The sequence below is a fragment of the Nelumbo lutea genome, chromosome 1, assembly GCF_056320005.1.
Source record: "Nelumbo lutea isolate HS-2025 chromosome 1, American lotus-T2T, whole genome shotgun sequence".
Classification (NCBI taxonomy): Eukaryota; Viridiplantae; Streptophyta; class Magnoliopsida; order Proteales; family Nelumbonaceae; genus Nelumbo; species Nelumbo lutea.
In genome coordinates, this window is record NC_142684.1 from 70,011,409 (window position 1) to 70,083,497 (window position 72,089).

At 37.8% G+C, this 72,089-nt stretch overlaps 3 protein-coding genes and 1 pseudogene across 3 annotated transcripts; all 4 read left to right on the plus strand.

Annotated features, from left to right (window-relative positions):
• The first annotated feature begins 2,814 nt into the window (after positions 1-2,814).
• Positions 2,815-20,082, plus strand: LOC148875172 (DNA topoisomerase 1 beta-like). Its single transcript, XM_088964238.1, has 17 exons — positions 2,815-2,995; positions 3,457-3,511; positions 5,433-6,606; positions 6,740-6,934; positions 9,672-9,752; positions 14,328-14,387; positions 14,551-14,645; positions 14,742-14,898; positions 15,000-15,125; positions 17,087-17,167; positions 17,294-17,384; positions 17,571-17,704; positions 18,661-18,729; positions 18,842-18,931; positions 19,182-19,285; positions 19,373-19,541; positions 19,685-20,082. The coding sequence occupies exons 3-17, from the start codon at positions 5,476-5,478 to the stop codon at positions 19,751-19,753; spliced, it is 2,652 nt and encodes an 883-aa protein (XP_088820364.1). The 5' UTR covers positions 2,815-2,995; positions 3,457-3,511; positions 5,433-5,475; the 3' UTR covers positions 19,754-20,082.
• Positions 12,438-13,610, plus strand: LOC148875173 (uncharacterized; annotated as a pseudogene).
• Positions 20,083-40,104: 20,022 nt separating the features above from the next.
• LOC148875174 (uncharacterized) lies at positions 40,105-40,518 on the plus strand. Its single transcript, XM_088963804.1, has one exon. It carries the CDS (start codon positions 40,105-40,107, stop codon positions 40,516-40,518), a length of 414 nt encoding a protein of 137 aa, XP_088819930.1.
• A 13,442-nt stretch (positions 40,519-53,960) lies between these two features.
• On the plus strand, positions 53,961-55,109 carry LOC148875175 (uncharacterized). The gene has a single exon (XM_088965660.1). The coding sequence runs from the start codon at positions 54,428-54,430 to the stop codon at positions 54,845-54,847; it is 420 nt and encodes a 139-aa protein (XP_088821786.1). The 5' UTR covers positions 53,961-54,427; the 3' UTR covers positions 54,848-55,109.
• Positions 55,110-72,089: the final 16,980 nt, after the last annotated feature.

The window sequence follows — 72,089 nt, forward strand, 5'->3', positions numbered from 1 at the left end:
TTTGACGTCTGCGCGTGAGCTGTACGCGACCCGGGTTGACCTTTAATCGAGCCGAGCTGACCTTGGTCGAGCCAAGAGATAGGTGGGTCAGACCGAAGAATCTCCGAACTGGACGAAGCACGCCACGGGACAAATCCACCCGTCAATCCGTGAACTCCCCACGTTGGGTCAAGACCCCGGGCACGGGGAGTGGAGGGCAATTGATGGAGGTAGATTTGGCCCAACCCCTTGGTTGTGCGACATGTGTAAGCAATCGGGTATGACCTGGCAGGAGTGTCAGCTCGGCACATTGACATAACCATATCCCAAAAAGAAGTCCGAGCTCCCCAAGGAGAGGCCCATGAGCTCCTCGAAAGGAACCCACGCTTCCCAAGAGGTGGAACCCGAGCTCTCCCTGGAAGTCTCGAGCCTTGCAAGGAACCCCGCAAAAGGGCGAAGCCCGGACTAACCCACCTCGGGTCAGTCCGGGCCACACCCCGGCACCTCGGGACAGTCCGGGCCACACTCCTATCTGGACTCAAGACTTCATCTCGTGCACCACTCCGACACCTCGGCTCCAGGTCGCGTGACTGAATAAACTGTACCTGACAAAGAAGCCTGTATTCTGAGGCAGCGCGCCTAACTGATCAGGGATTTGACAAATGACAACTGCACTCCAACGACCACCTGTTACCGCCACAGAGGCGGTTATGCCTGCCCCCCACAGAGGCGGTTATACCTGATTTGGCAGAGGCTTGGGAGTGAGTGCACCAGGGTGGTTATAAAAGACCCTCTTCCCCCAGAGTAAAGGTAAGTGATATTTTTGTGCCTTATGGTCTCAGAATCTCTCATTCTCCTTGCCTTCTCAAGTATTAACTTGAGCATTGGAGCATTCCCACCGGGTTCCTCCCCCGGAATCTCTTTTTCCTCCTTGTTTTAGGCATCTGCTACTCCGTCAGAGGCAAGATTACCGACAGTTAAGACTAACCGGGTCGTGCATCATCACATATGAAGTAGATATTTGCATTGGTTTTAGTGCACATCAAAAAAGTTAAATCCAAATACCATACCATATATGATTAATACTTGTGCAGATGCATAACACGTGCTATTATACCGGTTGTGTAGAAGTTCAAGAGAGGGAAAATCAAATTCATATTCTCTATTTCACAACAATTATAAACATGCAATAGAATATAAGGTTGCCTTTAGTAAGAGTGTAAAAGTCAAGTTCAAATCAACCCCCACAAGATTGCCAGATTGCCCCCACAACATCCCATAGTACATCCCCACCATCTATTTGGTAGCTAAAGAATGTTTGATTTTAATCAAATCTTTTAAAAATATTGAATAACAAAAAAATGTAATTAAAACATTTTGTTAATTAATCATTTTAAATCGATTTTCCATTTTAAGGATTCGATTAAGATACCAAAAAAACCAATCAACCCATAATCATAGAAAAGATGCCCAATCAGAGGGTTTCATCAAAATTCACGAGATATTTTAATTGGTCAAAATTCTTCTTGATACCATGTCTTTGCGGTATTTATCCGATTGTACGTACAATGCCATGTACAAGACCCGGGCTTCAAAATACATATCTTCGATTTGGCCCAAATACCGGTTGTTCAATTGAGATTTTTAGCTTACCGGTTAGATGAATTCATAGTTCCACTTGTAAGTACCCAGGTGCATAGCATCGCATTCCATGGATAGTGGTGGAATATCATCGGTGATCCTTCCCACCAATAGGTGTTTTGATGAATAATAAATGACCCTTCTGTTGACATCAACCATCAAAGAGAGCAAATGGTTGCTTCGTTTACTTTTTTTCCCAAAGCAAACTATGTACTCTTTTTCAATAGAGTCCCCTTAAATGTACATTTGCGCTCATCATCGATGCAGATTTCCAATTCTGCCAAATATTTACAAAACTGAGGTGTATATTTTCCCAAATTTCACTAAGAGAGCAAATTGGATGGATTGGACTAGGTTTACAGTCAATTTAGGAACTTGGAAAAAACCCGAGGTCAAACCCAATCTTTCTAATCTGAGCTCAACCTGCATTATAATTTGAGGTGTTTATGTTGGGTTTAAGTTCAGATTTGGATTGAATTCAGGTTGATCAATAAATTTACTCTAAAATTATATATATATATAATTCAGCTGGATTTAAAACGAATTTGAAATACTTAAGAATAAAGCTCGGACCCAATCCAAAAAATAAAAACAACTGAACCCAAACATAACTCGAGGATAAAATTCAAAGCCCAACCCGTCTAAAAGGGCTTGGGTTGGGCTCGCCCAAATTTCAGACCTACTTTTACTGAGTTATAACATGCGGATCACAAGGAAGGTCCATGTGTTGACGTTTTAACCTCCTCCAACGTCAATACCCGAATCAATATATATCCGATAGGGCCTAGGTAGACATTGACCCGATCCTGTCCGTTGACACTCTTGGTTGACTAAAAGCATTCAACAGGTCAGCGAGTCAGCGACGACCTGCTGCCATGCTGGTGGCGCGGGGCGATTGACTGAAGAGGGAAATCCATAGCCAAACCCAAACGGGTTGTCATCCGGTTCGGGTTTTAACACTTCTTGTTGTTGTTTGTATGAGCGGGTTGGTCTTAGCGTGTGCGCTGGGGAAAGCCGGTAACGTGTGGCATACGTTCCAAACCCCATTAGCTTAAGCGACTGGAGGGTTCTTTCAAAACCCAGCGGTCTACCGTCTATTAGCGGCTTTTAGCCCATTGCACGTGAAAAACCAAACATTTCTTTTTTGTCGGGTATATGTTTATAAATTTAATGAAATTGTATGGATACTTTAGTAATTTTATATTTATAAAGATATACATACCTCCGTTGGCAGAAAGACGAGAAAGAGAGAAAGAGAGAGGGAGAGGAGAGGAGGGAGAGGGAGAGAGAGAAAGAAATCGAAAGGAGAAGTGAAGCAGTAGAAGAGGAGAAGATAGAAAACCGACCTCCAAAAGTAAAAACCGGTGAAAAAAAGGTGAAAATTTCTTTGCATTTGAGTTTCTGCTTGTGCGATAATAATTTAAATAGTTTTGTAGTCTGAGGGGACACAGAAATCAAACCCTAAATCTATACAGAATGAAGATCTCTTACCCTACCTACCTTTTTTTTCCGGGCCTGTCGTGGTTTTCAAACGACACAGGAAGGTTGGCCGAAAATGAGATCGACAGTAATCTGATTTATCGATTTCTCTAGCTTCTTGTGTTTTTTTTCTTGCTTTCTGGACTGGTTTTATTTATTATTATATTGCAGTTTTATTTGTTTCTTTTTTTTTAAGATTTAAGATTTCGGTTACGTACATAAATATATATATATATATATATATATTTATTTTGCTTCATTTTAGTTTTGTATGGGGTTGTGGTTGTTTGTTTGTTTTAGTTTAGTTTTTTTAGCTTTTTTCTGAGCTCAGTTCAGCTTCTATTATCTATTTTGCAGGTCTCTTCTCTTCACTGCAGAGAATTTGCTTTTCAGTGTAACTCGGTTATATGTGGTAAGCTGCCTAAAATTGCACATCGCCTCATGGCTGTTATTTTAGTGGATACCGTTTTCTAGTTTTTTTTTTTTTTTTTTTTTTTTTTTTTTTTTTTCTTTTCTTTTTGCTCTTTATTGTATTTATTGAAAGACTTTTTTGGGATTATCTGGTGTGCTTATGTTCTGAGTTTCTGCTGTGCTTTGGTTCCCTTTTTGTGCCTATTTCGTTGGGTTTCTAATGGTTTTGGAGATTAAACATTGACCTATTTGTCTTTTTTCTTTTCAAATTGCATTCATAGAAACAAGTAAACGCTTTATATGCCCATATCTATTTGCACCCAGTGAGATCTTGGGGCCTCAGTGATAAAAGTAAAAGAATTTGTGGCTTATATTCTCCTTAAGAAAATGGTCATATTGAGAGAAACTGAAAATCCTCTTGAACCTCCCTCCCTAAAATGACAAATGGGTTAGAAGAAGAATATCTCCTTGTCTGTTGCATGGTCGTTCTGCTTAACCAGAATTATGAAGAACTTGGTGAATATGAACTGCAGAATATTCACCGTAGAAAACTTTCCATGTGCTTTATGGAATAGAAATCTTTTCTATCAGATTTGTTAGGAAGTCTTATTAATATCCTAGTGTCATAAATGCAATACAGATTCTTTGTTCATTAAGATAAAGGTATATGGGCTTTTGATAAACCTAATATTTTGTGAGGATGTTGCCATGCCGGGCACTTGAGTTTTTGCCTTAAACATTATCCAAAGATCCCAAAACGTTGGTATTCTGGATATGTTTTCTATTGAGGGTCATTTTGGTTGGTCTCTTGCAATTTGAAAATTGCTGAAACATTTATTGTCATTTACCCAATTGGGCTGTTTTCAGTATCAAACTATCAACTCACCAGGCATTGGATAGCTAGGAAAAATTTGTTAATTTCCAATGTGTACATGTGTCCCAACTCTCAAAAACCCTGGTGAAATTTAATTCTTGGTATGTGATGTACAAACTTAGAGTTTGGTTGTTGTTTATTAGTCTGAGAGATTATTTGATGGCAGAAGTAGCTAAACTAAATGTTTATTGCCTTTTCTTTTAGTGGATACAATAGTTACATAAATAAAATAATTATAACATAGTAATCAACCCAAAGTTCCATTTGACCCTTAAGTAGCTCACTACCCACTTAATGATTTATTCACTAAAAAGACAAAGCAACAAGTTATTCAGTTCAGCCATTTTCAGGCATTATGAAATGGCCCTGAATGATCTAAATCACAATCAATTTTTAAGAATGGCTGAATGAATATATTTCATAAACTCTTTAATATGAACAGTGGTTGCATTATGTAGATCAATGTGTTAAAAGGTGTGGGAGGTGCCTGGTGCCCTTCCAGGCGAGGCACCCTCAAAATGACCTGAGGTGCATTCTGGAGGCATTTATGCCTCCGAGGCATATGCAACAAACACCTTCTGTATGTGGTGTACTAGAGGCATCTGCCTCATACGAAAAGAAAGAAAGACTTGTACCTCATGCACACCTCCTTGTTCTCTGGATTCTTACACATTTTGCATTCTGAACTATGCCTCATGTCTCCAGCTATTAGAATGCCTTGTGTCACTTTTCTGTGCTTTAAAACATTGCTGTAGATATCTTTGCAAGTTTGCCTTCTAGTGTTCAGCTTTAGCACTAAATTAAATATCGAATATGCTCCCGGTTATACCATCATCTAGTTCTTTGGCATTAACATCCTGTGAACAGCTTCTTTTGCTGATCTGTCAAATTGTAGCCAGTAACATTTTTTTGGTTGATTATTATATATATTATATTACATTTCTAATAGTTTTTTTTTTCAGTAGCTAGAATCTAGATGGATTCTATAACTCATTTATAATTTTTTGTCATTTAATGGTCATTGGTTTTGGAATTTTACTATATGCAGAAAATGATATGACATAAATGCCAACATACTGCAAAGTGGTACAATGGCTGTTGATGCTTGCATAAAACCTAAAATTATTGGTGATGACGATGATGATGAGGGACCTGCTGTTTTCAAAAGGAACAACACAGCATCCAGGAAAAACCAAGTAAACTCAGAGTTAAAGAAGGCGTCATCTCAAAGAAATGATGGATCATCTGGAAAGCATGTCTCTGGTTCATTATCTCCAAATGGTCAAAACTCAAGCTTACAAAAGGGTAAAGCAGTTTCAAAGACATCGGCAGGGAAGCCAACTGCAGCAAGTTCAAATGCATCAACTTCAATAGCTGATAAATCAAGATGTTCTCCACAAAAGAATTTGGCTATTAATAATATGCAGAAGCAGCAGTTGAATAAACCTTGCAATGGGCCAAAAGAAGATCCTGATGATTCGGATGATGATAAGCCACTAAGTTTTAGACTTGCAACTTCTGGATCATCACTAAAGATCAAGTCGCAGCCTGGTACAAAGGGTCATGGTTCACCTGTTCCTACTTCATCGCAGATGGATAAGACAAAGATAACCTGTAAGAAATCTTCTGCAGATTCAGAAGATGAAATTCCATTGTCATCGAAATTCCAGCTGAAGACGAATGTTGGGTCATCTGTTAAGAAGTATGATTCAGATGAAGAGAAACCTTTGATTTTCAAGTTTCAGCAAAATGGTTCCAGCAAGAAGGACAATGAATTGTCAAAGTCCCTCAAAAGTTTGAACAAGAGACCTCTGAGTGATGTCAATACATCAGGTCAATCTTTAGTTAAAAAGACGAAACTTTCAGAGTCTATTCCTGCCAAAGTTAAGCAAGCACCTATAAAATCAGAACCAAAAGAGGATGATGAAGATAATATTCCTATTTCTCAGAGGTTGAAAAAGTCTGCTCCTTCAGATAATAAATCATCATCCACAAAGAAAACAACCACAAAAGTTGTTTCCTCCTCATTCAAGAAAACAAGCAAAAAGTTGAAGAAAGATAAATATTCCAAGTCAACAAAGGTGCCGCCCAGCTCTGGTGAAGGGCAGAAATGGACTACCTTGGAACACAATGGTGTTATTTTCCCTCCTCCATACAAGCCCCATGGGGTTAAGATGCTATACAATGGGCAACCTGTTGACTTGACTCCTGAACAGGAAGAGGTGATGCTCAAGATTCTCCATTTCTCAACCTTTCTGTGTTTTTCAGTCATATGCATTCATGTTTTGATTATCCTCGGACTTTTCCTTTTTTTCTGCTGATTATTTATTTCTTTCACTCGAAAAAAAAATGCAGGTAGCAACAATGTTTGCAGTGATGAAAGATACAGAATATGCAACCAAACAGAAATTCGTAGAGAACTTCATGAATGATTGGAAAGTGATACTCGGGAAAAATCATGTAATTAAGAAATTTGAGCTATGTGATTTCACACCTATTTATGAATGGCACGAAAGGGAAAAAGAAAAGAAAAAGCAAATGAGTGCAGAGGTAAGTTATACTACTTGGACTGCTTCCCAAATCACATGAAAATAGTATATCTGAAGTTCGGACAATTAGTTAATCATGGAGGCTGGTGCTAGTAATTGTGAAGTTGGTATTAGTTTCTTGATTAGTGCATTGTTCTTGATGTTATAATTATTTGTATTGACAAATGGTAATTGTATTAAAACTCAAGAGGAAGAGGTTCCCTCAAATTGGAACTGAAAGCCAAAATACAAGCAAGCCCATGACGTTTGCGGCACAAATACAATAATTCCCTGCTTGCAATTGCAGGTTCAGTGCATATATGCACTCTGATTCAGTTTTGCAAGTGTTTGGTAAGAGTATTTGTGTGTTGATAATGATGGAAAACACTGATTTCAAGACATGTTTGCATTCAAATGAGAGAACAAATTGCATCCAAAAAATGGATGTAAGCTTTTGCACTCAAGTTCGACGTAAAAAAGGTGGATTCCAGTCTCGGGATTCGTATTTGTACCTATCATAACTAAAAATCATTTGGCAAGGATACGAAATTATCATTACAAAACTAAACCAACTTTGCATTTTTCTGAACCAGACATATTTCAATTTGTACTGATCATTTTTGTATCTGTACTCTTCCCAAACACAGCCTTAAGTATGATCAATTGTTGCACAAGTGTTTGTTCTACTTTCCCAAACATATTTGCATTTTTCTGAACCAGACATATTTCCATTTGTACTGATCATTTTTGTATTTGTACTCTTCCCAAGCACAGCCTTAAGTATGATCAGTTGTTGCACAAGTGTTTGCTCTACTTTCCCAATGATCATCTCCTTGGTTGCAAGTTTCCCTTCAAATATCATACTCCTAAATTCCTTTTAGGTGGTTCAACACAGAACAAACAATAACAGATTCTACATTATTTTACCATGTCCACAGAACCCTGCAAGATATCAATCTAGTAAGATTTTGTGGAACGACCCACTGTCTAGTCAAATGCTTCAGACTGTATATCCAGATAGCATAAGTAAAGTTGCAGAGGATTAATATATGCTAGACTGATTCTTGATCTTGACCACAAAGGCAACATAGATTATCCATGACTATTCCTTTGGATAGAAGATGAGTTAGATTTTGTTCACTGTTGCAGTCTACATGAAAGAAGTTGCTTTGGAAGGGATCCGGGCCTTTCAAATCCATCTCCAAGGTAAACCATGATACAAGCCCCTTCCAATTCCATGTTTGTGGAATGATAGCCATATATTGATGCTGTGTATGAGAGCGACAAATAACTAGAAAACACCTAGGAGTCTCCTTCCCTTCTATCACTGGATAATTCTCAAATGGTTCCTGAGTCCTCACCTTCTCCCTCAGCCAATACCCTCTCTCAATCAGGTACTTATCTTAAGTGCTCACCAACAACTTGCCCAGGTGATGCTGATATTATGCAGGGTGCCAGTAATAGCTTGTTGACTAAAAAGGCTTGTTAGGGTAGAGGGTGGTGGTGAGGTTAGGAAATGAGAGAGAGTGTAAAGCAGGAGTTTGATTTAGAGGAATGGGATTGGGAGTTGATGTTGAACTTGTTTGATGAATTAGTGCGCCAAGAGTTAGGTCTCAAGTCTTTTGATAGTTTGTTACCTTGGAGGGAGACACTCCAAAGCTTCAGATGCAACAGAAGCTAGAACCTGTCACTTCCAGTAGAAATGGTAGGACTGGGGGAGGGGATTCAGACCTGCACAAGTTATGGGCTTACAAGTGTCTAGTCTAAACAAACTTATCTTGGAGGATGCATTATCTTTATAAGATTCAAGAGAGATGGTAGGATGTTTAGATGAGAGGTTCTTGATGTCGATGCATTGTCTGTGTTTGAGAGTTTAGGTTCTTTGATGTGGAGTGGAGATTCTCTGTATGTGTTTGTGTCACAAAGCTTGCATACTTCAGGTGTACATTGCCTTCTATTTTCTCTTTTTGATAAATTTCTTTTATTTTTATCCAATAAAAGTGTCCGTGTTATCGTTTAATATTTTGGTCATGCAATAGCAGGCTTATCTGAATTTAAAACTTTTTATGAATCACCTGAAGTATATTAATTTAAATCAGAATGATGACCTTTACTAGATCGAACTTGCTTCAAGGAACTATATCTTGTTAACTTTAGATGAGTAAACCAAAATTGCAGCTATCACATGAACCCTATAACAATGTTCAGTCAGTTTGACAACAGTTTTAACTTGCTTCTTTAAACTAATCCTATTCAACATCATTTTGAGATGATATAATCTCCTTTCATTCAAGTTCTTCCTGTTTTTGGAATTGTTGTGATGTTTAGGTCTAGATATCATAGAGGACAAAGTTTCACATTTTGTACCTTTTTCCCAATACATATACTGTATTGGTACCTAGACTGGCCACACTCTAAAAATTGACTATTTCTTTTAGAAACTTGTTTTTCCCTTTCTATCTTCCCTATAGATTTATCAAAACCATAGATCCAAGGCTTCAAACACTGCTGGGGCAGCAATATATTTGTCAGAATTGGAACAATCCATCTTGTGGATTAACCTTTTACTTATTATAGATTTCTACAAAAATGTAACTTCCATGCTTTGTAAATTGGAAATGATAAATTTGCTTAAACTGACTCCTTTGTAGTAATTGATTCTGATGCCAACGTTCTATTTTGTGCTTTATAGTTAAGAAATGGTTTGTTGTTGATTCTTTTCTTTTTGGTTGTCGACTCAACTCTCATTGTCATTACAGGAAAAGAAGGCACTGAAAGAAGAGAAATTAAAACAAGAGGAAAAGTACATGTGGGCTATTGTCGATGGTGTCAAGGAAAAGGTTCACTGAACTTTGGATTTTTATGTCTTGTTATTTTGATTATATGGCTTTTAGTAAATTGGTTAGAAGGATTATACTTAAATAGTTATTATTTGATAAAATTAATCTCAAGTGGAGTGATTTTGAGTTTGAAAGGTTATTTAAAGTATAGGTACCTTGGCATTAACTTTGTCGGTGGGAATGATGATGTTGACTGATATTGAGTTGAATGGAAGAAGAGCGACCTTCTACCATCTCTGTTTTCACTCTGGAAATTCTAATTGGATACCTGTTTTCATCATACAGATTTTATTAAGGGAAAGAGAAACAAGGGTGCAGAGCAGCCTCATGAGGGGACAGTGGAATAAAAAGGGTTATAGAAGTTGATAGTTAAGAAAGCTCACTTGATATTATGGGGGATGTGTTTAGGGGGGTGTTATAGTTGGTAATCAAGAAAGGGGAATCCCAAAAGCATTGTATTTAAGAAACAAACATGTTTCTAAGAATTGGTATATGGTAATAATCAGTGTTTTTAAGAAGTGTTCAATCAGTATGTTTCTAAGAATTGGTATTGTGCACTTCTTCTATGCTTAATAGTATACCAATCATTTATCAAAAAAATCAGTGTTTTTAGACTTTGACCAGACACAAAACTGGAAAGTCTTTTGGGTCATGGGCCAAATGGTTTGATCACTAGGTCAAACGGTTTGATTGCAAGTCACAACAAACAAAATATTTTTTTTTCGTATTTATAACGTAAATGTTAGTGGCAGCTAGATGGTTAAGGTGCTGCTTTTTAGCTTAAATGACCAGGTTGAAGTCTCATTACTTGTGTTTTATTAAAAATATATTCAAGTCTCATTACTTGCGTTTTATTAAAAATATATTCAAGTCTCATTACTTATGTTTTATTAAAAATATATTCATATTTAATCAATATATATTAGAGACACATAATTAAGCTCAAAATGAATGATGGCTTGATGGTTTGATGTCAACACATGCAATTATGAGATCTGAGGTTCAAGTCTTTCTATTTGCATTTTAAAATATATGTGCATTTGGTGGCCTGGGTGGGTTGTTGAAACTGTTTGGATCGTTGAAACCTTGCCGATTTTCAATGGTTCTGCTGGGTTTTGACCGGTTCTTCCAGTTTTTCAGAAAAAATGAAAACCGGTGGTTTAAAAAAACAGATTCCCTTCCGGTTCCTGGGTTGAATGGTCCGACTATCTGGTCCAGTCTGAGTCTTAAAACATTGGTAATGATTTTCAAATTGTAGTAGCCTTTGGTTTTTGATTTGTTTGCAGTAAATATGGTATGAATTCTGATGATGATATCATCTTTGGTCCAGTACTCAATTCTTGGAGAAACATGATCAATATCTACTACTATGTCATTCATCATGATGCTAGCAATGTTGAAAGTTTTGTTGTGTTCATGGACTGGGGGATTTGCTCTCCTTGATATGGTATCTTATTTTTTTGATAGATCTCCTTGATATGGTATCTTCATTTTACACCAAACTATCTCGTGGAATATCAATTTTCTTGGGAGTTGAATGATGAGAATCCCATGGAAGATATTTACAATTGAAACACCTTTATACATTATAGGGTCTGAAGCAACACCAAATCACATGTAACATTCTTGTCTAACTTGGAGAAACTCCTGTGTAAGGAGGTTTTGAACTCAGGAGCCTACACCATATACTTCTGACCTCCCTCACCACCCACTCAGGAGGGAGAATGAGCAAGAGTTTGAGTTTATGAGGCATAGCTTTACTAGAAGACTAGACTAAAGTGGCTTGATTGAACCTTGGGGGTGCCAACAAGTTGGTTATGGGCTTGGTTTAATCAAACCTGACCTGACTAATTGGAAGAAGGTTACTGAACTTGATCCATCCCGTCCCATGAGCTGTGCCACTATCCTTGATAAAGGCTATTTTTTTTAAGTTTTTCAATGCCACTATGCATAATGTTCAAGGTGCCAAGGTGAACCCAGGCGACAGGGGGAGCGCTTAGTCACGTGGTTGCCTAGGTGTCGCTTAATGTCAAAAAGAAGAAAAGAACAAAAAGGGGATGAGCCCCTATTTTTGCCATTGAAATAGAAGTTAAAGAAGGGCAGAGCCCCTATTCTTGTCTTAGAAGAAAGAAAAGATGAAAGAAAAATCTCAAAAAATGATGGAGAAGATGGGATGGGCTCCATGTTTTAGTTCAAAAACTGGATGAAGAAGAATTGCTCTTCCAGAAAAAGAAAAAGAAGGGGCAGAACCCTGATGAGGATATCTCTCGAACTCGTTTCTGTCTCCAAATACCTATACATCAGAAACCTTAATAAAATAAGAAACTAATAAAAAATATATCATCTTATGAAACAAATAAAAATAATGATACGGTGCATCATGCCTATGTTTATATTAGACTTAATATAAAACAACATAAGAAATATGTAAAACTTACAACAGCTTTTATATACCCCAAAAAGCACCTACCCGCCTAGGAGTTGCCTTGAGAACTATGCTACCATGGTTAGTGGGTTGGGTTTTTGCAGGTCCGTACCCAACCTGAAACTCAAGACTGACCCAAGCCCGTCCAAACAGAGTGAAGTCAAGGTGGGCTTACTACTTAACCTGATTCACTGACATCTCTAGTTGAACCAACAGCTATTGACAGTAGAAAGAGCAAAAAGTTGGCACTGGAGACATAGATGAAGAAGCTTAGGGTGCACATGGAGCAATTAAGGCAGTGGATGAAGCAGCAACTGTTCTGGCATGTGGAATGCAGGTGAATATGAGGGGATGTCGAAGAAGTGTGGCTTCATTGACAAGAACCTCATCGGTTGTGGTGGCTTTGGCACAGCTAGTGGAAAAACAATACTGATAACCCAGGGCGAAGCAGAGGGCGTAGCCGAGGAAGAGGGTTTAATGACGATCGTGGTTTTGGAAATGAAGGTCAGGCTGGTGCCAATGAAACCCAGGGTCAGATTGGTGGTGATGGTTGGGAAGAGGGGACTGAATCTCAGGGAAAAACTTGTGGAAGTGAGAATCGTCCTTTCAGAAATGACAGTAGGCATTTCTTGAATGAAAATTGGAATGGGAATGGTGAAAGAAGGGGTTATGGTGGTGGAAGTCGTGGGTTAAGGGGTGGAGAGGGCCGGTTTGGTGATCATGACAGGGCAAGGTATTGTAGGGGTGAGGCTTCGAATGGTTCAGAGGAGGAGAAATCTGGTGAATGGGATGTTCCTGTGACTACTGAATTACCGAAGGACATGGAATCTGAACAGGGAAAGATTGAACAAGACACAAACTAGGATGCTTCTGACAAACAGCCAGAAGAAGAGGATAGGGAAATGGCCCTTGAAGAATCAGAGAAAGTACTTTTTGAAAAGAGGAAGGCTTTGGAAGTATTTAAATCTGAGGAAAGAAAAGTTGTCCTTGACAAAGACTTTGAGTTGATGCAATTTATTGAGAAAAAGGTGGAGACCCTTTACATTAAGCTGAAATTTGAGAAGGACAAACTTAAAAAGGATAGCCTTGAGAAGGAAGAGAAAGTTTGTAAGTCAATTAACATAAACAAATTCCTGAAGCCAGCAGAGGATGAGAGGTTGTGGACATGGGGAGTGTAGTGAATTAAGGGGAGGTTTTTCAGGGCAGTCAGGTAGCAATGCTCCTGCACCTTGCATCAAGGACCCAGGCCAGTTTCCTTTATTGGGGAGAGCTGTCAAGGCATGATTTTTGTTAGAATATTAGTTTTTCCCCCCCTTTTTTTTGGTATTTTCTTTACAGTACTAGTTCGGGTCTCAGTGGATCAGATTCTAGCTTCATAGTCTTTTTTTTTTTTCTAGCTAAGATCTTGGACATATTTAAAAAAAAGTAAAAAAGAAACACATGATTTCTAATATTTAATGCATAGAAACATTCATCAAAAAAATATTTAATGCATAGAAATACATGAACCCACTTAGTGCCAAGTGATATCCACAATCATTTGATATTATTTCTTTTCCGTAATGCATTGTTTTTATTTTGTTTTTCTTTTATCCCTGCAGATCTTCCCATCTTTTTATGTAAATGGCATAATATCTTTCTTTGCATCCCCCAATTTTCTAGTTAGGAAGGGGCATTTCGTTTTTAACATTTATCAGTTTTGGTAGACCTTAGCATATTAAATGGATTGCTTACATGATTGTGTAAACACTTCATTGTCATGCATGGTATATAGTGTACAAAGAAATAACTCATCATGGCATTGTGCTTAAACATTTGTGGCATTATGTCCTCTTTTCTCTAACTCATTGCATCTCAAACATGCTTTTGAAGCAGCAATTGTTGTTTTTTCTATTATTGCATATGTAACTTTCTTGGTTATTTGTGAGTTCTGATAGACTATCATGTAATAATGTAATAATGCCATGAAGCTAATATCCATGAAATAAGATTGGTTCTCTTAAGTTGTTTGTATATAGCTTATATTTATGCATACAGTATGTTTTATTGGTACTGTACTGATGCACTTGCTTAGGTGTATTTTTTTCTTGTTTGTAAATGCATGTGTTTATTGATACTTGCTGACTTTTTTGTTCATATTTTAATCTCAGGTTGGAAATTTCAGAGTTGAACCACCTGGCTTATTTCGAGGCCGTGGCGAGCATCCAAAGGTGTTTTTGTGTTATATTTTCTATAGATGATAATCTAGAGCACTTTGTCTAATAGATTCTGTAGATATTTGGTGGTTTTTTGCTGGGATGTTAGAAGTATTTACATTACTTGTTGAATTCTTTATCATGGAATCCTTTTTGATCGTTGACTCATGGATTTCAGATGGGAAAGTTGAAACGACGCATACGTCCAAATGATATCACAATAAACATTGGAAAGGGTGCCCCAGTTCCCGAATGCCCAATTCCTGGTGAAAGGTTCTGCAATGTCTATTTTCAAATTAACCTTTTATGGTCAATAAGATTTAGGCTATTTTGTCTTAGCCATGTTGAAATCTTGTGGCACTTTTGCAGATGGAAGGAAGTAAAGCATGATAATACTGTTACATGGTTAGCATTTTGGAATGACCCAATTAATCCAAAGGAATTCAAGTACGTCTTCTTGGCAGCTAGTAGTTCCTTGAAAGGGCAAAGTGACAAGGAGAAATATGAGAAGGCAAGGTTGCTGAAGGTGAAGTCTCCATGCATCTTCATGTTTTTGTGCAAATTAATACTAAGTCCATTCTTCATGCTTTGTGCTCATAATGATTGTGATCCACGTTTTTGACTCAGGACTACATTAAGGATATCAGAGCAAATTATACAAGAGATTTTTCGAGTAAAGACATCGCCAAGCGTCAGATAGCTGTTGCCACTTATCTTATTGATAAGCTGGCTCTAAGGGCAGGCAATGAGAAGGTAATATGTAGTTAAACATGCTTTATTATTATTATTATTATTATTATTATTATTATTATTTTTATTATTTTATTATTAACTTTTGGAAAAGGTATGTAGCTTATGTGCCTGATATTAGCAGTCTGTTTTGTTATTGCTCATTTATGTGCATAAACCTCTTTCTGTTCACTGGAACAACCATCTAGATTGAATGGTTAGTGATTAAAAACCTGACCTTTCCTCTTCCCTCACACTTTCTGGGCTATTTTGGCTTGTATCAGTCGAGAGATCACACTTTCTTTCTCTTCTTCCTTACTCGTGGTCTTTCCCTACATTTGATTTTCAATGAAAGGTTTTCCTGCAACCTTTTTTTGTTCTTTATTATCTCATCTTCTCAATTGTCTGTGTCTTCTCTATCATCACCATTATCAGATTCATTCTACTCGATCTTCATTTCTGGTAAGAGTGCCTGGAGTGGGCACCAGAAAAAAAGCCATGATGCCATTTCCTTGGCCAACCACCTATTATCTCCTTCATATTGCTCCTACTATGACTCTTTGCCAGTCTCAACAGGCAAAGAGCTTGGGTTGAGTTGCTTATGGTGGGTTCTAGGCCCCTTGGTAGCAAATACACTAGTCTCTGTTGCCATGGAGTATAATTCTATCTTTTCTCATCTTTAATGGACACAAGTTCAAGGCTTCTGATTATTTCCAGCACAGCTTCTTCAATCTCACAAGACCAAAATCTGTTGTTCCCTTGTTGCTCAACAGTTTTTACAGCTTCTGAGCTCTTCCTCTTTCTCCTTTGCACCTTCAAATCCCATTATCTCTTGCACTGCTCTGTACACCTTTTTGTTCTTCTTGAATTTTGATTTCTTATGTTTGTAATCTACTAGAGTGCTTATATGGTTGCATTTCCTACTCTTTCTGCAAGACTTTGAAGTTACAACCATAGTTTTCAAGGCGCCAAGGCGAGGCTAGGCGACAGGGGGGCAGCTTGTCGCCTAGGCGCCTGCCTAGGCGTCACCTAGCTGATGGTTTCTTTTAAATAAAAACATGTATCCTAGGGTAGTTCCCTAGGTTTCATAATCATATTTCCTTAATAAATATCCATAATTTTCATAAGAAAAGTATTAAACTTCATGTTAAAGTATAGAAAATCAACATATTCCAACATATTCATGAGAAGAAAAAGAAAGAAGAAAAGAAAATTAAAAGAATATAGGGGCTGAACCCCTATTTCTGTTATAGGAAAAGAAGAAAAGAAAAGGTGGAAGAAAAAGAAGAAGAAATTAGTATACAAACACACAGAATTAGTAAAGAAAAAGAAGAAAGTGTGTTGATTGGACAACATTTTATGTTCTTCCTTTCTTATTGGTTCAGGTTTTGAAGTCTTTGAGGGTTTAATACAGCATTTACCAATGTTTGTGTTGATTAAACTTTAACAAATAAGAAAATAATAAAAAGAAATTAGTATTATAAACACACAAAATGAATATTTTAGTTTAAAAATGTCTATTTTATAATTATAACCTCAAAAAATTAAGAATATAATAGTTTTTTATAACACACTACAGAAAACTGCTTGGCGATTAGGCGAAGTGAGCCTCCAAGGGTGCCTTGTTGCCTAGGCATCGCCTTCACAACTATGGTTACAACCAAAATAACTAGAGACAAAGCTGTTATCTCCATTACTTTGTACCTTGTGTCTTAGATCTTAGTCCTAGAGAAGAAACACAAGGCAGCCAATGCCCATATGCTGCATGTCATTAGAAAATTATGAGATATTACAGAGCCACTGCAACTTCTTTTAGATCTGCATTCTGCTAGCTGAGTCCTAATTTTTAAGTAATGCGTTATGCTAACTATTTGGGTTCATTTAACTTATATAAAGTTCCTCAATTTGCCAGAGGTATGTTGCTTTGCACTATTTATTTTACAAATGATCCAGGATTGCAAATTGTAACTGATTACCATTTTCAGGACGATGATGAGGCCGATACGGTTGGTTGCTGTACACTAAAAGTAGAAAATGTTGAATTAGTCCCTCCAAACAAGTTACAGGTATGAGTTGGTCTATCCCTGATATTTTTTTTTTGTTGCTGATTGATTCTAGCTATTTATTGAGTTTTTGCTGGAAATGATGATGGGAGGATCCCTTTTTTATTCTCCTTTTCTGTCATCATCCAGTTTGACTTCCTTGGTAAAGATTCCATTAGATATTTCAACACTGTTGAAGTTGAGCTTCCTGTGTATAAAGCAATTGGACAATTCAAAGAAGGTATGCGGGCCTTATCTATTTGATACTATTATCTTTGTGTGTGTGTGTGTGTTTTTTGATGAGTACTTGACCCTGTTATCTGGTCAGAATGATCATCATTATCTAAGCCTTGTCCCAGCTATATGGGGTCAGCTGTTACCCGGTCAGAGTGATTTCATGGTTAATGTTTCTTGATGTCTTTTTCAGGAAAAAAGGAGGGGGAAGATCTTTTTGACAAGCTAGATACCAGTAAGCTGAATGCTCATTTGAAGGAACTCATGCCTGGTCTCACAGCCAAAGTTTTTCGTACATACAATGCGTCAATCACTTTAGATGGGATGGTTAGTAGGAAGTTTCCCGATGCAAAACTCCTGAACTCAGGTTTTTATATCATATAATGCTTGCATTCCTTATGAAGAGAATCCAAGCCATTTTAGTCTAATAATAAATAGTCTGGTTCTTAAAAATAATTTAAGTAGAAGTTTTCTCTAGGAAAATGTTAGGAAATCATTTTTTTAAGCAGGTTTGTGGTTGTAACCCTTGGGTTTATATCCTTGGCGTTCTTTTGGAGTTGAGATCATCTCCTCCATTCATGAAAAATCTAATTTTGTTAATTGAATGTATCTGTCATAGGTCATTATGCATAGGATAGCTAGCACTTAATAAAATTCTCAATTAACTGAACTTAATAGAATTTATAGAGTTCCCTTTCTCTCTCTCTCTCTCTGTTTTCTTCATCAGAAAATTATAGAGCTGAGTAACAAGTTATGTCATATAGCAAGCTGCCAATCAGCTGGTTGGTAAGGTGGTCGTCTTCTCATGGTCATAGCGGAGACTTGAGATTGAATCCCGCCTGCACCTGGGTTGGGGGATGGGCTACTCCCCGTTGTGTAACCTTCAAAAGAAATAAAAAGAAGTGGATGCCATATAACTTGTGGTAATATATTATGGTGTTCTGTACTTCATGTTACAACTTAGTGTATATGACCATATGTGATGTATGACATTATATGGTCATATATAAATGATGTGGCCTGAAGCAATGATCTTTCCAATGAATTATTTTAGACCAGAGGTAGTAAATCATTATGCATTGGAAATGGCATCGATTGATTTTGAGATATAAATCAAACAAGGTTAAAATTTGCATATATAGAAGGGCATTAGATTTCTGGCACAAGGGGGCCTGTGGGTGATAGTTTTTTTTTTCCTTTCTTGGTGTGGTTGCTATCCTTAGGTTTTTGTAATTCTTGTAACTTTTGATGAGTCTTAATGGTGTTATTCTGGTTTTTGACAGTTGAATAAAGAAACCAAGGATGGTGATGTTGCAGAAAAAATTACTGTATATCAACATGCAAACAAAGAAGTAAGGATAGCTTTTGTTGCTGAAAGAAAATAAAAATTCTCATTATTAAAAGTCCAAATTGGGGTTTATCTTATGGTCACTATCGTCTTCTTGTCTTTCCATGATTTTGCAGGTTGCAATCATATGCAACCATCAACGTAGTGTCTCGAAGTCCCACAGTGCTCAAATGAATAGATTGGATGATAAAATCAAGGAGCTAAAGGTATTTCTTACCTTATTCTATGCACAGGAAATGAAAGGAAGGTCAATGTAAATAAGCTTTAATTTATAAGCACAATATGCATGCCATTGTGTTGATGTACTGTTTGTTAGGGGTGGGCATATTGTGATATGGTCTTTTCTTCCCCCTTGTTAAACCAACTATTGTGATATCCTTCTCTGCTGGATGTTCATGTCCAAGTGGCATCTGTTTGCACTCTGGAAGTTCATGCTTGTTTTCATGTTCCGAGTAGGAATTGTTGGATGAACTCAAAACGGACTTGGCTAGAGCAAAGAAAGGGAAGCCCTCTTTGAAGGGTGCTGATGGGAAGCCAAAGAGGAACTTGACCCCTGAAGCGTAATAACTCGTGCCTTTGCCCAAAGAGGAGCTTTTTTTTTTTTCATTGCAGTTATGTTGCAAATTTATTGTTTTGCTTGCATGCAGGTTGGAGAGGAAAATTGCCCAGGCAAATGCTAAGATTGAGAAAATGGAAAGGGATAAACAGATCAAAGAGGATCTAAAGACCGTGGCACTGGGCACGTCTAAGATAAACTATCTTGATCCAAGGATATCCGTTGCATGGTGCAAGCGCCATGAAGTCCCCATTGAGAAGGTTGGGGGGGAGGGGGTTCTTTTAATGAATTGATTGTAGCTGTTATTGAACCTCCAAGGATAAACTATCTTTTGATCCAAAAGGACAAAAGCTATCTTGTCCAAGGATACCCGTTGCTAATTATTCTTCCTTGTATTCTGCAGATATTCAACAAGTCTCTTCTCGCCAAATTTGCTTGGGCGATGGACGTAGATCCCAGCTTTAGATTCTGACGCTTGGTTTGGTTATGCTTGCTCGAGATTTCCCCAAAGATCGGCCACCTTTTCCATTGAGATCTTCACATTTTTTTCTTTTATTTTCAAGCGGAAGATTCAATATTGTTTTTATGGATCAATCATACATATTTTAATGGGTGTGATTGCCCCAGGCCCGGCCCCCCACACTTCTTTTTATTAATGTAAGGGCCATGAGAAAAATCGGTCAAGGCAAAAGATGTCCGTTGAGATCTCTGATTTTCAACATTGTATGGTCATCAATTCAGATGTTTCATCGACATGGAAATTGTGAGCACATGGTTTATCTTTGTTTGCCTGCTGAAAAACTTCAAATTTGTCCTTCTCAACTTTGCTTTTCCAAGGGTCCGTTCATCAATCTCCTGGAGTCGAATTTAGAATCAGAAATTCATAATTGGTCGGAATAAATACTCGAATGCCCATTCCACCAGGGATGGGAATTAGATTCCAATTTTATCTGATCAAATGGTTGGAATTGGAATGGATCATTCTGGTTTTAATTTCAATCAAATGGACCTTAAATCTATTTAAGTGTGCTGGAACGTGCAAATTGAAACTTCGCTTAAAAACCTATTTATTAAATCTGCGGCTTCGTTGGATCGGGTAAATGGGTTGAGACCAATTATGACGAAATTTCTGGTGGCAGGGTGAAACAAGCAAACAAGGAGGCCACAATATCCCTTGGAGCAGGATTTGCAAACCCAAATCTTAAGGGGGGTTAGGCCTCAGGAAGGTAGAATCAATGAACAAAGCTCTTTTTGCAAAACATTTTTGGAGGTTGCTAACAGGAGAGATAAACCTGTGGAAGGAGCAAATTCGGGAAAAATAACTAAGGAACAAGTCCATCTTTAAAGTCAAACTAAGGAGATTTCACTCACATTGGTGGCAAAACATCCAAAGTATCAGGAACAGTCTCACACCACACCTCTATTGGAAAGTGGGGGATGGAACTCGCATCAACTCTCACGAATGATCATTGGATCCCAAGTCTTCCCTCTAATAAACCCCAACCCCGGCAACTACATGACCCAAATGTCAGAAATTGGATGGTTAAAGACTTCGTCTTCTCTTAAGGGGTTTGGAACTCCCAACTGTTATACCATATCTTCACAGATCCATTAGTTGAAACTATCTCAAATATCCTTCTAACCCCACAAAGCCAAGAGGACGAAGCTTCTTTTGAAAAGATCAAAGGATGGGGAGTACTCAGTTTGAGTGGCTTACAAAAGCTTCTCATAATCTGAAACCGTGGGTCCCTCTTGAGAACAATCAGGTGGTCAAAATTATGGACCACAAAAGCCCCCCTTCGATGCCAACTCTTTGGATGGAAAGTCCTAATGAATGGCTTAAAAACGAAGCAGTCAATTTGGTTCCTAAGATACTCTGGGGACTCCACTTGTGTCCTCTGTGGCACTGCACTGAAAATGTAGGCACATCTCTTCTTCGATTGTCTCCTAGCAAGGACATTCTAGTTGTCAGTGCAAATTGGCTTCAACCTAGAAGCCTTCACCCTCTCAAGAACACCAGATTTCCTATTCTAGTGGATGAAAAGGAATCCCGAAAAGAAAAGCCTCTTAGACTTCTTCTTGGCTAGACTGCTAGCCATCTTGAGGGATATATGGGATCACAGAAACGAAGTAACCTTCAAAGGAAAGCCCCTGAACCCCCTTGAAGTCATAAGAAAATTCAACCTGTATGTTCTAAATACAAAAGCTCAAAAATGGTTTCAGTCTCGAATCCAATCTAAATAAAACGAAATACCCACCCACAATCTACCCCGCATCTCACTCCATTGCTATAGTTGATGGATCTTGGAATTCAACAACAAATTCAACCTCCATAGGTTTATATATATAGTATCTTACACACACAATGTTTGCTTTGCAGAAGGACAACAGTGCAATGCCATTAACTCCTCAGTAGCTGAGCTCTGGGCAATCATCAGAGGCCTGAGAAGACTTATCTTGTTGGGTATCAACCATGCCATCATTTTGTTAGATGCGAAAGAGATCCTGCAGAAACTCAAGGAAACCAGAGTAAACACAAGGTGGAATGAACAGTCGCTGATTGAGCATATTAAATTCCTTCTCTCTTTTTTTGTGGATCTTAAAATTATGTATATAAACAGGAACGATGTAAGCCCAGCCCACGGTATAGCTAAAAGGGCCAATGTAAATAAATCTTATATTCTAACCCCTAGACCCCTCCCCACGAGACACAGCGCATACATCAACACGAGGGGTCTTCTTTTGTATCCTTAGCTTCTTTCTGTGCAATGGATCTCTTTCCTTACCAAAAAAACAAAATGGTGATGTTATTGTGTGAACTCTTTGAGAAGTGAGATAAATCTCTCTAAAATAAGGAATGTCAAGTGCAGCGTTAGTCATATAATCATTTTTATCATTGGGTCACGGGTTAAATGGTCCAACTGTTGGATACTCGGATTTGATCATTTGGTCTGCTCAATCAAAAAATTCAGGAAAAAACCATTCTCTATCAATGATCTGGTGGTTGATCCACTGGCTGAACTGCTTAATCATTTGACCCGGTTAGTAAGATATTGATTCTTTCTAATTGTTTTTTAGTCATGCCCTAATTTTTCTCTCTTTTTTGTTTCTTCCAAAGTATTTTCTGTTTTCAAATTTTTATTATATAATTTATTTATAACTTAAGAAAATCATGGACTGAACTGTTTAACCCATCGGTCAAATTGACTGCAACCCAGAATGAAGAGCCGGTTACGTTTTCAGTTTGGTTTCTATGGGAGATTCAGACAGACCACAGACGACAAAATAAATTCAAGAGAATGAACTCTTCTCTGAATTTATGTAACGTAGTCTTCTGTTATTTTTACATAGTCATCCTTTTGGCCCAATTTAAGAGTATAATTAATTGAAAATATGTACAGATTTTATACACAATTAAAAAAGGTTCAACCATGATATCGGAAATATATGATATCCAAAAAAAAATTGTGATCAATCAACCTGTATATTAACATGTTAACCAATCAGGTGAAATTTATTAAAATTCATGGAATGGTTTTGATTGGTCAAAAATTCTTCTGGTATCACATATTTCTAACAATCTAGTCCAGGGTTAACCCGTAGTTCGAAAATCCAGGCCCAATCCATGCAAAAATTTAGGTTGGGCTCATGTTAGACCTATCAAGGTTGCACCCCTACCGAAAAGACATGAAACTAGAAGAGTTTTGACTAATCAAAACCCCCATGTTAAATATCTCCTGATTGGTTTCCACTTTTATGATACTGGTTCATTGGTTAAAAGTTTTTCCAATATCATTTCGTTCCTGTATCATAGTCAAACCCTAAACCCTAGCTAACCTGATCATTATCTAGTTAATTTGGATAAAATTTCGTCTTTTCATTATGTTTGCATGTGTAGGTCGTCCATTCCTTTGATGTCACTGATAAATTCTTTTACTTATTCGTTTGAAGGTCTAATTGGTTTCATTGCTGATCCAACAATTGTGACAATTACTGTCACATTTCATCCCATCGTTGATTCTCAACTCTTGAATTACATTTTTAAGGTGCTTTATTTGATGATTGAGTTTTTTAGTTTGTTGAAGTTGGTCTCATTTGGATGTTCCTTATGTGTGTTCATTTCATACATAAACAATGTCGCTGGGGATTATCTTTAATGTTCTCTTGTTTGTTCGACTATTCTATTAATTAATGTTTTAAAAAATGATCTGGAAGCGGAACCATTCTAACCATCGATTTCTGGGTTGACGGTCGACTGTCTGGTTTAAATGGATGGCTTGTTCGGATAAAAAAAAATTAAAATAAAAACAGCTAAAAACCATTGAAAGAGTCGAACAGGTTGACGGTTCGACTGTTCGGATTAACGGATTATTGACCAATTCAACAGTTTTTGATCAGAGACCGAATTTAGGGTAAAATGGAACCGTTTGCCTGGACGGTTCTCGGGCCGAATGGTCCGACCATCCAGGTCAACAGCGGTTTAAAAATATTGCTACTAATCGTCTCTGGTCTAAATGCTTGATATTGATCTTGGATTGAATGAGTTCTGATTCATGACCAGCATTTGATAGAAGAAATTGCTTAAATATGCAGTTATGTAAAGCATTTCTTCATGGTTTTATTGATACATTTTATATTACTATTTGCTATTGGTGTCATATTGCAAATTCTATGGGTAAAGTAACGAAAGGTATTGGAGAAGCAATATTTAGTTGAGACTTTCTTAAATTTTACAAAATTGTGAATAGGGAAGAACGAATTCTAGTATATAAGGGAAGTACATATACAAAGAAGAAACTTAATAAAAACTAATAGATAAAAAAAATATAAGCAAATGAGAGATTACAAATGCATACAATGGCAGTGAAAACTAACAAAAAATTTAGAATAAAAAAATATAATCATTAATTATATTAAACTTATAAGCTATGAAAGAAGATTGAAGAACCGGTTTCATAAAATAAATAGATTATACATACAAGAATGTACTTAATGAATAACTAAGAAAAAATGTGGAACCAATACAAAGATTAAAAACTTACACAAAGCAAGACATAATAATAATAAAAAAAAATGAAACAGGAGAGGTGAGGATACCACATAGCTCACATGAATCTAGATTGGACCCAAATTAATGTTAAAATTCAAATTTGCCCATCTCATACATAGGGCCAGGGGTGAACAAATCCTCTTCTATAAAAGTCTAAAGAAACCATTGCTCATTTTCATGGTTACCAGGTTTCTCTCTCTCTCTCTCTTTTTTTTTAAATTTAATTTAATGTAAATTTATTTTATGAATGGTTCTAATTCAATAATAAAATACAGTAAGAAATAACACGTATAAATGATGGTTGAGTCAGAATTTAGAATTGAGAGTTCAAGCTTGAGAGCTCTTTGTCTTGTGTCATTAATTATTCTGTGTGTGTTTAATAATTTATTAATTAAAAAAAATAATTTTAATCGGATAATCCGAAGATCTAACTTACTGATAAGATTTGAATTCAAATCGAGGCTTATAAGATTTAATTGGATCTTTGGATCGAATCGAATTTGATATGAACAATGTCGGATTGGATTCAAATTACCCTGATTCAAATCTGGTCTGATCCATTTGCATCCCTACTTATGAATATGCAGCAACAACAACATCTGTCAGTTGTTGTCTTTTATTTATATTATCATGAGATACACGAGATTTGTTAAAGGGAAAGTGAAGCAACATAAACTAGTAGCTATTATAATATAAAATATTATGTATGTTGGGAAAGAGCCCTATGGCATTAATAATTAATTCGGTGTGATGATGGGCCACGTTAGGTGGGCATGGGCCTGCTACAAAGCTTTATTAGTGTAATTATTTTAAAAATTTTAAATTAATAAAAATTAGTTTTAAAGTTAATAAAATTTTCATAGCAAAAATAATATTATAAGATTGGTATTTTTATTAGTTTTAAACTAATTTTATTTATAATATTAGTAATTTAATTGGATTTTCAATTAATAAAAAAGTATTATTATTATTATTATTTTATTAACAATTCCGAATTAATTTTATAATGTTTAAATATTACCTAAATGGATTAAATTATAACTTTTATAATTTTATTAGTGATAACAATTAATAGTTATGCTATCTAATTAAGTTAATTAGGATTGTTTAACCACATAAATAGATTAGCTAATTAAATAGGTAACCTAAAGCACGAGCTTATTAATTAATTGGGTTAGGCCTGGGTTTGGGTCTTAGTTTTTTTTTCGAGATGGGCTTGAGATTTAGGGCTGCGAAGTTGAGCTTGGCCAGAAAACTTCTATTACAATATTTTCACCTTTTACAGTGTCTTTTGTCATATCAATGTAATATCCATTTTTAATTTTCCCTACTTAATCCCTACAGTTCGAAGATGATCATGTGCTTTTTTTTTACTATTGCCATTTCTACTTGCAATGTTTTAAATTGGTCAATACAACAATTTCGGACCATTGCTGTTTCTTGAATAAAATATCAAATTTGGTGTTTTTACCATAAGTGCCAATACCTAATCTATTTTCACCCCCTTTGATTATTCTTAATTTTTATATTTTCCCTGAACTTTTATACGTTGGTACGGAGCCTTCGATTAAAAATTAAGTAAAATATCATTTGTTTTTCTGCAATGTTAAAAAATGAATGTTGTAGGAGCATGTTTTATTTACATTTGATGAAACCATTTGAGTTTTTATCTATTCCCAATTCAAACAGTATTTGCAGAAGAAACTCTTGATCTATTAGAGTTCTTGAGACATTTGATGCCTTATACGTCATACTTAAAAATTTAAACAGAGTATTTACCTGATATGTTGACATTTATAAGAAAAATGTTGAATTCTCCTCAGTGGTGGCTTGCCTGTCCAGATGGTCCTTGAAGAGGACAGAAAGTCGTTGAATGGGAGTCGTCCAAGGCTTTCAAGAGGTGGAAATTAATTAAATGATGTATGGTTATTCTTGTAAATGAAAACTAGCAGGGACCTGTGCGATGTACGAATTTATTAAACAAAAGCTAAATAATAGAAATGATTATTTATTAAAATATTCCTTATAGTTTCATAAATTTATTAAAATCTACCCTATAGTTAAAATTTTATTAAAATGTCACTTATAATTTGCAATGGATTTAAGCAATCTTTCATTAGATGACAGTGGAAAATAACAGTGTTGACCCTAATGTTCATTTAACTCCCCTACACTTACTAGATTTTCTCAAACTTAGCCATATAACATACCTATTTCTGTCAAGTCTCTCTTTATAAGACTATGTTTGGTTTGAAGAAAAAGATAAGAAAAGGATGGGAAAGGTAAGACTATACGTTTCCCTACTTTTTCTTTCAAACCAAATACAACCTTAATGACCATGATAGAAGTGACACATTGTTTACCGTGTTCACTTCTTTAATGAGAAAGCTGATCCTTATCAATCTATCCTTTGAATTGGTTTTCCCAATACAAAATGCCCCATTTGAGTGCCATTATAAAAGAAATTAATCAACCACAATCTTGGAGAAATATGTAATTCGTGCATGAAGTAGTGGAAGTGACTGAATTTTTAGCTGGTTTTATTCATCTCTCCATTAAAGATTCAAAATTAAGATATTTATTATCAGCCTATACAAAGGCACTATTGCAGTATAATAAGCCACTAATGGCCCTGAATTTATAATTTTAGGTTGTGATTGCTATCATTTTTGTTTTTATTTCAACATTTTGGGTTTTGTTTTCTCTAATCACATTTCTCTCTCTATATAGTCACATGGTATCACTAATTGGCGGGCTGGCCCCCACATTGAGTCAGTGCTTGAACTATTGGCCATGTCATTGTTACCACTTTCTTTTTAGGCAGATACTTTTGCCACAGTTGAGTTTATTATTAAAAGAGATTATCCACCATAGTTATCCATGGTGCTTCTCCTGTACAAAAGTTATAACCGGATTCCATATTATTGATTTTTTCACATACATTTGGTTGTGCTAGGGCTTTATACCCAATGTAAATTCAAGCGGACTCTATGGTGACTTATCATGATGTGATAAAGGTAATTGGTTCAAAATGGATTTTCAAAATTAAAAGAAAAAACAAATGGGTTGTTGAAGCACTATAAAACATATATAATTAAACTCTCAAGGGTTCAACCAACTTTTAGGAATAATTAGTTTATCAATACATTTAAGCCCCGTTTGGTTTATGGGAATTGGAGTCTTGAATTGGAATTGGAATGAGCTATTCCGATTCTAGCTGTTTGGTTGGGCGGAAATGACATTCCCCCATTTGAGGGAATGACCATTCTCTGCCACTCTCTTGGGAATGAAATCTCATTCTTGCTGATTGCAATTCTCATTTTTCATTCCTGTCTAAACCAAACAAACTATGGGAATAGATCATTCCCATTCCGAAAGATTTTGATTTCAATTTCAATTCTAATTACAACTGCAAAGACCCTTAATTTGATTGTTAAACTAGTCACTATACTTATAGTTAACTTTACTATCTTTTATTATTGGCCAACAAGGTAGTTTGATATAAATAATACTTTTGAATTTAACTTTTATGGCCGGATTGGCTTCCCACAAAGCACACCCCAACATGCCCTAAAGGCTTAATTTGGGAAGAGTGCAAATTACAAATTTCTACAATGTAAGACCTTAAACCTTCATGTAATATTTCTAAACCTTATATTTGCTTATGTATTTACAATTTTACACTCTTAACAAATTAAACTATAGGCACGGACTCCAATGTGAAGCTGTGAGGAGTTTGGAGCCATAGGATGTCCTCTAAGGAGATTGGAGCCAATGAGATCTAGGGGATTTTGTCAGGCCCTAGAGCCTGGTTTGTTTGTTTCAGCTTCTATTCACTTGCCACGCGCTTTACTGGATCCAAATGTGATCCATCACTGTTCAATCTCGAAACATGGGATTTTCTTCTCTAATCTTTTCAGTGACATGCAAATTTGCATTGCATTGCAAACAAATTTGCCTTTTCTTCTAATGATCAAAATCTGAACCCAATCTAGTTAAAGATAACTTAAATTCAGTTCATCATTTATAATTGGGTCAACTATATCAAGTATGGGTTCACCCCTGTCCGATCTGGTATGATCCATTTTGATTTAATTTAAACTAGCAGAGGGGCTGGAATTGCAATATTGCTATTTGCTACATTAAATAAGACAATGGTTTTTTTTTAATAAGAAACGTGCAATTATAAATACCAAAGTATTGAAACTCATATAAAGACTTAAAAGAGATCATCATGTATTTGTTTTTTAAATATTGTTTCAGCAAAGCATATCATATAAAAGAATTAATACGATCATGCAATGATAATTCTGTGTTCTACTTCATAACTGTCCTTTGTTTTACATTGAGAACTCCTAGTTGACACATACAGTAGAACCGTTTGGCCTTAGAATCGTCCAAGCAATCGGTTCCGTTTTACCCCAAACCTGGTCCCTTGCCAAAAATCGTCGAATCAGTCAACGACCTATTGACCTGGGCGATCAGCCCCTTGTTCAATGAGTTTTGGCCATTTTTTATTTTTACTTTTTTTTTTTTTTAAATTTTTGTTGTCAAAACAGACTATCCATTCGAATTGGACGGTCGAACCGTCGACCAGGAAACTGGTGGCCAAAATGGTTCTGTTTTCGAGTCGTTTTTCTAGATGTCAATAATTAGACGAAATAACTTGGTAGTCATAGTCATGGGAAGGGTGGACATTGCAAGGGATTCCAAAACTTTGAAAGATAAATTCAAAGTGACCTTAAACACACAAAAAAATGGCGATAAACCCACCAAACTAGAAAACCCAAAGAAAAAAAAATCAGAAAATTGAGTTCAAAGTTCCACTTTGAAACGAAGCTAAACATACATGCAATCAAAGAAAGAGACAAAGTAGATTGTCTTGTAAGAAAAAAAATTTGCACAAGAAAACCCAAAGAAAAAACAAAAGGGAAGAAATAAAATGGTGGTAAACCCTAGACCATTTTGGAGGATATTGAAGAAGAATACCAAACACAAAAAAAAAAAAAAACAAAAAATGAAAAAAAAGGAACAGACCACCCACGCTCGAATAAAACCAACAGTAGGAGAAACCTTTGAATAGTGAAAATCCAAAAGCACAGAAGACCATGATTTTCAAACCGTCGTTGACTCAGACGGATGGACATTTTGGCTCGGGAACCGTCTAGGCAACCGGTTTCGTTTTACCCCAATCCCGATCCCTGGCAAAAAATCATTGAATCGATCAATGATCCATTGACTTAGGCGATCAAACTGTCAATCCATTGATCCATTCAATGGTTTTTGGCCATTTTTTATTTTTTTAAATTTTGTTGTTAGAACGACCATTCGTCCGTAATTTTGTTGTCAGAACAGGTTGTCTGTCAAACCAGATGACCGAGCTACCATTTTTTTTTATTTTTTAATTGGTAACCGTCCAAGCAACTGGTTTTGTTTTATCCCAATCCCGGTCTCTGGCCAAAAACTGTTGAATCAGTCAACGACCCATTGACCTGAGCGGTTGAACCGTCAACCCATTCAATGGTTTTTGGTCATTTTGATTTTTTTTTTTAATTTTTGTTGTTTGAATGGGCCGTCCGTTGAACCAGACGATCGAACTGCCATTTTTTATTTATTTATTTTTTAATTGGGAACCATCCAGGCAAGCGGTTCCGTTTTACCCCAATCCCGGTCTCTGGCCAAAAATTATTGAATTAGTCAATGACCCATTGCCCCAAGTGGTCAAACTGTCGACCCATTCAATGGTTTTTGGCCATTTTTTATTATTATTTTTTTTAATTTTTGTTGCTAGAACGGGTCAACCGTCCGTTCGAACCGGATGGCTGAATCATCGACCGCAAAAACCAATGGCCAGAATGGTTCTGTTTTTGGGTCATATGAGTCACGCACTCGAATGACATAACACGTATGATACTACTTAATAGACCTCACACACTCAATTTTTTCACTGTAATTTTTGTTGTCAGAACGGGTTATCCATTCGAATCAGACGGTCAAATCATCGACTCGAAAATCGATGAATAGAATGATTTTATAATTTTTTGCTTATAATTTTTATTGTAAGAACCAACTATTCATTCGAACCACTGACCTCTAAAGGGCTGCGATTTGGCAAAAGAACCACCCCTATCCCTTTCTATTATATATATATATATATAATATTCTAACAATAATTATTCCTTTCTGTTAAAGAATGATCAAGATACAGCGTTTTCATTACCCAGTCAAATTTATAATCATTCTATGGTTCTTCTGTTATACATTAATACAGAAGAACCGTACAATGATAGAACTTATGTTATAAATTAATACAGAAGAATCTGTTATGTAAAAAATTCCTCAAAAAAGTATCAATTAATCGTTGCAAGAATCATTCTAACTTCTATAAAAGTAAAATAGAAGAATCTGTTATGTCCATACTAGTCTCTTGGGATTGAAAATTGAATTCTTTGTGTTGGATTATGAAACTTTTGATTGTTTAATTAATGGTGAGATGCTTGTGGGTTCATTTCATCCGGTCCAATTGTGCTATTTTTTGATGGACAAACACCCACACCACATAATCCAACTGTGCTTATTGAATGAAGAAGGTGTTTCCGTCTATGTTGTTTTTGTATTTGCATCTGCATTTTATCATTAAACGTTGAGAAATGATTAGGGCACATCCGATTTCAGAATCCGTACGCGGCTGCCCTATTCATTTTCTTACGAGAGAGTGCGGTTGCATCGTTAATTCTTGTTCGGTTTTATCTGAGGTTTAAAGTATTGAAAGCACAAGGTATATTGAAAAGACAATTTTAAGAAATATATCCGGATATGTTTTAGATATGCATGTATACGGACGAAACATCAAGATATGTATAAATATGATAGGAAATTCAAATAAATCATAAAAAATATATTAGTAACAATACTTGCAAGTTTTATATGATTGTAAATAAGTCATTTAAATGTAAAAAACCATAATTTAATGTTTATATAAAATGTGACATATCAAGATATAATTAATAACCGTTGAAAAATGATGGAATAAAGAAAATTGAAAAAAGCAAAAAAGAAAAAAAGAACTAAAATGTGAATGTATGTACATCAATTTTCAAATAACCAATATAATTTATCTTAGTATATAAATGTTAATAATTAATTTCAGCATTTAGTAATAAGCATTACTAAAAAGATAAAATGTACTTAAAACTAAAAATGTATATAATTGTAACAAACAAATTAGAGTGACTTAGTAGTGATGTTATGTGCAGTAAAATTTAGTGATCAAGGTTCAAGTTTTGCTATTGTTAACATTTGTAGTTTTTATACTAACAAAACGAAATTAATAAGAGAGAGGATCATTAATTAATCGAATTAAGGAGAGAATTGGAATTAGGCGCTAAAAATTGAAATTTGAATTGAAATTTGCTTTAAATATAGGACTAATTAATGAAGGAGAAGTTAAACATAAATATAGGAGTAAGAAACTACATTAATGAGAGGGATTCAATATTAAATATAAATTAACCAAATTAATGGAAGAAGGGGAACTGAAATGATTTGGTTTGTATCAACCTATTTCGGGCTCGTATTGACCGATACATATCCGAAACAGCCATACAGGCCCATATGGCCGATACATACAAAAAGAAACAAAACAACCCGATGGAGTGAAATAAAGCTCGAAACTTGTGAGTCCTGTTGTTTTGATGGGAAGTAGGTTAAGTGTGTTAGAGAATAAAACTTATTAAGGACCTCAGTTAACAGGTTAAGCTTTGAGACGGTATCAGAGCCACTTTGACCAAGTGATCTAGTGTTTCATTCTCGTCAACCCTATTATAATTAATTAAGTTTCAGCACAAGGTATGGGCAAGCCTGTGCTGTCCACTCTTCAAGCCCAATGGGCTTTTGTGTGAGGAGGCATGCTAGAGAATAAAACCTATTTAAAGACCTTACTTAACAGCTCAAGCTTTTAGGTTGAATGGTTCTTTGGAAAAGAGCACTTTGATCATTTCCTCTGTAGACTCTCTATTCTCTAATCTCTAAGCATTCATTCAATGAGTAACTTACCCATTAGCAATTTTGATTCTTTGAGATCTAAGTAAACAACCTTAGTTATGAGAAGGCCAGATCAGTGCTATAACTCCCTTTAGGCTGTCCACAAGGGATTATAAGTAATGGGCCTCAGATAGCTTCATGCATGGTTGGTCCTTTGTCCAAAACAACATAGCCCCTTCAACCACCCCATGACGATAGACTATGAGGTTGTTTGGTTCTTTAGGCATTTATTTAATAAATGTTTTGTATGGAATTTATCTTGAAAAATGGGAAAAGTGGTTGGTAAATTTGATACTATTTGACAATTAGGTGCCATTAAGTGTCATGGAAATTGAATAGTGAAGAAACACCTTAGTATTGGGGGTAACATTAAAATAAAGCTTTCCCCAAGAGACAAATGTTAAATTAATAAACATTTTATCAAATAACATTTTAGAATAAATGTCTATGTGACAATGAGATAACACCATCTATCTATATATTAAAATGGAATCGTTTGACGTGGCATCTCTTTTTTCTCTCTTTTTTGATTCTTGATTTTCTTTTAATTCCACACAATTCCACTTCATCTTTAAATTTTCATATTTCATCATTAATTATATTCTCTTTTTCATTAACTCCTTTTGATCATCTCTCTTCATTAATCATGGCATTCACTTTCTCTCTCCTCTCAATAACTCCATTAAATTGCTTAAAATTCATTGAATATTTCTTCTTTTATTCTGATTTTTTTCTTTTTTTTTTGTTTGGAAAAATGGATAATAAACCAAACAACTTTGCTTAGAGATGATCATTTTAACCTGGCGGGGGTCGAATTCATTATTTGACACCCTTAAAACTTGGTGTTAGACTCTCTACTGTTTATCTTATTGACATGGTACTAGAGCATGTTCTCTGTACTAGCTCTCAACATTTGATTTCTACTCAAGATTGAAGGTTACCCTCGAGTTCCCACATTTGGTTTAAAGTTCATATGGACTAATTTGATTAGTCAACATCATACTTTGTTATGTTTTTTACTTTTGCACCAACAACTTTAGGATTTTCCTTGGTTCTCTTGCTTGAAGCATTGCATAAAGCTTTGGATTTGGTGTCACCTAGAGGTGTTGTACTGATATCTCCTTGCTTGGTCTAGTTTGAATAAGTTTGGAAAGGGTTTTGAATCCTTCTTTTGGTTTTTCTTCTAGAAAAGAATGCCTACTAGGCAGGGTTTTCTTTGATTTCTCTTGATTGGTTGCTTGGTTCATCTTGAAACTCTAGAGTTGGTGTTGCCTTGACCTACTCTAGATACTATTTGGTTTGGTTGAGGATTGCAATATGTCTTAGTAGGGTTTTGGTCCCTTCTTTAAATCAATAGAATTATAATCTCTCTTTTTTGGATTGTTAACTTTGAATACTTAGCTAGTTGGACTTGTTTCCTAAGAAATTCTTCTTCTTAGTATGTTGGAAGATCTCAAATATATTTCACTTGAATATCAGTTATTATTTGTCCAATTATGAGTTCAACTTTAATACTGGTATAGTTTTTTTATGTAAATTGTTTGATAAAATGGCTAAAAAAGTAGATGCCATTTAGGTGAAGTTTAGCAGAACTAACAACAATATGTGAAAGTTCCACTTTGATTTTTTTTGGTTGAGGGAAAAGGTTTAGAGGGCTATTTGAATGGTAAAGTCACTAAACCAGAAGAAATTGATGTGAAAGCATTTTAGTAATGGAGACTTGATAATGCAAAGTTGGTTTCTTGGTTTCTGAGTTCTATAGAGACCCATATTGTTGTTCTTATGAGAAATGATGACTGCATATGACATCTATGTATATTTGGAGAAGGTTTTCCATCAATCAAGCATGTCAAAGCAATATAAAATTGAATATGAGATGTTTGCTTATTGTAAATAGAAAAATACAGGAATACTATTCTAGGTTTCAGGACTTATGGGATGAATATGAGTTAGTCCATATTGACCCCTCGGATTCTATTGAATGTGTCAAATACCTTTAAAAACACTTTGACAAGTGAAAGGTAAATTAGTTTTTGATGAGACTCAGATCTGAGTATGAAATGATTAGGTCTAATATCTTGACTGAAAGACAGACTTTGAGTAGCAAAAGGTAAATCAGTTTCAGAGAAAGAACCAATGCTGTGCTTGCCAAGTGATTGAGAGACAGACTTCTGATGTCACTCCTACTAAGTTTGATTCTTTTGCTAATGGTGAATCATTTTCTTTTATGGATAAAGAGGAAATTCAACAACTGGTATCTTCTACTATCTCTTATGTGTTCTTTGCTAGTGGCTTATTTGGTGAGTTTTCTAGTTTTTGTACTTCTTCATATCTTATTTGGACTATTGATTCTAGAGTTACTAATTATATGGCTAGAGCCTACTCTGAACCCTCAAATAACAACACTGAAACCCATCACAAAAATATTGTTACTACCAATGGTGAAAAATTGGGCATCATTGGTAATAATGATTTGTCCTTTAGATTTTCTCCCTTTTCTTCCATTTCCCTTACCAAGACTTTCCTTGTCCCAAATCTCACTACAAACTTTATTTCAGTTGGACAACTTGTTAATGAAAATCATATTCTTACTTTTTCTTTTGATGGTTACTTGATTTAAGACTAGTGCACTGGGAAGGTGAATAGGCTAGGCCGACTGTTTGTATTATAGTTTGAGAAGCCTCTCACAACTAAGTCTTCTACTTATTTTAGCTCATTATCTAATTCCTTTTTTTGGTCAAAGAAACATGGGACTTATGGTATAAGCATTTGGGTCATCCACATTTAGAAAAATTAAAGTTTTTGTTTGATTCTAATTTTATAAGAAAGAAAATTTCATCTTTGTAAATATTTGATACTTCACGTGTTTCTTGTTGTTTAAGTAAGAGTCGTAATTTGCTTTTTTCTCATAAGTCTAAGCATACTACTTTTCGATTTGAAATTATACATATTAATGTTTGGACTTCTTCCATTACTTCTTGGTTGGGATACTATTTTTTATGATTATACTAGTTACATTTGGATTTATTTTCTTTGGCACAAATTTGAAGTCTTTCCAACATTTTAGTTATTTCATGCCATGGCATGAGTTCATTTTTAGTCTTGTATACGTATACTCCACTTAGATTTAGTGGGAGAATACATTGATGGAGACTTCTTATCTTATTTGAAGATTAATGAGAAACAAGTTTAATGAAATTGTCCAGATACTCCCTAGAAAAATGGAGTGTCTAAGCATAAGAACGAATGTCCTTAGTGTTATGAGGACCTTATTATAAGAGTCACATGCTCCCTCTTCCTTTTGGGTGGAGGCAGCTCATACAACAGTGTTCTTGATCAATTAGATTCCTTCTTCTACTCATTTTAATTTCTCTTCTTTTCAGAAGTTGTTTGGTCATCCATCAAACTTTTCTTCTCTTTGTGTTTAGTGGTCTATGTTTTGTGCATCTCCCTTATTGTGAGTGCTCCAAATTATTTGATCCACTATGTGTGCTTTTGTGGGTTATAGTCTTAATCATAAGAGATTTTTATGCTATGATCCATTTGTCCAACATATCTTTATCTCTCATAATATTGTTTTTCTTGAACGTATTTCTTTCTTTATCAGTGTTGCTAAATTACTTGCTCCTCCATTTTCTATCTTGTATGACTTTGGTTCATAAGACACTTCCTCTATGATGGTTGCGAAGGATTTTCTTGTCTTTTATCACAAGTGGTTGTGTGCACTAGACCCTACTCCTACCCCCTTTATTGTCGGTTTAGATCATCCCATTGTTGTGCCTATAAGTGATACTCTTATTTTATATATCCCTCTTGCTTTTGTTGCTCTTTGTCCTTCTACTTACATTTCTAGACCTCCTAGCCGCTATGGTTTCCTTCAAACCATAGTTCATTTTTTGCAGTATTATCTTCTATAAATGTTCCTTGTACCTACTAGCAAGCTAGTAGCAGCTTTCATTGGAAAGTGGCTATGGATGTAGAGATCAATGCCTTAAATGAGAATAACATTTAGGATCTTGTGTCCGCACCCTCAAATGCTTCTATTATTGTGATTTAAACGGGTCTACACCATCAAATTCAAATTTGATGGCACCTTAAACCGATATAAGGCTCGCCTTGTTGCCCAAGGGTATACATAAGAATATGGATTATGAAGAGACATTTGCCCCAATTGTTTAATAGTTCATTTTCTTTTGGCTTTATCAGTTGTACACTCTTGGTATCATTTGGACGTGAAAAATACTTTTCTTTATGGCCAACTCAAGGGCGCAATGTATATGAAATCTCCTCTAGGGTATTGTAGTGATCCCTCTCTTGTTTACAGATTGAAAAATTCTCTCTATGGTTTGAAACATGCTCCTCAACCCTGGATTAAGAAGTTTCATGATGTTGTTGTTGCTGCCGGTTATAGCCAAAGCTATTCTAACTATTCACTATTCATTCGTAGAAGATCTCACGAAGTTTCTTCATGGTCAGCTAAAGGACATAAAACCTCCTCTAGGGTACTATAGTGATCATTCTCTTGTTTACAGATTGAAAAAGTCTCTATGGTCTGAAATAGGCTCCTCAAGCCTAGTTTAAGAAGTTTCGTGATGTTGTTATTGCTACTAGTTGTAGCCAAGGTTCTTCTGACTATTCACTATTCATTTGTAGAAGATCTCAAGGCATCAAAATCCTCCTTTTGCATGTTGTTGGTATATTGTTGACAAAGGATGATGATGAGGGAATTAGAGAACTTAAATCCCTACTTCATAGTTTATTCCATATGAAGGATTTGGGTGTTCTCACCTACTTTCTAGGACTTGAGGTTCAATGAAGTGATTAAGGATATTTCATCTGCTAATAAAAATATGCATATAATCTTATTAAGTTGGTTGATCTTACTAATGACAAGCAAGTTGATACTCCATTGGAATTGAGTGTCAAGTTATCCAAAACAGAGGGTTCATTACTTCCAAATGCCACACTCTATCAACAACTTGTGGTTTCTCTCATTTATCTTATTATGGCTTGTCCTCTCCTCTCCTATGCGGTTCAGGTTGTGAATTAGAATTAGTTTGTTTCTACCCCTTGTAGTCCCATTTAATTATTGTTCATCAGATTATTTGATATGTTTGTGGCACGTTACCTAGTTTGTTCTTTTCCTCTTCTCCTATCCGGTTGTGGGCCTATGCTGATGTTGATTGGGCATGTTGTTCCGACACTAGACACTCTACTATAGGGTGGTACGTCTTCATGGGTGATTCCTTTATTTCCTGGAAATGCAAGAAACAATAAATAGTCTCCAAGTCTTCTACAGAAGTAGAGTATAAAGCTATGCCATCTATCTATAGTGAAATTGTTTGGCTGCAATCCCTCTTTGAAGATCTCGGCTTTATGTTGACAATATCTATGCTATCAAGGTTACCTCGAATTTCATTTTTCATGAGAGGACTAAACATATTGAAGTGGATTGTTACTATATCATAGACATGCTTCTTGTTGTGTCTATTTCTTTTCCTTATGTGGCCTCAAATGTGCAAATTGTTGACATTTTTACTAAGGCCATGGCGAGGGCAAGACATCTATTTCTTGTGGGCAAACTGATGCTTATGACTTTGCATCAGTTTGAGGAGTGTGGAGAGTATTGATGTATTCTAATATTATAGCTTCTGTTGTATTGTATCTTTTCTTACTTTATTTTTTCTCTATCAACCCTATAAAGGCTTTCTTGTAAATTCTTTAAGCCCATACATGCCTACTTGTAAATGTAAATATTCATAATATAATAAAGGCTCTTTGGGGGTGGGCGTCGAACTCATTATTTGACAACCGAAACCTGGTGTTAGACTCTCTACTTTTCATCTTATTGACGGTTCCATGCCATATTAGAAAAATAACCAATTATGAGTGAGTCCCACCAATTGTTGACATTCCAATAATTTAAATGCCAAGAGGCCAAAAGGTATTATCCTCCCATATGTTTGTTATGGGAGAGAGAGAGAGAGAGAGAGAGAGAGAGAGAGAGAGAGAGAGAGAGAAAGAGAGAGAGAGTTCTAAGACCTAGGTAGAGATGGCAATCTGACCCACCCATCTCCCGGTTGGAGTAGGGTTTTTAACTATTGACCAGTTTTGGAGAAACCCAAAATTATGGTGATTGGGGATGGGGTTGTGGGGGTATTTGTCCTCCCCCAGCCCTAACCCTAAACTCACCCCAATTGAAAGACAAAAACATTAGGGGGTGTTCTTTTTTGGGATTTTGAAAATGGGAAAGTTGGTCAATGGGATTTTGGTTCCCATTGACCAAGAATCCCATGTTCATTTTTCAGATATATAAGGGGACTAGGAAAAGTTTATTTTCTCCTAGGGCAAGTAAATTTCCCACTTAGGGGGAAAATTGCTTACACTTGAATAAGACAAAATGCCCCTTTTAATAATGGATTTTTATGGCTAAAATGGTCATTAACTTATTTACCTAGGAAATAAAAGAACATGGGTAAATGCACTAACCCAGGTAAGTGTTTCCCAGGAAAATTTTACTCAGGTAATTGCATTTACCCGGGTAATTAACTTACCAAAAAGTGAACGGGGCCTAGATGAATTTACTAAATAAAGAACTTGGTCGAGTTTGACAATAATTTATCAAAATGGCATAATATACATTATAATATATAATATATTAAGAAACATTGAACCTAAGCTAAAAGGTGGGGGGCAGGGCAATTTAAAAAATCCCCATTCTACATAGGGGCAAGGATGGGGTTAAGATTTATATGGGTGGGGACATGGTGGGATATGTAAATTTGAGGTTCGGATCAACTTAACCCTTGTTCATTTATACTTTTGTACTTTATACTTTAATTTGATGGACTGAATAAATCATTTACATCATGGGTCCCGACCAAGGTTTTTAAAATCGAATTGGATGGGGAATTGTTCTGGGATCTGGTTCTCGGGTCGAACAGTCCGATTGTCTGGTCTGCATGGATGACCCATCCAGACAAAAAAAAAAAAAAAAAAGAATTTAAAAACACAAAAAACAACCAAAAACTTTTCACAGGTTAAACGGTTCGACCGCTTGAGTCAACGATTCACCAACCAAATCAACAATTTTTTTTCCAAAAAATGGTTTTGGGTTAAATGGAACCGGTCAAATGATCGGTTCCCAGGTTTTCCAGTCCAACCGTCCGATTTTAAAACCATTGGTCCCAACTAGTTTACTAAATAAACAAAATGACACCAAACACCATCTTGTCTTTTGGAACTTTGTCAAAAAAAAAAGCTGTGGGTCTCGTTGTTTTCTGAGGCAAAGGCGTGTTAACTCAACTGTCTAAACTTAAACGGCCTTACGGCCTTCTACTTCCTGTGCTCTCACACCGCCGGTACCTTTTAAAGGCCGACAGGATCTTTGACCCATCACTTCTCAGGGATTATGGGCTGGGAGATTCGGTCGGTGCAGAAGAATATACCAAATTAGTTTCTCCCAAGTCACAAGGCAAATAGGCAAATACAACACTCAGGCCCATTGGGTTGTGAATATTATGGGCGGCCTCATTTATTACACCTATTAAGCTCGCTCTTGAGTCTTGACTATCAGATTTGAAAATGTCTCCATGACCAGTCCATATTACACTCTATACATACTTATAAATAGCCACCAAGCCAACTGCACTACAACTCAAAAGACCTAAGAGTTAAAAGGCGCAAAATCCTGTCTCAAGGCGAATTTGTGGAGAAATAGAAAAGAAAAGATGAGCGTAGAAGTGTTGGATAGATCCACCATTGTCAACTTTGTGGAGGACAAAGAGGCCTTCGAAGGCTCGGTTCATGACCGGTTTTCTCGTCTGGACACAGACCATGATGGCCTACTATCATATGCAGAGATGGAGAAGGAGCTTCAGAGTCTGAGGATCTTCGAGACCCACTTCGGAGTTGACGTGAAGACCGACCCTGATGAGCTAGCTTTTGCCTACCGTGCCCTGTTCGGCCAGTTTGATCATGACTCGAGCGGAGCGGTGGACTTGGAGGAATTCAAGGCAGAGACCAAGCAGATGATGCTGGCCATGGCCAACGGATTGGGGTTCTTGCCCGTCCAAATGGCACTGGAGGAGGACAGCTTTCTAAAGAAAGCTGTGGATTGGGAGTTCTCTAAAATCTCTGCCTAATTCTTCTTCTTCTTGAAGTGTTATTCTTCCTCGTTCACTCTTGTGAGTGTTAGATGTTTATCTTCTACTTTTATTGGTGTTGTTTAAGAGAATTAACAAACTGGGGATCGAACACAGATGACAATATGAACGTATGAGAGAGTTCCTTCTGAATTACAGAAGAATTTTGTATTTCTGGTGGAGGCTATTACTGGTTTAAAAAATAGTTAAAATGATTTTTCTCCATATATCTTGTGACAATAACAGAGCAAGAATGTCTTTCTCCCACAATTAATGTAGCAACAGAGTAAGAAAGGGTTTTGGAAAATAGAAGAATGTTAAGATCATGACCATGGTGCATTCTAATAATCTAATTTTTAGGGTGTCCATTGATGTAAAATTGTAAACCGAACCAATTTACAACTACAAATGAAATAGCTACTTTCCATGACCGATATCCACAATTCATCCAGGGTCTTTCTAAGCATTTTCATATAGCCATATAAGATGTTATGCGCAAGGGGGCGTAGTTGGTCAATGAAATTTTGATTTTCATTGATAAAAAATTTCATGTTATTATTTTATATTTATGTGGGGATTATGAAAAGTTTATTTTCTTGGTATCAGTTTGTAGGTGGGTAAAATGTTTTCCCACTTTGAGGAAGAATGTTGTCAAACACTTAAAAAAGATAAAAATGTCCCTTGTAATAATAGATTTTTATAAATAAAATGGTCATTATCTTATTTACATGAAAAATAAAAGAACATAAATAAATAACCTATCCAGAAAAATCTTTTCTAAGAAACAGATACCTGATTAAATCTTTCTTAGGATAAATCTTTCCTAAGAAATAGATACCTGATAAATGCATTTACTCAAATAAATAACTTACCGAAATACGAGCTGGGTAAGTGCATTTATTTAAATAAATAAATTAAGAAAGATTTCTTAGGATAAATCTTTCCTAAAAAACAGATACCTGGGTAAATGCATTTACTCAAATAAATAATTTACCGAAATACGAACTGGGTCTACATCTTTGATAACGTTGTGAATTTGAACTTCATGATTCTAAACCCTCACTCTAAAAGGAAAGAAAAATTGGATGATTTAAAGGTGTAGTAATCATGGTTTACAAATAAAATAGTTGTAAGGATATTAATAGAAAGGAATATAAGTGAATAACCAATATAAATGTGCATATGCAGCTCAAATCCTTTAAAAGTATGGTGTCCAATATCCGAGTTTTGATGCCGAAAAAACTTATAACCAATTAACAGGTATCGTAATTCATAAACGTGGTAATTAATATATTGGTCAAAGCTCTTTCGGTGGTATCATCTACTTGTTGGGTGAAACGGTGCCCGTTTGGAAGAGGCTTTCAATACAGCAGCTTCTCGCTTTGTAAGGTCGGCGCTATTCAGAAAGCTTTGAAATTATGTTCGATGGAAAACCCAACTGCTTTTCTTTAAGCTAGGAAATCCACTTTCTGCTAAAACTAGTTTTAGTAATTTGAAAGGTTGCCTGCTTCAACAGTTTTAAATAGTTTATTCAGAGCGGTTCAAAGCAGCTGAACCAGCTGAGTTGAATCTTCAGCTCAACCCTCTCAAACGAGCTACGGGCCCTAGTTTATAAGAATTACTTCTATTTGATAATTAAAATAGAAATTATATTAAACAGAAACAAAAATAATTTGTTCAGAACAAAAAGGTGCCTTCTCCGGTTTATAAGGGTAAATTATAAAGACTCCCGCAACTATGGATCAATGACAAATACCCCCTGAACTTTTATTTGCACAGAGACCTCATTAATTTTAATCACTTTGCCACAAACTTCAAAAAAGAGTCTCATTCAACTGTTTAAAATTTTTTAAATTCTTAAATTATCATTTTCTTATTTATTTGAATGATTTATGATTCGATTAATTTTCTAAATATAACATTGAAGTCCTCTTGGTTGCTCCAATAGATGGTAGAGGCTTCTTTCTGACGATGATAGAGGCTTCTTTCTAATAAATATAAATTTGTGTGACGATGTGCGATTTGGAAGCTCCTAGCTGGATAATTGCTTGGACGTACTCGCGTGTGAGCTGGATCAAACTGTAAAGCAGGGATCAGGGGGACCGAGGTGGATGACCAGGGGAGGTCGCTCCGATGCTTAAGTCAGTATTCTTGTAGTGGTTGCAAGTTAAAGTTTGAGTGCTAAAGAGCTTAACTATAAGTAATCGCGCATACCTGGACCCTGGAGGGGTTGATGCCCTTATATAGGTGAGCTATCATGGGTCTCGCGAAACGGTTCCAGGATCTACGGTCTGAGTGGATGAGATCTGTTTCCACTTTAGTTGGGGAGTAACGTATCAGTCAATGAAGTTTATTGTCGTCACCCGATCCGGGTGGGGAGAGGACAAGGCCTGTCATTACGCGGCATGATCTCGTGATATTCGGAGTCTGCTGGGAAGCTTTTGGAGTTGATTACATGTCACTTTGGTTCTTGAGCCTTGAACTTATGCCAAGGTGACTCTATGCCAAGGTGAGTTTATGACGAGGTGACTCGATGCTGAGGTGACTCTATGTCGAGGTGGCCGAACATCCAAACTCTGAAAACTGCTGACTAGGCTCCCCTTGTTGAGCTGTCATTCTTCGGGCAGATCGCGTCCACGTGACCTTTACTTACTAGGTCGTGCCAAATTACCCCTCATCAGTTGCCCCCACTCCTCGTGCTAGGGGTTCTGACCCGACGTAAGGAGTTCATGACGAGCCTAGGTGGATTTGGCATAAAGTCTAGGTGATGTGGTGGGTAGATTGTTGGTCGGACTTGTTCATCTGTTCAGCACAACCAAGAAGTGACCCAAATCACGTATTGGGTACGTGTGGACGTCAAAATGTGTGCTAAACTGATTTCAACCTCGGGAGCTGTTGGATCGTGTAGATCTTGACCATTGATTCCCGAATAAATTGGTTATAAATAGGGGCCAAAGGGCCCATTTTCTTTGCCACAAAACCGTGAATCCAAAGTCCTTGAGGTCGCGTTCAAGTATCCTAGTTCGGTGTCAACTATTCCTGGGTCCGAGGTCGTCTCGCTTTCTTAGGTCTTCTTTTGGTGAGTCAGTCTTCCTTTGCTTTTGATTCCGTTGTCCTTTCCATTAGTATGTCCAATCTTAGCTTAGATAATCTTCTAGATGGGAGCGGCGAGTCCGCTAGGGACGAGGTGGGTTCCTCGGCACATATTGCGGAGCCTCATCCTGTCGAGGTGGGCACTTCGACACAAGATGTGGACCCCAATATGTCCGAGGTGGAATCACATCGGCGAGAGCGAGAAGCTTCTGACAAATCGACCTCCACTTCACACCGAGCTCGCCTGTCGGACAACTTCGGCCTATCAATAATGACAGCGAATAGGCTCCTATTCTTAGTAACTCGATACAGACTTCCCAATGACTTTGTATATAGTATTCGCTTAGGAAACTTTCCTTGGGATCATGGTCGCAACGAGATTGTGGTCTTCGAGGAGTAGCTTGTAGCCGGGTTGCGTCTTCCACTCCACCCTTTTATAGTTGAAGTCGTTAAGTTCTTTGACATTGCCATAGAGCAGCTACACCTGAACTCCATCTATAACATCGTAGGCACCATTTCCCTTTTCCACGATTACAACCGTCCTCTAGACCTCGACATCTTTTCTTCCATCCTTTCCATCAAGAAGAACTCATCCAGCATTCTACCTGAGCACAGACAAAGTTACTATATGTCTCATTGCCCGAGGTACAAGCTATTGCATGAGCTCCCTAACAAGGTCCCGACCTGGAAGAGACGCTACTTTGTGGTCCGTAACACTGAGGGGTGGCCTTTTCCGACTCACTAGAGGGTAGCCATCTAGGACCCTGGTGTCTGACTGGATCCGAAGACAAGGGAGGAGGTCCGATCTTGGGCTAAGCTTGGCATGAAGTTCCAAAAATTTGTGACTGAGGAGAAGCTCGTGCAGGCCAGTCTGAGCCCTCTTGGTAGGCCGCTAACGATTGTACCTTTTTCTTGTTTATTTTACTTCAATGTTATATCTAACTTAGCTCGTCACTTATTGCAGTTGCCATGGATGACATCCCCGCTAATGAGCTCTTCGGGAGCATGCAAAAGGGGAACAAGAAGAAAAGGGCCTCCAAGAAGGCTCACCTCCATATCGAGACCACCACCACTGAGGTCACTGCCTCTACACCCGAATACCCACTCGTCGCCGGACAACATCTTGTAATTGACTTGGTTGAGGAGAACCCAGGCAAGGCCACTCCATCCCGCGTGCCCGAGGAGACCACGTCTTCAGAGCTTGTTCCAACGACCGCCACCTCTTTGGGCAGCGATACTTCAGTTTGAAGCATTTTGACTCTTAAGTTTGGCATTCTCAAGAGCAAGGACATGGTGTTTGCCAAGGAGGTCGCTCGTTGGGCTGACTTGTCGATTGCTTAGCTCGGGGCCCGAGGGGCCACGCATTGTATGGTGGTATGTATTTAAACTTGGCATTCGAGTTGCTTTATATTTTTCTCCATACTAATACTTGTATTCTTCTTTTGCCAAGTGAACTCCTCTATCCACACCTTGTCCTACCAGTCCGAGGTGAACTTAAAGTGAGCTCTCGAAGCCAAGGAGTCTTCTAGAAGTGCCCACTCCGAGCTCAGCTTAGCTCGCAACGAGATCAACTTGCTGAAAAATGATGTATGAGCTAAGAAGGAGCTGCTGACTCTTCTGATGACAGAGAAGAAAGAGCTCGAGGAGCGCGAGGTGGCACTGAAGAGGGAGATCGAGAACCTCGAGGCTCATGTGAAGGAGCAGACTGAATTCCTGCATCAGGTAATGGAGGAGGCCAAGGTCAAGGTGGTCGAGGAGTATAAGTCTTCGGCGGAGCTTAGAGAAAGATTGGTTGAGGCTGGGACAGTGGGCTACCGCAAGGGGTTTAAGCTCAATAGGTGGTTGACCCGGTGTGAATTTCCCCACCTCGACCTCAGTGCCATCACCATGCCCAAGATCACCAAGGAGATGGCTGTTGAAGCCGCCAAGGATCCGAACTCTGAGGCGGAGAGTGACAATGACCTACTCGATATCGAGGGAGAGGAGGCTGATGTCGTTGAGGACCGTATGGAGACAGATCCGCCTATTGAAGTCTTCATTAAGGATGAGGAGCCCCAAACTGACTGATGCCTCTTTTCTTGGACCCCCTTTGTAAATACTTGATTTTCGGAGCCTCTGAGCTCGGCTAAATAGTTGTAAACTTTTTTTCTTTTTGTACTCAAAGAATTTTATCAATAAAATACAAGTACTTTGCAAAACTACTTGTGTGTAAAATTTTCCTAAGTGTAGATTTCTCTCGAGTTTGTGAGTTGAACTGTATAGGAATGAAATTTTTCTAAGTATAGATCACTCCTGAACTTGAGACTATTCCCGAACTCGAATAGAAACAGTCGTTATTGTATGTTGGGGCGAGCAGACACTATAAGGTATACATGTCTGACCTATCTACACCCGGGCTACTATGTCTTACCCATGCCAAAGCAACTGGATTTTAATGTGCCCGTGTCGAATAGGCGACCGGGTCATAAACAACCTAGGTCGAAGAGGCGACCAGGACTTATTGTAGTGTCGAGATCTTCTGTCAGCTCGGCACCACGACCCTTAGGCTTCTGGGAGTGACTCATAGTCCTCTCTCCAGCACGTTGTCCATAGGATCAACTCGATGATCTAAGGACTTAACCGTTTTTTGCTTGTATTGAGATTTACATGTAGTATCTCCTTAAGTTGTTGATATTCCATGGTCGAGGTACCCGCTTCCCTTCCAAAGTCTCAAGCTCATATGTGCCTTTCTCATACACATGTCTTATACAGTATGGACATACCCAGTTTGGTCCGAGCTTATAATACCAAGCTACACTTTTTTGACACGAAACTGCCACTTCTTGACCTAGGCATTATAGTACTGAGCTACTCTTTGCTGGTATGCCATAGTCTGGATGTAGGCCAGGTCTTGCACCTCCTCCACCAGGTCTAGGTTGGTATGGAGCTCGCCATTATTTGCTTCCTCATCATAAGCCTCTAGTCGCAATGTGAGTACTTCGATCTCTGCCGGGATCACCACCTCTGTACCATATGTGAGGTTGAAGGGGGTCTCACTCGTCGCGGTTTTGATGGTAGTTCGATAGGCCCAAAGAACATTGGGCAGCTCATCCACCCACAACCCTTTAGCTCACGCATGGCAAGATTTCAGTCCGTAGAGGATAGCCCTATTCGTTACTTCGACCTGCCCGTTTGCTTGTGGATGTGCTACCGAAGTGAAGTTCTGTTGAATCCCCATCTCGGCGCATCAATTCTGGAATTTGATGTCTTCAAGTTGCTTCCCGTTATCTGAAATTAGGACTTTGGGCAGTCCAAAACTGCACATGATGTTTTTCCAAAAGAAATTTTGCACGTTCCAGGCTGTAATACTTACCAACAGTTCGGCTTCCACCCACTTCGTGAAGTAGTCTACTGCCACGACTAATAACTTCCTTTGCCCGGTTGCCGACGAAAAAGGACTGAGGATGTCGATTCCCCACATTGTGAAGGGCCACAAGATAGTAAGATACTTCAAAATGACAGCAGGCTGACGAAGGATGTTGGCATGCCTTTGACATCTATCGCATTTCTTAACGAGCTCGAGTGTGTCTGTCTTCATTGTGTGCCAGTAGTAGCCCTGCCTTAATGCCTTTTGGGCAAGGGCCCTACCCCCCAAGTGTCCTCCACATAAACCTTCATGGATATCGCGAAGTATGAGCTCAACTTTTGAGGGTCGTAGGCAACATAGGTAGGAGAGCGTGAAGGATATCCTGTACAGTTGTTCGTCTATGAGGTCGTATCGGGCCAATTGATGCTCTAGCCTCCGAGTTGCATTGCATTTTGCAGGTAGGGTCCTATGTAGCAGATAATCAACGAGCGGGTCAATCCAGCTCGGTTCCGCTTGCAACACGATAGCAACCTCTTCTGCTCCCCCGAGAATGCTGGGCTGAGGTAGGTCCTCTATGTACATAGTTCGCATAGTGCTGTTGCTCATGTTTGCTAGTCATGATAAAGCATCAGCCTCAGCATTCTTGGACCTCGGGATTTGCCTGATGAAGCAGAACTAAAGCTTGGTAGAATCTCTCTGACTTTGGTTAAGTAGGCCGCCATAGTCGAGTCACGAGCTTCATAGTCACCATTGACTTGGCTAACCACTAGTTGAGAGTCGCTATAGATGAGGTGCTTCATTCCCATTTCTTTCGCTAAGTTGAGCTCGGCAATTAGCGCCTCATATTCTGCCTTGTTGTTCGACGCCTCGAATCCGAACCAGAGTGCGTACTCCAGCTTCACCTAGTTAAGGCTACACAATATCAGCCCCACACCGCTTCCTTGCTGGTTAGACGAGCCATCAACGTGGAGGATCCATGGCTCCTCATCCTAGGTCGGTACTGCTTTGACTGGGACCGGTGCCGCACTAGTTGATGCCTCTGACGTGCGAGCGGACTCAGTCAGTTTAGGGGCCGGTGTGCTGAACGTGCATTCTGCTACAAAGTCCACCAAGACTTGGGCTTTGATTGCTGGTCGTGACTCGAACCGGATGTCGTATTCGCTAAGCTTGATGGACCACTTCGTCATTCTCCTAAACACCTTGGGCTTAAATAGAATGCACCTTAGAGGTCTATCCGTAAGGACGACGATGGTATGGGCTTGGAAGTATGGGTGTGATTTCTGAGCTGCTACCACTAGCGTGTACGCTAGCTTTTCTTTGATTAGTACCGAGCTAACTACCTCGTCACTCGCGGAGATGTACAACTTCAACACATCTCCTTCCCTAGGTAGGGTTAAAACTGGGGCTGTACTTAGGTACCTTTTCAGCTCATCAAACGCGAGTTGACACTCCAATCCATTCGAAAGTGTCATTCTTTTTAATTGCCTTAAAAAAGGGGAGGCACCGATCTGACGATTTAGACATAAACCGGTTTAAGGCAGCTACCCGACCAGTTAGTCGTTGTACCTCCTTGATTTTCTGGGGCGGTTGCATCTCTAAGATAGCCTTGATTTTGTCCAGGTTTGCTTCGATGCCACGTTGGTTTACTATATAACCGAGGAACTTGCCTGACGTGATGCCAAAGATATATTTATTTGGATTTAGCTTTATATTATAGTTCCTTAAAATTTGAAAAACAACATCTAAATCGTTAATTAAAGATCAAGAAAACTAGGTCTTCATGACCATGTCGTCAACATAACACTCCACTTTATTGCCAATCAAAGGTTCAAAAATTTTGTTTTCATGATCATGTCGTCAACATAACACTCCACTTTATTGCCAATCAAAGGTTCAAAAATTTTGTTTTCATGACCATGTCGTCAACATAACACTCCACTTTATTGCCAATCAAAGGTTCAAAAATTTTGTTTACAAGTCGCTGGAAAGTTGCTCCAACGTTTTTCAAACCAAAGGGCATAACTTTATAATAGTATAGCCCAAGTTCGGTTACAAAAGCAATTTTGTCTTGGTCAGTTGTGTCCATAAAACTCAACAACTCATGCCCTAAGGTTCTGGGTAGGGGAAACAATCCTTTGGGCAAGCTTTGTCCAGGTCGGTATAGTCGATGCACATGCACCACTTGCCATTGGCTTTCTTCACGAGCATTGGGTTTGCTACCTACCTCGGGTAGTGGACCTCTCTGATGATGTTTGCGGCAAGGAGCTTACCGACCTCCTCATCGACTACCCTCCACTGCTCCGGGGCAAGGTTGTGGTTTCTTTGTCTGATTAGCCTTACCAGAGGGTCCACATTAAGTTTGTGAGTTATGACGCTAGGGTCAATTCCGGGCATTTCTGCCGCGGACCAAGCGAAAACATTTAAATTGTTATTTAAAAAACTTACTAGCTGTGTTCGAAGCAGTTTGCTTACTAGTGCACCGATCTGGAGAGTTCTAGTCGGTTCGGTCTCGGACTCTGGTATGTGGACCGTCTCTTCCATCGAGGCAGCTCGCTCCTCACTGTAGTCTGCTGGTCGCTCCAGTTCGACGTCTTCTACCAATTTTTCCTTTCCTTTGAGGGTAGCCACATAACACTTCTGGGACTCGATTTGGTCGCCTCATACTACCCCCACTTTGTAATCCGTTGGGAACTTCATCGCGAAATAGTAAGTTGACACTACTGTGCAAAAAACATGCGTAATAGGCCAACCTATGATTGCGTTGTAGGGAGATGGAGTTGTGACCACCAAGAATGTGTGCTCGAACTGGACAATATTCAGCCACATACTCGCCTCCACTAGTACTGTGACGCAACCTATATTGCCTGACTTCCTCTCCGCTGAACCCTACTAGTGGGGCATCTATTGGTTTTAGATCGCTCTGCTTTAGTTGCAACTTGTCAAAGGTTCCTTTGAAGAGGATATTGGCTGAATTGCCTGAGTCCACTAGGGCGTCATTATGAGGATATTGAATCCCACGGGCATCATCCTCGGAAAAGTAGATTGGTTCTTCGATCCTAGGTCGCTTGGGTGGGTTCTTTGCTTCATACTTTAGTTCTCGAACTGATGTTTTGTCGGCTTCTAGTGTGCACCCTGCTACAATAGATCCTCCAGTGATCATATTAATTACCCCACGAGACAGTCTTTCTTCCGGCAGTGGGTGAAGTGGCTGCTCGTTCTGTCTACTGCTCACTGAGGCATCTTTTTTTCGATCTCCCTGTTGGTTCCCCTGTTCCTTTTCTTCACGCAAAATATACTTCTTCGAGTACCCATGACGGATTAGCTCTTCGATTTCATCGCAGAGGTTTCTATCGTTTTTCGTGTTGTGACCATGGTCCAGATGAAAGTGACAATAGATGTTTGGGTTCCTGGTCGTTTGGTCTCCACGGAGCTTGGGCGGCCATTTGACGATAGAGGAGTCTTTGATGGCCATTAGGATCTCTCCTCGCTTCACATTCAGGGGAGTATAGTTCGTTCTCTCCACCGGTGGAGTCCTGGAACGTCGACCCAACCTATAACTTCATGATGGGGACTTACTCCTTGAGCTTGGGGACTTGCTTTTTTTTCTTTTTTTGTTGCTCGTTCCTTCTTCCTCTCTCTTCCTCTTTTCCCTTACCAACTTGAGCAACTCGGTGATGTTCTTTGGCTTGTTGGCCATGATGTGCCACTTGAGCTCTTTGTGGGTGATTCCTTTGTGCATTGCAGTGAGACGTATTGCTGGGTCAAGGTCCGGTATCTGTAGGCATGTCTCGTTGAAGCACTTGATGTAGCTCCGAATTGACTCTCCTTCTTTCTGCACCATGTTTAGAAGACTCTCTTGTGACTTCAGACACTTCTTATTAGTGATGAAGTGGGCAGTAAACATATATGCAAATTGTTTCCAGCTTCTGATGGAACTCGGCATGAGGTTTTTGTACCAGGTCTGAACTACTCCTCTAAATGTGGTGGAGAAAGCCACGCACATACAAGCCTATTCGGCCTTGACGAGATGCATCTGGGACTAGAATGCTTCCACGTGATCGTTAGGATCAAAGGACCCATTGTACTTGTCTAGCGGCAGTAACTTGAAATTGTTCAGCATTGGGGCCGCTGGGAGCTCGGGTGATAGGGGGAAGGCCGGCTCAAAAGAGCATGTGTTGTTATTGTGGCTGCCGAGCTCACCTCCTCTCTTTCTTGACCTTGATCAGTTGGATCATTCCTAGCTGATGAACGGTGAGTCTTGCAGCGTCGCCGCTGCTGCTTCTTTGGTGGAAAGGCGTTTGTATTGCCGACCTCTATATTGTCAAATACTTCTCTCTTACTCCGAATAGTAGGATGAGGTGGTTCAGGGATTCTCCTCGCCGCTTCTTCTTTGTCACATATTCGGTGTTGGCTATTGCGTGGGACCGAGGGGTCTCTTCTCGAGCCTGCGCCTTTGGCCTCGAGCTAATGGTCTTCATGAGAAACTTGTTGACTGCGCCTATCGGGTTGGCTGGGTTTGGGCCTATCCCTCAAGCTCTCTCTTCAGGAAGCAGGGAGAGTATGTTGGTCGCCTACTGTACCCCGCGGTGGGGTCCATCCCGAGGGAGGGACCAGTACCTATGAAGTTCTCTCCCCACAGAGGGGAGACTGGTGGACATTCTATTGAGCATGGTGTTGATTCTAGTTCTGGACTTGCCCTTGATGATGTTTTATCAGCTGGCTTGGTTGCAGTGGTGGGAACTGCTGCTAATATTGTTGATAAAAATAGTACTACTGAAATTGCTGGAACTAATGGATCTTCATCGTTTGAACGCTCTGGACGAGATCGTTGAACTGGGAGTGTACGACCCCAGGGGGAATCACGGAAGGCTCTGAGAACTTGGCGTTCACCTGGGGGAGCAAGACACTCACTTGTTGGGTAGTGTGTGGCATAGATAGTGATGGAACCCTGGAGGCGGTCGGGGGAATGGTGAACTGGCCGATAGTCACCGAGGATCCTTGGGGAGCGACTATCTACTGCTCTTGCCGCCAGTAATGTTCATGTAGCTCTTTCCGTTGTGGCTGGATGATGCCATTGAGGTTGAAACTGGGTTTGAGACTGTAAGTAGAATTGGAATGACCTTTCGATCGTTCCCACAGAGGACGCCAATTGACGATGCGTGATTTGGAAGCTCCTAGTTGGATGAGTGCCTGGATGTACTCATTTGGTGAGCTGGATCAAACTGCAAAACAGGGATCGAAGGAACCGGGGTGGATGACTCGGGGAGGTCGCTCCGATGCTTAAGTCAGTATTCTTGTAGTGGTTGCGTGCTAAAGTTTGAGTGCTAAGAGTTTAAATATAAGTAATTGCGTGTACCTGGACCTTGGAGGGGTTGATGCCCTTATATAGGTGAGCTATCATGGGTCTCACGAAACAGTTTTGGGATCTGCTGCTTGAGTGGATGAGATCTGTTTCCAATTTAATCGGGGAGTAACATATCAGTCAATGAAGTTTATTGTCACCACCCAATCCGGGCAGGGAGAGGACAAGGCCTGCCGTTATGCGACGAGATCCCATGATATTCGGAGTCTCCTAGGAAACGTCTGGAGTCAATTACGTGTCACTATGGTTCCTGAGCCTCGAACTGGCTTATGCACCAAGCTGCCTTTATGCCGAGGTGACTTTATGCTGAGGTGACTCTATGCTGAGGTGGCCGAACATCTAAATCTAAAAACTGTTGACTAGGCTCCCCTTGTTGAATTGTCATTCTTCGGGTAGATCGCGTCTACGTGACCTTTACTTATTAGGTCCTGCCAAATTACCCCTCATCAGTTTCATTTTGTTTTTCTTGAATTATTGGAGAAAGGAGTGATCATTTTTATGTTTTAAGATGAAGAGAGACATTCATGTGAGTAAAAAGAATAAAAAATATATAAAAAAATATTTTCTATGTTATTGAAATGATTCTTGTTATTTTAGTTGTTTTCATTTGAAACAAATGGAGTCATTTTTAGTCAATTAGGGTTTAAAAGAAAATGACAAAAAAATAAAAAGAAAATAAGGCTACATTTGTTTTTGGTGTAAACTGTCATCAATGTAAAATTACATCGATTGATTTCAACACTGATGTGTTTAAAATGTGTGAACTATTGGAACTTTTTAAAGTGTGATAGTCGATGTTAAAATCAACTGAGGGGGAGGTTTATACTGATTTTCGATATAAAACTTACACCGAAAACAAACTTGTGGAAATACGGACCAAGAATGGAATTTCGCACTGGTCCATATTTACACTGAAAAACAAACAGTTTAGGAAAAGTTTAAATGAGTATTTTGATAATTTAATGCATTCCGTCATCTAACTTTTAACTGTCAGTGGGATATTTGTGGCAAAGTAAGAGTTCAAGAAGGTATTTATCACTGACCCCAGCGCAATGGGGGTCATTCTTAGTTTACCCTTATAAGAATTACCTACATCCACACATATAGGCAAATCTGGTTATAAGAAAATCTGTAGTAGTATTTTTTCACCAGGGAGATGTATCCCATAAATCAAGAATGGACGTCCCGAAAATTGAGGATCTATGTTCATAAAGGTTTGGCAAAATGTTAATGTGTCGACCTGACACAACTCTCCTTTATTGGGGTTTAGAAGCTGAAGCGTGAAACAAGCTCATGACAGTGGCAGAATTAATACGCATTTACCGTATCAATCCTTTAAAACGATTTCGTGGCCTTGTGCCAGCCACAGACGGACAGACCTAAGATGTGCAAGAGGCCAGAACTCATCGACATAGTGCGGCTTTTTGGGCGGTGATCGATGGTGCCCAATGACCGTAGGATTTTTCTGCTTATGCAAGGGATCTTTGCCATGTTCCTGAATTGTTAACTTGAAAGCTATGGGTCCCCTTGTTTCCATTGGTGTTAGAGGTGGATTTAGATCCTCTCTCTCTCTTGTCTTGGGTATATTCACTATTCAATGCTGATTTTCTTTTCTACTGAATCCAGAGCAGGAATCATCAATCAACCCTAGCTATCTGGTTATAGGGAGCCTACAACCGATCCCATGGTTTTCTTTGATTTCCTCCACAACTTGTTGCAAAATTCTGGGCACCCAACAGTTTTCTGGTCTACTCCAATTTGTATCAAACAAACCTCCTCGACCTCGACGTTGGAGACTATGGGCTCTCAGTCAAAAGCTGTGGGTCTTGTTGTTTTTGAGGCAAAAGGCGCGTTAACCGTTAGTTTACTTTAACATACTTGAATGCCACCCAGACCCAGGCCCATGGGCTGAAATATTATGGGCGGTTTGCTTTATGCCAGTGCCACCCACCTCCTGATCCTGAATATCAGATATGAAAATGTTTCTAAGACTATTCCCAGTTTCCTCCACTTATCTATAAATAACCACCAACCCAACTTCCTTCCGATTCAAAAGTCTTGACAATCAAATTTTATTTTCTTCTGCTCTTCTTTGTTCTTGTGCGAAAATGAGCGTAGAAGTGTTGGATAGTTCCACCATTGTCAACTTTGTGGAGGACAAAGAAGCCTTCGAGGGCTCAGTTCATGACCGATTTTCTCGTCTTGACACGGACCGTGATGGTCTTCTGTCATATGCAGAGATGGTGAAGGAACTTCAGAGTCTGAGGATCTTGGAGACCCACTTCGGAGTTGACGTCAAAAGAGATCCTGATGAGCTAGCTCTTGTCTACCGCTCTCTGTTCGGTCAGTTTGATCATGATTCGAGTGGAGCGGTGGACTTGGAAGAGTTCAAGGCAGAGACCAAACAGATGATGCTGGCCATGGCGAACGGACTGGGGTTCTTGCCTATCCAGATGGTACTGGAGGAGGACAGCTTCCTGAAGAAAGCTGTGGACTGGGAATCCTCTAAAATCATCACTGCTGCTTAAACTTTAAGTCGTTTCCTGGTTTTTGTTTTTGCTTGAATCCTCATCTTTCTTACTTATTCGGGTATTGATTGTTGAAGGGGAATTTCATAGGGAACGGGAATGAATTCATTAGCTATGAGAGAGAGTCCTAGCTAGTTTAAACATCTTGTTTTTATTATTTTTCATTGTTTCTTTGTCTTAGAGACCATTATGGAGAGTCTCATTTTTGAAATGCAATTTATTTTGAGTTGAGATTAGTATTATATATTGCTGCTTTAAGATTACTCTTATCAGCCACCTACTCAATCAACTTTTCTCATTCTCAGAGGAAAATATTACAAGCAAAATACAAAACTGCCTTAATACAGTATTAGAAGCTTTGTGTTCCTGATTCCTACCAAAAGAAAAAGTAAAATATAGTGTAACCCCATTCTTAATGTTCACTTTGATCATTTTCTTTGCTAAGGTAAATTTATTGTAACCCCATTGTTTTATGGGCCCTGATTTCATGTGATGGCATGGATCCTATGAAATTTTTTCACCACAAAGCTCATGGACAGAATAACCACTTTTGGAGTATTTGTTTGGCTTGTCAATAAACAAGAAGCAATTATGCATAAAATATATAAAGAAGGGAGAAAATGGCAATGCTCACAGGCTGACATACAGTATAGCTATCATGCATGCATTACTCAAATATGACAAGTCCTTATGCTGTGTTTGGTTGTAATGCAAATAAATTTGTACTGATGCAAAATCATGGCAGTGCAAATGATTTGAGTGTAAATTCTGATATATTTTTGTTTTAAATTTTAGCTTATTTTGTTTGATTGCAGTGCAAAGGAAGTACATTAAGACATGAATCAAAATAACATTAAATCTAAAACAAAAATTAAATAAGAATTTGCATTTTTTAGTAAAATTGCACTGCAACCAAACACAATCTTAGTAATTAAAACCACCACGGGGTTTAGACATATAGGAGGAATTGTTTGTTGTTTGAAAATTGAATACTTTCTCCAGATGTGAAGCATGACGTTAGTGATCATGGTTTTAAAATCTTCATTGAATTGGTCGCTGATCTCTGAACAATTGAACCACTAAATGGAATTCACATCTGTGGCTCACAACGTCACAAGGAACATCTGATGATAATATTAAAAACGATGATGTCATTTTTGGAAGAAGTTCTTAATAGACGGCAGGATGTGCTGTGGGACGTTGTGGCGCACAGATCTGAACTCCATTAAACAATCCAGACAACAGTTTCCAAGCTATTTTTATTTAATTATTTAATTTTTTAAATTTTAAAAAGATCATGATCTAATCTATTCAGACCAAACAATTGAACCATTTGACCCAAAAACCTGACCAAAACGGTTCTATTTCTAGGTTGACTTTTATAACCTTGTTAGTGAACATCATCTCTTTCTGATTCTCTGAACCTATTGTGGAAAGTGGTTATGATAATTAATTAATTAATGTCTAAGGCTCTTTAAAAATTAGGGAGAATGACATTTTAACCCAGGTTCAGAATTTATAAACTTAAAGTACTGTTAGGATATGCCAACTCGGAATAAATGCCAATTCATAAACATAGATGATATTTTGAATATTTATAACTCTGCAATGGAAATCAGAAATGTACATTGACCCTGTTCCTACTTTTCAATAAATATTATGACTAGAGAGATGGATGATTTCAACCACCCGGATTCATGAATTATTTTTTAAGACTTTCTAAGAATTGCTTGAGAAGTTGCAGTTACCATCCAAACATTGGAAGAAAGAAACTGTGATTATTAAGGTGAAATTAATGCAAATGGTAGTACGATACATTGAATGATGGGTGTATCTAAAAAAACAAGAATAGTAGGTTTTGAATCTATAAATATGGGACGTGTGTAAATTTCGGCTTCATGTACAACCTAGGGTCTTCATTCCAAACCCTAAAATGCATTCATGAATGGCCTAAAAGGAAGGAGAAGGCAGCCCCTGGATTTTATACTGTAGGGGCCCAGTCCAATACTATGAGTCCTGTTGTTTTTGACGAGGACCCATTTTTCAGTTAAAACTTGAATTGCCCTCCAAGCTCACGCACCATCTAATTAAGAACCTTTTTAGCTTTAGGCCTTTAGTTCTGGATTCAAGGAATCTGGTCTTGGGTAGTTCAGTGATAAAAATAAAAGAAAAAAAATATTGATTCGTAACTTGTACTTGGGGTTTAATGCTCTTGAATTTCTTAAACTTTAAAATGTATTAATTTAGTACCTGTTGTTAATTAGTCTATTAATCAGTTGTTAAGTTATATTTGAAAAGAATATCCTTTGAGCTAATTTTTTTTATCAATCATACAAATATTGAGAAAAAAATGAACACTTTCAAATTCTTGCATTTTCTATTTAAGAAAGTTGGAGTTACATCTTAGTGGGCATTTTGGTAATATCAACCTTCTTGAATAGAAGATACGAGGATTTGAGATTGTTCATTTTCTTTGTCAACATTTGGATGGTTGATAAAAAATAATTAGATAACAATTGAAGGGCATTTATGTCTTTACAAATACCACTTAACAACTGGTTAATGGGTTGATTATCCACAGGTACTAGATTGACATGTTTTAAAAGTTTAAGTACTAAATTGTAATGTTTTAAAATTGGGGAACCAAAGTGGACCTATGCTCAAATTATAAGGTACTAATTGAGAATTTTCCCTAAAAAGAATATATATACAAAAGATTCCATTATATTGTTTATTGTATGTCTATTTTCATGGGCGGTTTGATTTCAGCCATTGATGACTAAAAGGTAGTGTTTACCTTTTTGGAGTTTCTACGTATCTATAAATAACGAGGGAAGGCCCAACTTCCGTCCTACTCAAAAGTCAAGACCCACATTGTTTTGAGTAGTAAGGGAGGGAAGAGAAAGATGAGTGTAGAATTGTTGGATGGTGCCACCATTTTCAACTTTGTGGAGGACAAACAGGCCTTTGAAGACTCGGTTCATGACTCGTTTGCCCGTCTCGACACAGACCATGATGGTCTACTCTCGTATGCAGATATGGTGAAGGAGCTCCAGAGCCTGAGGATGTTTGAATCCCACTTCGGCGTTGACGTTGTTGGATTTTAATCTCATAAGAGATTAAATCCAATGGGTTTGATTGGTCAATTACATGAGAAATTGCACCTGTACACTTGTTTGAAAAAATCAAAATTTCTCTTACAAAAACTCAATTTTGAACTTGTCCCACATTGGAAAATTATAAGTTTTGTTTTCAATATTTCAATAGGAGCTGATTTACACTCCTTAGAATTAGTAGAGGAGAATATGGGGATTTGATGCCGCGCAACGCGTGCGCACGCGTGTGCGCGCATGTGTGTGGCGCAATGAGGCGCTTTGGAGGCGCACTTTTGTGACTGTTTAAGGTGCCTTCTCTAAACCAGCACCTACCTTTTCCTCATACCTCTGCACAAGTTATTTAAGGAGCATGAATCAGACTCCAAATACACAATTTCGAAATTCACTATCTCTATCTCTCTCTCAGTCCGGTCTGCTATAGTCTCACAGAAGGTTTCTTTGGAAACTCTTCAACTTTGCTGGTTGCAGATTCTCGCCCAAGGCTCTGTTGTATCGTGGGAACGAATTTGCCTGTAACCCAACAGCAAACTCAGTAAAACTGAGTGGGGGCAAATATTGCTCTAAAGACAGTGTCTTCAGACGCACTTCAGAGCTTCTCCTCCTAAGTTACAGTGACCCCATCTTCCCCAACAGACGTCAAGTCGGATTCAGATGAACTAGCCAAGGCCTACGGCGCTCTGTTCTACCAGTTTGATCATGATTCTAATGGGGCTGTAGATTTGGAGGAATTTAAAGCTAAAATTAAACAAATGATGCTGGCCATGGCGAATGGACTGGGATTCTTGCCTGTCCAAATGGTCCTCGAGGAGGACAGCTTTTTTAAGAAAGCTGTCGAATGGGAGTCGGCCAAAATTGTTGCTTAGAAATCTTTCATCAACTACTCTTTTAACTTTTAAGCCTCTCCCTCTCTCTCACATTTTTATTCCATTTCACCATGATGAAGTGATTAAACATTCTACTTTTCCTTCTTTGCGTCTCAATAACGCCATTCTATTTTGGACATCTTTTTCTTGCAAATTCTATGTGAATTCAGAATAAAAGGTCTTGCTTAATTTGCATGCATTTATAAAATATATTAATTATTGTGTTCGATCAATCAGATATAAGGGATGTACCATGGATTTCGCCTAATTTTTTCTCTTAATGGTGTCAGAATCGATGGTTTGCTTTTATTCATTTACATTTGAGTTTGCTGAAGCTTGAGCTGCATGAAAAGCTACAAAATCACACTCAATTTTAATAATTCGCCATTTCTAAGCTTGTCATAGACTGCTTATAATGCCATTAATGAGAATATATACCTGAACTGCTAAACATTCTTCTGGGTCAATTATAGTGTTAGCTATTTTCGTGCATTTTTTTAAGCTAACCAAACAACAGATTGATTAATGCATTAAAATTATTTAGTCCCTCGATATGGGAAGTATTATCCGGTCTTATTGTAAAACTCAATTGATGAATTTAAAATTTTTGTGGACCATTGGAGCTTTATATCAATAATATATGAATTTAAAATCAATATATTATTTTTATTGATTATCGATGAAAAGACCAAATTTCGATACAAACCTTACGCATAAAAATACGGATCGGATATGATATTTTACACTAAAAAAATATGGATTCTCATTTACTCCAAAAACAAACAGTCAAATTTGAATGAAAATATATTCCATTGGATCCGATTCGATCTCCTTTAATAGCTTAAAACTTCCCGTAGGACGCCCAATGTATTTACATTGTATTCGAGGCATACTTTTTGGCCGGTTAAAAGCAAGGCAAGCAAAGCAAAGGCCTTTAGTCCGCCTATCAAGAAAACTAGTCATGATCGATCGATAGATAGTGCGTGGCTTCAAGCCTTATCATCAATGAATAATCAATTCAATCCTGAAACAAAAGGATCAACAACGCGTGCCGACACCGATAACAACATGCATTGATTTATTCGTTTTGAGCTTTACGTTACGTCTCAGCTGTGGCCTGTGGCTGTGGGGACACAAAGATCCTTCTTGGACGTGTTTTAGGTTTAGGCGCCATGTTCATCGCAAAATGTCGTGTTCAAGAATCGAGACCATCAATCACTAATTATTTTAAAGATAGACCAGCGGAGGACCGTCGACCTGTTGATCCGTTGATCCGGTCGCTAGTAAAAAACTGTTTAATTGGTCAACGATTCATTCAGTTGAGCGGTTGAACCGTCGATCCGTTGATATATTCAATGGTTTTTGGTCTTTTTTTTTATATATTTTTTAATTCAGAACCATCCAGGCAATTGGTTTCATTTTATCATAATCTCGATCCATGGTCAAACATCGTTAAACCGATCAACAACCCATTGACCCATGCGGTTGAATTGTTGACCTGTTCAATGGTTTTTGGTCATTTTTTTTTATATTTTTAATTTTTGTTGTCATAACGGACCATTTGTTCGAACTGAACAGTCGAACCATCAATCTGAAAACCGATAGTTAGAACGGTTCTGTTTTCAAGTCATATGAGTCACACGCTCAAATGGAATCATGTAGGCAACAATTTTTTGCCTGTACGTTTTTTTTTTTGTCAAAACGGGTTGTCCACTTTTTTGTTTTTGTTTTATTTTTAATTCGGAATCATCTAGGCAACCATTTCTGTTTTACCCCAATCCCAATCCCTAGCCAAAAACCGTTGAATCAGTTAATGACCCATTGACTTGAGTGGTCAAACTGTTAACCCGTTGACCCATTCAATGGTTTTTGGCCATTTTTTTATTTTTTAATTTTTGTTGTGAGAATGGGCCATCCATTCAAAATGGACGATCGAACCATCAACCCGAAAACTGGTGGCCAAAACAATCCCATTTTAGGGTCGTATGGTTCCATAATTTTTTGCTTGTAATTTTTGTTGGCCAAAACACGCTTAATGGACCTCACACACTCAATTTTTTACTTGTAATTTTTGTTGTCATAATGGGTTGTCCATTCGAACCGAACGATCAAATCGATGACCCGAAAATCGGTGGCCATAACGGTTCCATAATTTTTTGCTTATAATTTTTTGTTGTCAGAATGGGTTGTCCGTTTCGAACCGAATGGTCGAATCGTCGACCCAAAAACCAATAGCCATAATAGTTTCGTTTTCAGGTCATATGACTCACACGCTCAAATGACATAACGCGTATGATACTACTTAATGAACCTCACAAACTCAATTGTTTTGCCTATAATTTTTGTTGTAAAAAAAACTGTCCATTTGACTCGGATGATCAAACCATCGACCCGGAAACTGGTGACCAGAACAGTTTCGTAATTTTTTGCTTATAATTTTTGTTGTCAGAATAGGCCATCCGTTCGAACTAGATGGTTGAACCGTCGGTTGTCAAAACGTTATTAGCAACAATTATTAATAATAGTAAGTAATTATAGTATTTAATTAAATAATCATTAATGATAGTTTTAATAATACCATTTAGTTATTTTTAATATAACAATAAATATTAAATTTATGATTAGGATTTATTAACATTAACAATGTTCATTAAACTAATAATTACCAAAATTAAATTAAATTAACAATATTTATAACTAATAGTCAGTAATTATAACATTTTATTAAATAATCAATAACAATACGTTAATTAACATTTTTAATTATTTTTAATATAACAATAACTACTAAATTTATTAATAACAATATTTATAATTTTAATTTAATGTAAAATTAAAGTAAATATCTATTTATTAATAATATTTATAATAATAGTAATTATTAATTATAATCACTAATTATATATTTATTAAATTACTGTAATAACAAGTAATTTAATAGTATTTATAATTTTAGAGTAAATATCTAGTTATTAACAATATTTATAATAACAGTAATTATTAATTATAATCACTAATTATATATTTATTAAACTACTGTAATAATCAATAATTATTAAATTACAGTAATTAATTACTGTAATAATCAGTAATTATTAAATAACAGTAATTAATTACTGTAATAATCAGTAAATTCCATTAATTAAATTATAGTAATTAATTACTGTGATAATCAGTAGATTTATTAATTACTGTAATTAATTACAGGGTTGCTCTCACGTGGGAATTTACTCGTAGATTCCATTTTCTTTAGGGAGAGAGCAGCCCTATAATTAGTGATTATAATTAATAAGAGACATGAAAATGTCAAAAATACCCATATAATTACTTTGACCAAAATGATTATTTTTCAAGTCTTTGTATAAATCGCAACTTTAAACTCTCTCTCTCTCTCTCTCTCTCTCTCTCTCTCTTTGTTGTTCATAAAGTTTGTATTGTTTTTATTGTATAAACCAGGTTCATATTAACTGCATGGATGTTTTGGGCATTTCCGTATCTCTTGTTAAAGGCTCTTAACAAAAGCATCTAATTGCAACTGTCAAAAAGTTCAAGAGAGGTAATTGCAAATTACCAAAGTTAGGGGGAAGTTTCAGCAATGATGAGAAACTTTAGGGGAGGCGAGGTTTCAGCAATTTAACATAAAATCAATGTTTTAGAATTGCCATTGACCTGGATGGTCAGAACATTCGGACCAGAAACCGCTTAAGCAATCGGTTCTGTTTTACTCCAAATCCGGTTCTCGATAAAAAACTGTTGAATTGGTTAATGACCCATTCGAACTAGGCAGTCGAACTGTTGACTCAGAAACCGGTGGCCAAGACGATTCTGGTTCCGTGTCAGTTTTTAAAACATTTCCTAAAATAAACAGAAATAACAGACAACGATTACTTTGTTGCCATATAGAGCAAACATTTATTTTGTACAGCCTATTAATTTTGTATTCATATTATCTTTCCATAAGAAGATTGTATAGTTATAGGTAGAGATAAATCAACCTTAAATCTCTATAAATCAGTATAGCTATAGGTAGAGATAAATCAGCCTTAAATCTCTGTAAATCAGTATAGTTGTAGGTAGAGATAAATCAGCATTTAATTACTGTATATTCAGCTATATATTCAAGGAAATCAGAATGAAAGGGCATTGATCCATTCAATCAAAATTATTTCAAAGCAAAAGTTATCATGGTATCAGAGCCCTTGTCTTAGAGTTTTGGAATTTCTGGTTATTCTTGGGTGTTGGAACTTTAGGCCGCTATAGATTGCAAGCTCCATCTGTGTGATTTTTTTTTTCAGAAAGCTCATGTATTTTGGTTATTTTTTTTCCCAGTCATATTTTGGGTTGCTTATCTCTCTACATTTGTCTTGTTTTCTGAAAATGGCTGGTAACCACTCTGAATTTTGTGTTAAATTTATGGAAAAAAATTATTCGGCATGGGAATTTCAATTCCGTTTATATGTTACTGGAAAAGAGTTATGGGGACATATTGATGGTACTACTCCAACTCTAGCAGATGCTACTCAATTGGCTCAACGGAAGATCAAAGATGCTAGGGTGATTGGATTACTGGGTCATGTGATTCTCAAATTGTTCTTAATTTATGCCCCTATAGAAGTGCTCAAACCATGTGGGAATATTTAAAAAAACTTTATAATCAAACAAATTCAGCCAGGAGATTTCAATTGGAGTGTGAAATTGCAAATTATACATAGGGGAGTCTCTCTATTCAGGATTACTACTCTGGTTTTCAAAATTTATGGGCTGAATTTTCTGATATAGTGTGTGTTGCAGTGTCTAAAGATTCTCTTGCTGATGTATTGGTTGTTCATGAGATTAGCAAGCGTGATCAATTTTTGATGAAGCTACGATCAGATTTTGAAAATGTTCGTTCTAATTTGATGAATCGTCATCCTCCTCCTACCTTGGATGTGTGTTTCAGTGAATTGCTTTGTGAGGAACAACGTCTTCTTACACAAACCACTCTTGAACAAGAGAAAATGACTACAAGACACATGGCATTTTCGACTCATGGAAAAATCAAGGGTAAAGATAAGGTTCAATGTTTTAGTTGCAAGAATTATGGGCATATTGTAGCAAATTGTACTCAGAAATCTTGCAATTATTGCAAAAAGCATGGGCACATCATCAAAGATTGTTTAACTCGCCCTCAAAATCGTCAAAACACTACTTTTCAAGCAACAGTTGGCAATTCTTCTACAGATTAGATTCAAATTGGGTCCTCAACTATGTGAGCAATCAATGAAAATGTTCAATCCACTATTCTTACTCCTGAAATGGTGCAACAAATGATAGTTTCAGCCCTCTCAGCTCTGAGACTCCAAGGTAATGGTAATTCTTTATCTAAGTCTTGGCTTGTTGATTCTGCTGCATCAAATCACATGACTAGTTCTACTAATTTGCTACAAAACGTCTGGTCCTATCAGGGTTCAGAAAATATTCAACTTGCTAGTGGAATCATTTGCCCATTACTGGTGTTGGTGATATTACTCCAGTTTTCAACAATGCTTTTATATCACTTGGACTTTCTGATAATCTTTTTTCAGTTGGCCAATTAGTAGAAAATAACTATAATGTCCATTTTTTTCGTAATGGTTGTTGTGTGCGGGATCAGGAATTGGGGACGGTGATCGCAAAGGGGCCTAAAGTCGGACGTTTATTTCCTCTGCATATTTTCATTCCTAGTAATGTTTCTTTAGTATGTTTTGCAGTTATTAATAAAAATGAGGTGCGGTATAAACGTTTGGGACACCCCAATTCTACTATATTGTCTTATTTGTTGAATTCTGGTTTATTAGGCAATAATAATAAATTTTCAAGCCTTTCTTTTGATTGTTCAACTTGTAAATTGGGAAAAAGTAAAATTCTTCATTTTCCTCTTGTCGGTAGTCGTGCAGATAAATGCTTTGATATTATTCATAGTGATGTATGGGGGATTATACCCGTTATTTCTCATGCATATTATAATTATTTTGTGAAATTTATTGATGACTATAGTCGATTCACTTGGGTTTATTTTCTTCGTTCCAAATCTGATGTTTTTTCGATCTTCAAGACTTTTGTTGCGCATGTTGAAACTCAATATTCGACTGTCATCAAAGTACTTCGATCTGATTCTGGTGGAGAATACATGTTTCATGCACTTCATGATTTTTTAAATGAAAAAAGGTATTCTCTCACAACGTTCTTGTCCACACACACCGCAACAAAATGGTGTGGTGGAGAGAAAGAATCGTCATCTTTTAGAAGTTGCTCGTACTTTGCTACTTGAGTCTTCCGCTCCCCCTCATTTATGGGTATAAGCTTTATCTACAACAATTTATCTTATTAATAGACTACCTTCTCAAACTCTAAACCTTGAGTCTCCTTATTTTCGTCTTTATCAACAACATCCTCAATGTGGGCATTTACATACATTTGGTTGTGTTTGTTTCGTTCATTTGCTTCCTCTTGAATGTCATAAACTTTCTACTCAATCTGTTAAATGTGCATTTATGGGATATAGTACAAATCATAAAGGTTTTGTTTGTTATGATTCTTTTTCTAAGAAGTTCCGTGTTTCTCGCAATGTTGTTTTCTTTGAAAATCAGTTTTTCTTTCCAACTTGTGATCAGTCATTCTTCGATATTGCTATTCTTCCTAGTTTTGATGAATCATCTTCTTCTCCTGGACGATTCAAGCCTGGATATGTGTATGAACGACATCATTCAGCACCGCCCCTTCCGACTCTAGATTTTTCACCTGATCCTGCCCCGGCTATCTTGAGACGCTCCACTAGAGTCTCCCGTCCTCCTAATTGGTATGGCTCCTATCATACGTCCTTTAGTGCTGCTTTGTCCTCTGTTTCGGTTCCATCTTCTTACTCACAGGCAGTTAAACACGAGTGTTGGCAATAAGCAATGCAAGAAGAACTTCGAGCTCTTCAGGATAATCATACATGGGATATTGTTCCATGTCCACCCAAAGTTAAACCTATTGGGTGTAAGTGGGTTTACTTAGTGAAACTTCGTTTTGATGGGACTCTAGAGAGCTATAAGGCTTGGTTGGTTACTCTTGGTAATCGACAGGAATATGGGGTGGACTATAAGGAGACATATGCTTCGATGGCTAAAATGACTATTGTGCAAACAATCCTTGCCATTGCTGCTTCACACGGCTGGCCACTTAAACAAATGGATGTCAAAAATGTTTTTCTCCATGGTGATCTCAAAGAAGATATCTACATGACACCCCCTCCTGGTTTGTTTTCCTTTCTACTTTGGAAGTTTGTAAGTTGAATCGCTCATTATATGGCTTAAAACAAGCTCCCCATGCATGGTTTGAGAAGTTCAGATCTACCTTGCTACAATTTAAGTTTGTGTAAAGTCAATATGACTCTTCTCTATTCCTTCATAGAACTTCTACTGGAATTGTCCTTCTTTTGGTCATTGTTGATGACATAGTAATAACAGGAATGGATTTTTTATTGATTACTCAGCTTCAGCAGCGTCTTCAAGAGTCCTTTCATATGAAGGATCTTGGCCACCTTACATATTTCTTGGGACTGGAAGTTCAATCTAACTCCTCTGGTATATTTCTCAATCAGCATAAATATACTCAAGATTTAGTTGCATTGGCTGGTCTTCAGGATTCTTCATTGGTTGATAGTCCTCTGGAAGTGAATGTCAAGTACCACTCGGATGAGGGAAAGCTACTTACTGATCCATCTTTGTATCGACAATTAGTGGGCAGCTTAAAGTACTTGACTATTACGAGACCTAACATCTCCTTTGCTATCCAGCAAGTTAGTCAGTTTATGCACTCTCCCCGTCATCTTCACTCGGTTGTAGTTCGTTGCATCATAAGATATCTTCGGGTACTCCATGTCGTGGTTTATTTTTTCCCGCTAGGTCTTCTCTACGTCTTAGTGCTTTTAGTGATGCCGATTGGGCTGGCTGCCCAAATACTCGTCGCTCTGTTACAGGTTGGTGTATGTTTCTTGGGGATTCTTTGATCTCGTGGAAGAGTAAGAAACAAGATCGGGTCTCTAAATTTTCTACTGAATTTGATTATCGGGCTATGTTTGTTGCCTGCTCTGAGATTATTTGGCTTCGAGGATTGTTGACTAAGATTGGATTTCCTCACTCTAATCCCACTCCTCTACATGCAGATAATACCAATACTATTCAAATTGCTACTAATCCAATCTACCATGAGAGTACCAAGCACATTGAAGTTGACTGTCATTATATTTGAGATGCTATAAATACTCGAGTTATTTCTCTTCCACATGTTTTCACAACTTTGCAAATTACTGATATGTTTACCAAGTCTCTTACTCGACATCGCCATCAATTTCTTATTGGCAAATTGATGCTTCTTGATCAACCAGCATCAATTTGAGGGGGGATGTTGCCATATAGAGCAAGTATTTATTTTGTACAGCCTATTTATTTTGTATTCATATTATCTTTCCATAAGAAGATTGTATAGCTGTAGATAGAGATAAATCAGCCTTAAATCTCTATAAATCAGTATAGGTGTAGGTAGAGATAAATCAACCTTTAATTACTATATATTCAGCTATATATTCAAAGAAATGAGAATGAAAAGTATTCTTTCAATGCAAAAGTTATCCAGCTGTTGTCCAAGCGTGTGGAAGTGAAATTAATGGTCGTATTCTGGGGGTATAAATAAAAGCATCATATCATGGCTGAAATGCAACCGCCCTTAACAACCTGCCCGTTGCATATATGGCCAAGCTGGTGCCTGGCCGGGTTTGGTAAGTGGGCGCGGGACCGATCAGTCTGAACTCTCGACTCGACTGCATTTCTTGGATGGCGGTGGCCAAGTTGCCAAACCTGCAGTGCAGTCAGTGGCCCCAGCACTAAGTACAGCCCATCACCGGTGGACTGGAGCGGCCCAGATCAAAACCGTGGGTTCTGTTGTTTTTGAAGGGAAAGGCGCGTTAGAAGTTAGAACCGTTAAATCTTGAATGGCCCCTATACGTCTATGGCTATTGGCTATTACTATTTAACTTATCGACCATTTGAGATTTGACCTTATTTTATTTATAAGAGCATATGCGAAAATACGATACATGGATTCTACTCAAACTCAAAGCAGCATTTATGTCAACAATACCACGCACCAAGCCCACTGTCCATCAATCGTATCATCGCCATTTGATTTCAGGCAGCACTCTCTCCAAAAGAATTGAGAGGATTCAAAGGTCCTACTGTGCTACTCTAGTCTACTCTATTCTACTCTAGTTGTCTTACTCTCTAGACTCCACCCATATCTATAAATAACCACAGGGACAACGCCTCTCCTACTCAAAGCCTCAAAGCGCAAAGTGATCTTCTGCTCTTCAACTCTCATAATCTTCTTCTTTTATCTCATTCAAGCTATCTTAGTAGAGAAATCAATATGAGCGTGGAAGTATTGGACGGTGCCACCATCTTCAACTTCGTGGAGGACAAAGAGGCCTTCGAAGGCTCGGTTCATGACCGCTTTGCTCGTCTCGACACGGACCATGACGGTGTATTATCATATGCCGAGATGGTGAGGGAGCTCCAGAGTCTGAGGATCTTCGAGACCCACTTTGGCGTTGACGTTAAGACAGACCCCCATGAGATAGCTATTGCCTATCGTGCCCTGTTCGGCCGATTTGACCGTGATTCCAATGGGGCGGTGGACTTGGAGGAATTCAAGGCGGAGACCAAGCAGATGATGCTGGCCATGGCGAATGGGTTGGGATTCTTGCCCATTCAAATGGTACTTGAGGAGGACAGTCTCCTAAAGAAAGCTGTGGAATGGGAGTCCGCCAAAGTTGCAGGTGCAGCTGCTTAAAAGTGTTTTCTTCGGTTTTCCCCAACTATTCTACTTCACTTCTGTTTAGCTGACAGTCTTACAAGCATTTTACCTTTTTAAATTATCAATGTTGTATAAGTATTCTTTTTGGGCATTAAATCAAACAATTAATACTCCTTTTTGGCTGAGGATGGCAGTAGTTTAACAATCCAGATTGGTGCTCATCTCCACTGATTCAATATATCCCCTTGTTCATCCAATTTGTATATTAACGCAATCAATAGAGGAAAGTATTTGCCAATCTGTCAAGCAGCATCCAGGGTAGCATTTGAAGGATTTCATGACGGTGTTATTGAAGTAAGAAGTCGAAAAATCATTTTTTGTTAATTTTGTTTTGGTTTTGTTGTGGGAGATGAAAATCCTAACTTATTAGAATCCTCTGTCATACTCCATGGAAGCAGCCATGTCTAGTCAATGGACTATGGGAAATTCTTCTTTCACTGTTAGTTGACTCAGGACCCCCGAGTTGACTCCGGTCTCAAGTCTCAAGCATTAAAAGCCGAGTTATGGTGGTAATTTGTTTTCTATTCAGCAACCAGAAAAAAAAAAAAAGAAAAAATTTACGTGACTACGACTCCTCTGTCTCTCGGCCGAGTCAGTTGGCACAATGGCTCCTAGCTTGACTCGATTTTCATTAATTCCTACTCTTGATTTATATCACTGTTTAAAAATTAATGAAAATCAGAAAAAAAAAAGGAAAAAAGGGAAACTAATAAAGAATTAACGTATGCACATAATGCAGAGCTATAAACATTCAAAATGTTAAAAACCCCACTCTTCACATCAATGTCCGCCTGTGAACGGGCAGTTTGGCACCAATTCCGAGTTGGTACCCACTGCAATTGTACTTTGGGCCTAAAAATGCTGATCCTAGGTTGAACCGGCATTTACTAGAGAATTAAACAAAATCGATTAATTCGATTCGGTTAGTAAAACTATGAATGCCCCGAAGTGACATACTGACGTGACAATATGGTATACTTCACTAGTATTAGAAGGGGAGACGTGCTAATTTTCCTTCTCCATTTTACTCCCTTTCCAATGCTTTTTGCTTTTGATCGCCTTCTACTTCTTGCTGATTAACTAATTGTTGCTCACATCTATTGGGAAATAGGGTCACTGAAACTAGGAGGAGAAGCTTTGAAGTGTGTTTGAAGACATTGTCTTTAGAATGTTATTTTCCCCACTCAGTTTCACTAAGTTTGTTGTTGGGTTATAAGCAAATATATTCCCAAGATGCAATAGAGCCTTGGCGAGAATCTGCAATCAGCAAAGTTGAAGAGATTCTAAAGAAACCTTCTGTGAGCCAGTAGTAGACCGGAATGAAAGAGAGAGAGTGACTTTCGAAATTGTGTGTGCAAATGCTTGATTCACGCTCCTTAAATAAATTCTCAAGAATCATTGAGCAAAGGAAGGTGCTAGTTCAGAAAAGGCTCCTTAAACAGTCACAACTTTAAAAATTGTGATTGTTAAAGGCAATTAATAGTTAACGATTGTTAACTTTGAATGATGCCACTTGATTACACCTGATCGAATCGTGGCCGTTGATCACATCAGCAGTCAACCTTGCACCAAAAGCCCATGCCGCTCTTTGCGAGCCATGCGGGTGCGAGCAAAGTGCGCCTTTAAAGCATCTCATTGCGCCACACACACGCGCGCATGCATGTTGCATAGTAGTGAGCCTCCATACTCTCATCTTTATATCTAAGGAATGTAAATCAGCTCCTATTAAAAAACCCAAAACAATTCTTGTAATTTTCCAATGTGAGACAAGTTATAAACTGGTTTTAGTAAGAGAAAAGTTATTTTTCAAAACATGTGTTCAGGTGTGTTTTTTCATGTAATTGACCAATCAAACCTCATTGAATTTAATCTCTAATGAAATTAAAATCCAACAATTCCTCCGTTGTCACATTACTTTCGACTTGCTTCGATCCAATAGACATGTAGTATAAAAATTATAAAATAATGAGCTTTTGACAACGTTTAAATAAAACATTGCTCTCTTTTTCATGGTGTTGATAATATTTGAACTTTAAAAACCTTTTTACCATGGTTACAACTAACTGTAGTTAAATTTCACCTTTTTTGCTTCCCACCATAAACAACACTTCGCGCCAAAACCTTTTTGCCACGATTACAACTAATTATAGCTAAATTTCACCTTTTTTGCTTCCCGCTAGAGCCAACACGTTGCCCCAAAAGCTTTCGATGACGTTAGTGGTAAACGTCATAAATAATTTAGCTTTTAAATTTTAATGGTGACATTTACTTCAAACATCACCCAAAGTCTACACGAATTTCTTTGGGAGAATGACCAATCAGCCCATATCAGAATTTTATAGGCTCAAAGTTCAGGGGGAATGCAAATTGATGCCAAATTCACAGGCAGGATGTGGTTTATAGGGGGGAGAGGGCTAGTAGTAGGGGGGGATGGAATTCAGAATTCTGCATCGTGTATCTGTACTTCTCTGAATTTCTTTTTGTCCAAAACTGCTTTCATAGATATATTATTATTATTATTAAGAAAATTTTCTTAAACCAATGCTATTATTAGGGAAAATTTGTCTTAGAGTACTCTTAACTTTTTTTACAATTGACTATAACCTTCCTACCATTAAATTTCCATCACACTTGGTTATATATGACATGACATGACTGATATTTTTTTAAAAATAATTTAAAAACTCTCTCTCTCCTCACCTTTTTCCCCTCATAGTAGACTATCACGGAATTGCCACGCTACAACCTCATCCCTTCCATAATATGAAGCCAAAGAAGGCACCTTTCCTATAGTGAGGTTGCCCAGAAGCAGTTATGAAGATAGGAGAGTTTAGATATCAGACTTAGAGATGAGAGTCTAGATCTCATATTCATGCCGCTCCTTTGGCATCGTTTAAAGCTCATTGGAATTTGGTGATTGAGACCCAGATATTAGTCCGAACCCCCTTTCTGATATGCACACTGAACACCGCAACCTAGAACCTCCTTTCTTATTTTCAAAAACTTAGTTGGTTGGAACTACACATCGTCGTGACCACCCCTTCCTGCATTGGTTTGATCGGGAGGTGGGACTTGCGTTGGAAGATGATGAGGTCTTTGCCTCATAGGGTGCATCTCTGGGTGACGTTGAAGAGGCGCTTGGCAAAATTGCTAGTGGCAATGCAGATCTTTGACAAGTCAAAGAACTGAGGTTTCTCGGGTAAGGTATCTCAGAGGTCTAAGAGGGAAGGTCTCCTCTGTCATCTCTGCCAACCGCTTCTTGTACTCTTTCAAGGAATCGGTCATTGTCAAGATCAGGATCATCTTCAAGCTCTTCAATCTCCTCTTCACTCTCGCGCTAAAGGTCGTCAACAACAAAGATAAAGGAACCTTGCAGCGGCTAAAATCGCC

Bases quoted from the DNA above. Each gene is read 5' to 3' on its own strand.
- LOC148875172 (XM_088964238.1), top strand. From the start codon at position 5,476: ATGGCTGTTGATGCTTGCATAAAACCTAAAATTATTGGTGATGACGAT. The intron at 17,168-17,293 runs GTATGAGTTGGT...GTCATCATCCAG, and splicing joins TCCCTCCAAACAAGTTACAG to TTTGACTTCCTTGGTAAAGA. The intron at 17,705-18,660 runs GTTAGTAGGAAG...GGTTTTTGACAG, and splicing joins CAATCACTTTAGATGGGATG to TTGAATAAAGAAACCAAGGA.
- LOC148875174 (XM_088963804.1), top strand. From the start codon at position 40,105: ATGAGCGTAGAAGTGTTGGATAGATCCACCATTGTCAACTTTGTGGAG.
- LOC148875175 (XM_088965660.1), top strand. From the start codon at position 54,428: ATGAGCGTAGAAGTGTTGGATAGTTCCACCATTGTCAACTTTGTGGAG.